We start from the raw sequence: 72,089 nt of genomic DNA, 5'->3' as shown, positions 1-72,089 counted from the left end.
ATAGTATATTTAAGTGATCCCAAAAGTTCCACCAGAGAACTACTAAAGCTGATAAACAACTTCAGCAAAGTGGCTGGGTATAAAATTAACTCAAATAAATCAGTAGCCTTCCTCTACACAAAAGAGAAACAAGCCGAGAAAGAAATTAGGGAAACGACACCCTTCATAATAGACCAAATAATATAAAAAATTACCTCGGTGTGATTTCACCAAGCAAGTAAAAAGATTTGTACAACAATAACATCAAGACTCTGAAGAAAGAAATTGAAGAGACCTCAGAAGATGGAAAGATCTCCATGCTCATGGATTGGCAGGATTAATATAGTAAAATGGCTGTATTCTTACCAAAAGCGATCTACAATTCAATGCAATCCCCATCAAAATACCAATCCAATTCTTCAAAAGAGTTAGACAGAACAATTTGCAAATTCATCTGGAATAACAAAAAACCCAGGATAGCTAAACTATCCTCAACAATAATAAAAGGACTTCAAGGGATAACTATCCTGAACTCCAAGCAATATTACAGAGCAATAGTGATAAAACTGCATGGTGTTAGGTACAAGAGACAGACAGATAGACCAATGGAACAGAATTGAAGACCCAGAAATGAACCCACACACCTATGGTCACTTGATTTTTGACAAAGGAGCCAAAACCATTCAATGGAAAAAAGATAGCATTTTCAGCAAATGGTGCTGGTTCAACTGGAGGTCAACATGTAGAAGAATGCAGATCGATCCATGCTTATCACCCTGTACAAAGCTTAAGTCCAAGTGGATCAAGGACCTCCACATCAAACCAGACACACTCAAACTAATAGAAGAAAAACTAGGGAAGCATCTTGAACACATGGGCACTGGAAAAAATTTCCTGAACAAAACACCATTGGCTTATGCTCTAAGATCAAGAATCGACAAATGGGATCTCATAAAACTGCAAAGCTTCTGTAAGGCAAAGGACACTGTGGTTAGGACAAAACGGCAGCCAACAGATGGGGGAAAAGATCTTTGCAATCCTACAACAGATAGAGCTATATCCAAAATATACAAGAACTCAAAAGTTGGACACATAGGACAAATAACCCTATGAAAATGGGGTTCAGGCTAAACAAAAATTCACAGCTGAGGGAATGCCGAATGGCTGAAACACCTAAAAAATGTTCAACATCTTTAGTCATCAGGAAATGCAAATCAAAAACAACCACTGAGATTTCACCTCCCACCGAGTGAGAATGGCTAAGATCAAAAACTCATTGACAGCAAATGTTGCGAGGATCACGGAAAGAAGGAACCTCCTCCATTGTTGGTGGGGTTACCAGACTGTTTAACCATTCTGAAATCAGTCTGGAGTTTCTCAGAAAATTGGACGTGAACTTCCTGAGGACAACTAACTATACCTCATTGGGCATATGCAAAAAGATGCCCCAACATATAAAAAAAAGACACGTGCTCACTATGTTCATTGCAGCCTTATTTATAATAGCCAGAAGCTGGAAAAGAACCCAGATGCCCTTCAACAGAGGAATGGATACAGAAAATGTGGTTCATCTACACAATGGAATATTACTCAGCTATCAAAAACAACGACTTTATGAAATTCATAGGCAAATGGTTGGACTGGATAATATCATCCCTGGGTGACTAACCCAATCACAGAAAAGACATACATGGTATACTCACTGATAAATGGCTATTAGCCCAAATGCTTGAATTACCTAGTTGCCTAGAACAAATGAAACTCAAAGACGGATGATCACCATTGTGAATGTCCATTTAGATATATTCTAATTTTTATAGATGGCTCTTAGGACAATACTAAACAACACAACGTTCTTCTTCTACCATTCCCTTTATGTATAGGCAGGTGCAGAATTTGTAAATATCAGTGGGGATGGTTTTTATCTCATCAGTTTTATCAGTTTGGTTATGATTTATCTTTTAATGTAGCTACTTTGAAGGATAAGAGCTACTTATCTATACGGGTTAAGGATGATGGATCATTTAGAATGAAATACAGTTGGCAATTCTTTGGTTGGAAAAAATTATATTCTCCTCTAGGGACCGTGATTTTCTGATCAGTAACTCTGGTTTTATATCATCTAATATCCAACTAAGTTGAACGGTTGTTGATTACACTCAAAATATAAGGACCGCTATTGTCCCATTGGGCATATCTTTCTACGGTGGCATTTATATGCGTCTACTGCCTGAGAAGGAGAAGTAACTGCCTTTCTCCTTTGGCAGCTCCATGTCTTTTTCGTACATGACTAGTCCTAAACTCTTCAATCGACGCTTAGTATCTGAAACCGCTTCAATCTTAAATATGAACAACTGGAGAATATGATTGTTGGCTTTGCTTAATTTATAAGAGAAAAGCAATTTGGCGCGACAAAAGACTAAAATTGCAATTTTAAATATGTGAGAACAAACACTCTTTATAAAGATGTTGAAATACAAAATGACAGTGATCTTGAAAACAATCAAAACTAAGTAGAATTTAACAATTTGAGATATCAGCCAATTCAATGAGGAGAAAAGAAACTTGGGAAGTCGAACAAGTATAAAACGATTCATCAAGATTGAATGTGGAAAAGTACTGGTCTTGAGACTAGAAATGAAAATCTTGAACATCTTGTCTTAGTCAAAGAGAACATTAAATGCAGAAACAAACACAACTGAAGGTTGTACTTAACTTCTTCACATTCTCAATTGTCCAGTACACCTAAGACCCTGTCCATTCTAAGTAGCATACCTTCTGGTGCAGAGCGCTGTATTGATAAGTGGTTTGAGGGAGCAGTTAGTGATGAATTAATAAACAAGAAAGAGAACATGAACAGGAAGGAAGAAGTCATAAGAGAGGGCAAAAATGGTAGGGAGTGAGTAAATACATATGTAATTAGAAAGCAAATGGGGACGATGGATGAGAGATTTAGCAAGACCTGGTGGGAGGTCACAAAGAAGATGTCAGGAAAGTATGAAACATGTTTGAAAACATATTTACAGTTGGTGTGATACATTATGGTGGCGGAAGTAAGTAATGATTATCAGGTACTGTTTGAAGGGTTGAGCAGAATCATGAAAGAGCTAGGAAAAAAGTACCAATGATCTCTCTGGGCTTTTGGACCTTTATCCAGATATAAAAAAAACAGAAAAAAAAATCTATTTTTCTGTAATCAGGGCTTCTAAATCAAAGTCTGTTTCCTACACAAACAGATATACTGTCGAGGTGGTGCAACAAATATCATATATCCCTACACAGATTTGCTGAGGTTAATATTATAGACCCTCAGCCATCTATCCACACTTGTAGCAGATCAACCTTAGGCCTCATACGACCTGTAAGTCAATAAGACCACAAGATTTTGATGCAATAATTATATCTTTCTTAATAATTGTGTTCCATTCTTCCATTCATAATCTTGAAGACTTCTCACTAATTTGCTTCAATGTATTTCCTTCCTTCATAGGTATATTTTGAAACACACTGACTGCAATGGTACCTTCTGTTATTCATTCTACTATTAAATTAAATTCTGTATGCATCAGGTGTAATTTGGAGACATGAGGCATCTGTTATTTGTGGTCATAATGATGACAGTATAATTAAAACACATAAATAGTAATAGAGGAATTAACATCTAAAAATATCTTCAATATTGATAAGTTTTTCCTAACCTGTGTTTCATCAGCTAGAAAAAATAATTATAATGCTTTACAAGGGACAGAGAGCTTTATTTGCTTTGCAACATAAAATATTAAGCAGTTGACAATTAAATTGCTTGCCTTTAGACTAACCTCAGGAAGCATTGGGCAGAACCATTTAAATAAATACAGATCCAGGATTGGCGGGGCTATATAGAGACCCCATCTCAGTAAATAAATATTAAATTGAATTTTCAACAAAATAGCTAATCTATAAATACAAGAAACATGAAATTAAAAATATTGGATGAAAGATTCTTCCACCATAATAATCAAATGCTAAATGTATTTGAAAAGAATATTAAAAAGCTGAAGATACTGGCCAAGTAACACACGAAGGCAGAATATAATAAGATTTTATCTCAACAGAAATTTGAAAGCCAGAAGGACCTGGAATTCATCGATAAATAAAATACTATGACTTTTAAACCTACCACAGACAGAAAAACTAAATATTTCAGATAAATCAAATTTAAAAAATATCTCCACTAATTCATTCCCGGAAGTGCAGAGAAAAACTATTTATGAACCTTTTTGAAAAAATGAATAACTTTAACACCGTAAACCAAAGAAAAATATTTTTAACAACAACAACATAAAATAGCAAGAATTCAAAAATCGAGTAGCCAGAAATATCTCTCAACATAAATGAACTGTTCCTCCAATCAAAACACACAGGCTAACAAGTGCATGCATAAATAGGATCCATCATTTGTTTTGTGCATGAACACACCCTCAATGGCAAGATGGTCCTTACCTCAGAATATTTGAATTGGTTTTCCAAACGACCAAAAACAAATGGAATAAACAATTATCTTAATGATAGACTGTTAAAGAAAATGATGAATATGGAAGGTGCTTCATACTCATGAAAGGAAAAATCCACCAAGATGCTGTCTCAATTCTGAACATCTATTACCCCCAAATGCATTTTCTGTTGGGATGGAAATTGGCTTGCATTCTCGACACTAGTAACATGGTCTCACATGGAGGGTTTATTAGATGGCGAGGAGGGGAGGTTAAAGAGGAAGAGAAGGAGAGAGGGGACAAGAAAGGTTCTGCCTTTTATTTGAGATGTGACCTAACTTTGTTCCCAGGTGGAAGAGCTAGACAGAAGGGTATGCTAGATGTATGTTGCCATGGTCCACTGAATATTGGGTGATATCACTGTGGAGGTAGAAACATTCCTGATACCAACACCCATTCATAAAAAAAAAAATTACTAAACATCACTCTGAGATTTCAACACAGTACTCATCAATGGACAGAGTCCTTGGACAGAAACTAAACAGAGAAATAATGAAACTAGGAGATATCATGATTAAATTGGACTAGCAGATAACTAGAGACATTCCACCCAAACACAAAAAGAATAATATACCTTCAGCACTGTGAACTTTCTCCAAAAATTAACCATACAGTTGGTCACCAAAGCAAGCCCCAACAATTAGAAATAACCCTTATCTTACAGATTACCATGGATTGTTTGGATACTGAATTCAAGTTATTCAGAACTTCTAGAGGAAGACTTTGGAAAGGAGATCATGTGGAAGGAAGCGTAAAGACTTTAAGAGGTGCAGTTCTTGGGGTCAGGCACTGCTGAGACAACTCAGAACTTTGTTGCATGTATTTACATTTGAAAAGGTTTGTTCTTTCCTCATTAACACAATCTCTTTTAAAACTTTCTACATTTAACAGTATTGCATGTACTCTTGTTGATTGGGTCTATTGTAAGCAGTATGGGGTTCAAGATTACAAGTCTGCAAGCAATTGCAAGTATTTTACCCCCAAGTGTTTGATTGATAAATAAAAGATGCCAAGAGGTAGTAATATGAGGTGGTTTGGAGAACCTGAAGAAGGTGCAGGCAGGAGGAGAAACAGTTGTGAGACATAAAAATATGGCCCTGAGGCTGGCCAGTTAAGTGCTAAGTGGAATGAACTGACAGTGAGAATAGTGATTTGTACTGTTTAATACTTTTTATAGATGGTATCTGCATTATTGCGTCAAAAGCTTATTGTAAATATAAAGTTTGTGTGTGTGTGTACTGGCTGGTTTTCTGTATCTCACCTTGACACAATGATTTTACAGAAAAGGAGTCTCAGTTGTGGAAATGCCTTCATGAGACCCATATAGATGTTTTTCTCAATCTGGCGATCAGGGGAGGATGGCCCATTGGGAGTGGTGCTTCCAGGCTGTGGTCTTGGCTACACAAGCAGCTGAGCAAGCTTTTCAATCAGAATTGGGTGGTTGAGTTATTTATAATTCTAGATGTGGTAATTTTAAATATTTACAGATAATTATAGTTCTGGTTTGAGAGCTAGTGGAGAGCTTACACTCCTGGTTCATCTTTCCTTTCCTCTTCTTTCTTCTTTCCTAGATAAACAAAATGGGGTTGAAAGAGAAAAGACAGAGGATATATGTGTTAAAATTAGACCGAAATAAATTTAGATTGCTCATTTTACTCTAAAAAACATTTTATAGCTGTTACAATCTTATACATTGGTAGAAATTTTATATTTTTGATGCAGAATTGAGGTTATATTTTTGGTACACAAATATAGAATTTGATGTGTACATTTAAGGTTTCTATTGATATAAGTATATTGATTTAAGGATTTAAGATTAATTCTACTACTCTTAGATACACATTGTAGCTCATTTAAAAACAAAAAATTAATCCTAATCTTTTTAATAGCTGCTATTAAATTGTTTAAAAATAATTAAATGCAAGTTAATAGTCAAACTTATGGTCACATTAAAATCTAATTTAGTTGATTACAATAAAATGCTTTTTAATGTTATTCAAAGTAAATAGCTAAAAATGAGTCCATGTTTTTACAACGTATATAAATAGACAGTCTTAAAATGTCAGATAATCACAGACTATGGCATTAAAATTATTTTATTATTAAGATCTTTTGACTATCAAAAACAAGTTTGCCCTGATAGTATCCATTCCACATCAAAATAGATGTTGGGCATCAAGACCTATGTGGAGATGGTTCAACTGTATTAGTTTTGCCAAGGATGAGAAAGTACTAACTATCTGCAAAAAATGCTCTCAAAAAATCCAAATACAGGATAGTCAACTGTTAAGTTCTGTGAATACAAGGTGAGCTTGAGCTATTCATTAACTCCTAAGCTTCACTTAAAAGTCTTTTCAGATGTTCCTCAGACAGAGGCTGAAGATAAATGCTTGAAACATTATAAAAATGGAGACTTTCCAGGAAATCATCTATCTCTGCCATTTTTTTGAATTTCAGTTGTATTTCTTTCCTGCATACTCATTTGAGTATGCATATTTATTTATTTCTTTTCTCAAATCTCTGGTGCATTAAAGACTAGTTATCATCCTACCAATTAAACGTAAGTTGTTTACCATTAAAGAAGGTGTTGTAGATTTTAAAAAATAGTCAGTCCCACTAAAATCAGAGATTAGACAAGGCTGTCACTCTCTCCCTACTTATTCAAAATGGTACTAGATGTCCTAGACAGAGCAATCAGACTCAAAAGGTCAAAGTTATAAATTGGAAAGATAAATTTAAAATATCACTACTTTTCAGATGATAGGCTAGAATGCTTAAGTGACACATAAAGTTCTGAGAACTACTAACCCTGATAAAACTTCAACAAAGTGGCTGCATATAAAATTATCTCAAACAAATCAGCCTTCCTCTACTCAAAGGATAAACAGGCTGGAGAAAGAAATTAGGGAAATGAAAACCCTTCACAGTCGTGACAAATAATATAAAATACCTTGGTATGACTCTAACCACATATAAAAAAGATCTGTAATGACAAAAATTTCAAGGATTCAGGGACCTACAATACAGCCAAATCCCACAGGGCTTAAAACAAAATAAAATTGATGAAAAGAACTATTTTAAAATTTAAAAAAAGAATCCAAACTATCCTCATTTTCAGACAATATGGATTCTCTCTCTATAAAGCCTAAAGACCTCACAAAATTTCCACAGCTGATCAACATTTTCAGCAAGTAGGATACAAAAATTAGGCACACAAACCTCAGTAGATTTCCCTATAGAAAAATGAATAAACATGCCAAGAATAAAAAAGTAAATAAACCATCAATTTTAAAAGCCTAAAAACATACACCATCTTGAATGAGAGTGGCTGAGGAAGGAAAGATTACATACGATGAAAACTTTAAAACAATAAAAAAGAACCTGTAGGAGTTATCAGAAGTCTGAGTCCAATCTCATGGGTTGTAAATAAAAATATACAGACAAACACCAACCTTGGGACTAAACATTGATGATTTCTATCCAATCACATCATGGCATCAGACTTTATATTGGTTTAAACCTCCCAACCAGCATCCAGAAGGATCAGTTCCCTAGTGTCTCAGTATAACAATAGTGCAGACACCATTCACTATCCATTGTAAAAGGACAAAACAGTCAGACAACCATCGTTTTAAGCTCTGAAGCTACCAGACCTTCAGAACCTTCTGCAAGTTTCCAAGGCCCATCTGCTGGCACCAAGAGTCCATGTTTGCTGTGTTTTCCCATTAAGGGTTTCTTAATCATTGTTACATACAGCACAGAGGGCAGTTAATGCCCAATTGCTTTTTACTAGTTGAGGAATTTGCAGTTCCATGTTTCTTATAACACTATGCTCTGGGGAAGATATGGCCTGGGAACCATTAATAAAATGAATGAATGCTTCGAAAGTGTTAAACCAAAGTGATTCATCACAGACATTTCCCTATTGAGGAAATGTTCAAGGGAAGTACTAAGGTCTGGGAATCAAAAGCTGTCAAAGCATCCAGACTTGATGTCACAACGGGGCTGATTTATTGAACACACACCAAGACTGATTGGTCATGGGCTTAGCTCAGACTCAGGGCTGTTTTCCAGGGTCAGTTTCTACAGGCAGAAAATCATAATGAGCTCATAAGCAGGTACAGGGAGGGTTGGGGGGCCCAACCTTTTCCCAAGTCTCTTTTTCTTTTCAAGTTGGCCCCTCTCTCTTGCTTGGTTCTGCTTGGAAGTCTATGGTAGAAGAAGAAATAATAATAATGATAATAATAATAATAAATAATAATAGCTTCTAGAATGTGGTCCTTTGGCTTTTCTTTTCAGTCAAATTATTTTTCTCTCTACAGTCAAGCTGCTTTTTGTATCTAGCAAGGGCAGGCGCATGAAACTAATGTATTACAGCTAAGCTTGCCATTTCGTCAAATCAAGGAACAACAGAGCTCAACTCTGACTGCTTTCATTCTATGCAAGAAGGGCAAAAATGGCTGAGTGACTCTTTTGTATCTCTCTTTGTGGTTCATCTTCAGATGGGGAATAAGATTCCATTGACACACCTGTAAGTCTCTTGGACAGGAAACACTCAGTGTTGGAATTTGTATTTACGAGATTTGTCAGAAGAATAACTGAGAAAAAAAGAAAAGCTAACTTTCTCTTACTCTTCTGTACCTGTCCTGGTTTGGGACATCGCTTCTTCCTGAGATTACCTTACAGGAAATAACGCTTTCTGTCAAGAGGCTGGGGGAAATCAAAGTCTGTGTACACTGCTGGGAGGAGTCCAGTTTCATCAAGACTCTACCCAGGAAGAATACAAACCTCTGGGGACCCTCCTTGCTCAGAGTTAGAAATTTACTAACCAGTTTCTCTTGTGCCCCTGTCACTTTGTAAACCTACATTTCTCAGCATTTAATGAAATTGCAACACTCCTGTGTACTTTTTTGAGTCATTTCTTTCCTATTCAAAACAGATAAAACCCATTTCCTGCCCCTTGCTGAAGATTTATAAACTGGACATTGCTGAGGAATTTCCAGGCCAGGTGAATCTTTCCTTGTCAAAAAAGAAAAGATAGCTTCTGAAACCCACAAGAACAAGGGATCGGAAGGACTTCCTGGGGTGACTGACAGAATGCGGCAGTGAACCTGCTGCAGCTGGGTTCTGATGCCACATTCAAAAAGACGCCGCATCTTTTCTTTTCTCCATGTCTGGGGCTTGACTAAGAAACCGTGAATTTGATTAGTGCAGATTAGAAAGTTAGCTTCCTAAGTATAAGACCAATAAATGGAAAACAGAAGGCTTCCGGAGCCCGGGTTGAGGCGGGTTGGTAAAAGTATAAATTGAAGAAGTTCCGGGGCTTAATCTTGGACTGAGTAAAAGATTAAAATGATATGAAAAGTACCATGATATAATGTTTAGTCAGTGGAAAACTTTCATTGAACATAGGAATATTCTCATTATTTTTGTTTTTATTTTTTGTCATAAGATGTAGGAAGATAAAGGTCAGAACCACTTCTGTTGCCCTACTTTTGGACATGCACAGTAAAATTTCCAAGATTCAAAAAATACATCCCATTCAATGTGCATATTTAATATATTCCATTACTTTTACAATCAACTTGTCCACCTAACTTGAAATCATCCTGGATTCTTTTCTTTTCAGATCAAGATGGTTTCATGATGAATTTTATATGGTATGTGCATGGATATGTTGACTTGTGTGGAAAGTGTAATCCCATACTTTGACGTGAGCTTTCAAAAGAAGGAACAAATAACGTAAGAAATATGCACTATTATTAGTGTAAATCCATAGTTAAAGCTATTATTCTTCTAGGATGGGAAGGTTTATTCCATGGTATTTGCAATAGTTTTTTGCCTTCAGTTCATTAAAGCTCCGCTCAGGTAGATACAGGATGTTCTTTTTGTTTCACCTAATTTTGGGTTTTTCCACTGTTAGCGAATGTTTTATTAACAACCTATACATATATTTCTTTTCTCTCTTTTGTTTTGTTTTGTTGTTGTTGTTGTTGTATGGTGGTGGTGGTGGGTGGTGGTGGTGGTGGTGGTGGTGTGGTGGTTTTATTTGGAGTGGGGGGTTTTCGTTTAAATAACATTTGGCAGACATTGCACATTAGATTGGTTAGGTCCTTCCATGTAGGCTGGTAATCACAAAGTTTGTTTTGTTTGCTACTGTTATTTCATTTAGGATGTGTCTTTTTACACTTCCTCTCTGTCCTCAACCATGTCGATACTTCCTATTTCAACTTTTTTTTTTTTAATCAGGTCTTCATCATAAAGTATCGAATGCCTAATCAAGTTTTGCATTTCACTTTAGAAGAACTGCATTTTCTTTCCTTCTGTTGTTTTTAGTTCTCTTGAGAACTTCACACGTGTATTTTACTCATGTTCACCACCACCCCCCTTCTGAAATCCTTCAAGGTTCATATTGCCTTCCCTACCCACCCAACTTTTGTGTTTCATTACTTTTTAAACCCAGGACAGTTTCTGTTGCAGTAAAATTAAAAAAGTTACTTTTCCCACGCTAGTGCCGCACCAGGGCCACCTGGCATCTATGGGGTATCTTTATCTCAGTGATAAAGTGTCTCACTGCTAAGCTCCATCCCTTATCACCTGCCGATGACTTCTCTCTGAGGCTGGCAGCAATCTTTCTGCCCATCTGTTTCAAGCCAGGTTGCCACCGTGCAGACATATGTATCCCAATTCTGTGGCGGCCCAGTGTGTGCAGCAACACACTCTCTTGAACTCAATTAAAGAACACACAACACAATAAACCTCTGATCCAATGGATAAACTATAATTGGGCACCTAGATAAGATACAGTTGGCTCATCGAAATACACAAAATCCTGTACACATCCATCCCTTCGAAATAGTCATAACAACCTGTAAATATGCAGAAAGAAATCTTAACATCTGCTTCCATGTTCCCTCGGCTGCTCCTCCTCTCTTCTCTCCAGTCTCCTCCTCCTCTAAAACTTTTCTCCTACCCATCCTCCCCTCTCGTCCAATCACAGGCCTCGTTCTGTCCTGTACCTGCCTTCATCTGCACAATGACATCATCCACATCCCTACCATCCCTGGAGGTTCTCCCTCTCTCAGTAGCTATCAAGTGTCAAAACTTCCTTGGTGGTTATGGACCTGTGTCCAGTGGCCCCTCCCCTCTTCACTTCAGGCTGTGATTTTTGTCTGGCATAAACTGTGTAAGTGTCCGATGCTTCAAGACTGTTTTCAGCTGATATGCTGCCGCTTCCCAGCTGAGTCTGAAACTGTGTTCCTGTAGTCATCTACCACACCTCTGCCTACTAGAATATTTCCCCCCTTTTTTGAAGTATTTCTGAGGTGGAAGGTAGATTGGTGATTACTTTTCCTCTGCATAGTGCGATAACATAGTGTGTATAGTGGAATGCAACTTCTGGGTCATTATAAGCTGATAACCCCATATTCTATGACTCAAGTATGTGGTGTCTATATCAGGTTATGGAAGGATACTCAGAGCACTGGCAATAGCTTATAAGATTTGGGGAATATATATATATATATATATATATATATATATGGAATGCTGTATATGATCTCAGGAATAAAAAGAAACATAATGGCAGATTAATCAAGGACTTCTGATATATTTTAGGGTGAAGGAATGCCTTTAATAAATTAGGAAACAATTAAAAATTTGAGAAAAATTAAAAGATGATTTGTAGTAGAAAATGGTGTCTATGAAAGAGAAAGAATCTATAAAGCAAGCTTGAAAGGATGAAGGAAGAAGCTATTAACAGATTTCTACAGGGGACTCTGAAAAGTATGCAGATATTTGGGAAATTGACAGTAATATGAACAGAAAGGATCCAGCGAGCACAATCCAAGCCCAGGGGAGACAGAATTCTAATAGAGGTGCTTAGAATAAAGCCTAGTAGACAAGGGTCAGTGCCTCAGCATGGGCCATGAGACTTCAACCATTGTTAATTTAGTTTAGCTTCAACACAAAGAAAGAATGGAAAAAGTATTTTAACACTCATAACCTGTATTTTAAACACTACAATAATTATTGATTCAACACCTTTCTCTAGCCATAAACTACCAATGACTTGAAGTCACTTAATGGTTAATGGGGAATTTTTCCTAGACTTGTTTCTTAAAACAGAAGTTCTACATACATTTTGTATAGTGGTGCACATTGTCTTTAACTCTCTTTATCTCCCATGATTATGGACAACATTATTAATGATCATTCACTCACATGAGAGTATCCTGTCTTGAAAAAACGCTGTGTATGTTTGTAACTCTAAATCCTTATTTTTGTTTTTAGGCTCATCATAATTTGCAAAATGGTGAATGAATACAAGGAAATTGTTCTTATAAAAGGATTAGAGGACATGAAGGACTATGCATTTAGAACCATCAAGTCCTTACTAAGAAAAGAACTAAACCTAACTAAAAAAATGCAAGATGATTATGACAGGATTCAACTGGCTGACCTGTTGGAGGACAAGTTCCCCCAAGATGCTGGACTAGGCAAATTGATAGAAGTGTGTGAGAGCATCGAAGAGCTTAAAGAGCTCACTGACAATCTTAAAAGAGAGAAGGCAAAAGGTAACAGTGAGCACTGTGAATGAGTGCCCACACTTTCTCCACCCTCCCCAACCGTGCTAGCTCCCTGCAGTGAACACAGCTGATGTCCCATTTCTATTGTGTACCTTGGGAACTGTAGGGGTTGAAACATCTGGAATATCTACAAGTCTGATACAAAATCCTTTCTTACAAATAAATCTGATGTATTTCGGGATAGACATCCTTTGTATTTTATTTACCGGGAGATAAATAAAATAAGGACCAATGGTTGAGTTAGAGTAGAACACAGAAGAAAAACTATAAGATAAAGTAAAACTTGAAAGAGTCATTTGAATAAAATAAATTTAATACTCAATTAACAACCTTACTCCTTCGTTAACCTCTTTTCTGGTGAGAAATACGATCTAATATTTAAGTAGAAGCCTGTATCTTAGAGATGTTAGGTTGGATGTTAGGGAAGAAGTTTCTCTTCATAAAGTAAGTCACTGGGTTTAGAATATAATAGGTTTGCTGGTATATTGCTCTGAACCCTAGCAGTTGGCATAAGGATGCTAAGGCAGGGAAACCCACAGTTTGAGAACACCCTGAGTTACACAGAAAAATGTAAACCCAAAATATAAGAAATCCAAATCCAATGTCACTACCTTGATACATCAAGTCATAATTTCTCTTTTGCTATAGTTTTGAATGATCCTCCTTAGAAGGTTACCTACTGTTATTATCATAAAAATTTCAGGTTCTTTAAGTCAGTCTGTGGTAATAAGAGGGTTAGAACTTGGTGGGATTTGATATAAACAGACGTTCCCAGAATGGAGAGGCTATGTATGCTGTACCTGAGAAGGGCAAAGATTCTCCAAGGCAGAGCCTGTACCTGACATAGTACTCTGAGCTGCCTTCTGCCTGAGAGAGGCAGAAGAAAGTAAACACATAGATACAGGAAGAGACCAAATAGTTCTTGAAATGACAGTCTTTCTGTAAAACCATTAATGAACATAAATGGAATATCAATTTAATTTTACTTTAGGAAAAGGAAATAAGTAGTTCCGAATGAACTTCAGCTGTTATAACCATTTCCCTGGGTTTGGTGTGTTTTCCCTATCCCTACAGTTCAAAAGAAAAATAAAATAAAAGGCAAAATGGCTGCGAAAAAAAGAAAGCAAGATGAACCCAGTACTTCTGAATCAAACAAAAATAAACCATCTTCAAAGGTAAGGTGGCTAATCTCTCACCAAGAAGTTTCTACTCCTCGTTAATTCTTTAGGAATATTTAGTACTCTATCTAGTCTGAGGCCCTAGTGAGAACAGAGTTCTAAGTTCTAACTCATTTAGTTTCAGATTTGCTGTGTGGTCCAACTTGTGCAGCATAACCCTCAATGATACAGGTATAAAATCGCTACGTTCCTTTTCAAAGACACTTGCTGAAAAGTGTCTGCTCTGGGATGTGGCTTCTGAAATGACGAAACCTAACATAAGAACTTTGTCATTCTACACCTGATGTTCTTCTGTCACCATGGGGATAAGTAGAGTGACATTAGTGCAATGTTTATACTACGCTAGGAGGCAATCCTAAATCTCTTGATTACAGTTTCTACTGCTGTGAGTAGAAACTGACTAGGTTCACTCTTCTAAAAGGACACATTTCATTGGGGCTGGCTTACGGTCAGAGGTGGAGGCCATTACTGCCACGGTGGGAAGCCTGGCAGAATGCAGGCATAGGGCTGGAGAGGAGCTGAGAGTTTGATATACCCACATACAACAGGAACAAAGAGTAACTCTCAGCTTGGCTTGAGCATTTGAAACCTCAAAGCCCACCCCCACTAACCCACTTCCTCCACAAACTCACAACAACCCAACCACAGGACACTTCCTAAGACACTCCCTGTTAGACAACGATTCAAATCTATGAGTTTCCGGGGGCCCTTCTTATTCAAACCAGCACACAATACAATTCATCAGTTAAGAGTGAGGTGTGTGCACCATGAAACAAATATAATTAGAGTTCATTAATAAAAGCAAAGATTCTTATGGTCTAGAAAGTATTGTGCTTTGTTTAATTTTAGAGACATGCCTAAGGCCTGAAGATAAAACTACAGAAAAGCACAACTTAGTGTGTAGAAGGCTTGGCATTCACTTTCCAACACATGAGAGAATCGAGAGAGAAAGGCAATTTTGTCTTTTTCTTCCTCTATTGTCTTTCAGAAAGAGAGAAAACAAAACACAAAAACTGAAGGTGGAAAGAAGAAGAAGCTGGCCCAGGAGCAGGCTCAGCTTCCAGAATGTTCAGGAACTGATATGAAAAACGACGAAGATTGTCTCCAGACCCCTCATAAGCCTCCACCGACACCACCCGGCGTTTCCTCAAACATGGTATCACTTTCCTATTCTCAGTGCTTGTCCCTTCCCAAAATGTATCACTGGGCTCGCTACAATCTTGGGAAAACTTTTCACTAATACCCTACTGCAAAGACTTTCCTCATTTTATTAAATAACACATTAAGATATCTAATCACAGAACACAGCCTCAGTTGGTATTGAAAAGACGAGTATTTATGAAAGGATTCTCTGCTTCCGGCTCAGAAGAAACTGTAGGGGACACAGAAAGAGACACGAGAGCATATCAACCCACCACTGTGTAGTTTCTCCTCAGCCTTTTTCCCTTTTGCTGGTGATCCGACTTTTGGGGTTATTTCAACATTCTGTGTTCTACTCAGGAGATATTTTGACATATGATATTTCCCTGTTTGGGAAGTCTTTATTCCTGTCCACTACTGACCAAATGCTCTGTAACTGTAATGGTCACTTCTGCTGAGGGTCAGCTCCAGATCCCTCCCAGGTATATCCCAAACTCTCCCTGCCATTCCTCATCAAGGGAAATGGCTTCCTGTTACCATCTTGAAGACTTCTTAATATAATTACAATGACGATAACAGTGAAAGAACATCTCCTAATAATGTATGTATTTAAAGATATCACTCTTTATCAAGTATACTTTTTGAGAGCCTGGCTGCCATTTACACAAATTCATTTTGTTACATGGAACAATTATATTGAACATTCTATGTGATCAATGTTCAATTCTTTTAACTGACAGTCCTGTTATTTAGCATGGATTGAAATCCTTAGGCATATCTAATTCTCCGTGTTCATAAATGGTGACAAAAATATAATTAGAAATGTATACAGTCCAAGAAAATTGGCGACAGTTAATGACAGTTTGGGCTTGAGTGGCATCAGCTTCACAGCAATGGCTGCATTTTAGAAAAGTTGTACCTTGAAGGATCAAAAACATAAAAAAGAAACCAGTAAAAGTGGCCATGACAGTTATGTGGACCTATTTGCATACTAACTTACTTTCAAGTTTCATGAATGGTGGACATTCAAATCTATGTGTTTATGGGGCCCTTCTTATTCAAACCATTGCACAATGCGATTCATCTGTTAAGAATGAGGTATGCGCACAATGAAACAAATGTAATTAGAATTCATTAACAAAAGCAAAAATTCTTATAATCTTGAAAATATTATGCTTCATTTAATTTAAAAGACATGCCTAAGGTCTGAAGATAAAACTATAGAAAAGAACAATTTAGTGTGTATAAGGCTTGGAGTTCAATTTCCAACACAGGAGAGAATCTAGAGAGAAAGGCACTGTTGTTCTTTCAGAAAAAGAGAAAACAAAACACAAAAACTGAAGGTGGAAAGAAGAAGAAGCTCGCTCAGGAGCAGACTCAGCTTCCAGAACGTTCAGGAACTGATATAAAAAACGATGAAGATTGTCTCCAGACCCCTCATAAGCCTCCACCAACACCACCCAGCATTTCCTCAAGCAAGGTATCACTTTCCTATTCCCAATGCTTGTCCCTTCCCAAACTGTTCTCTGGGTAGCAGCAGATGAAATGAATCCCTAAGTGGGGCAGTCTCTAGATGGCCTTTCCTTCAGTTTCTGCTCCACTCTTTGTCCCTGCATTTTCTTTTGACAGGAAGAATTCTAGATTAGTATTTTTGAGGTGGGAGGGTGGCCCCATCCCTCAAGTGGGAGCTGCACTTATCCACTGAATATGGTCTCTACAGGTTCTCTCTCCCCTTCATTGAATATTTCAGCTAATGTCCTCCCTGTTGGGTCCTTGGCATCTGGGAGTTTCTAGGGACCACCCCTAGTTCCCCCTCCCCCACTGCTACAAACCTACTTTCAAATTCCTGACCCTCTGTACTTCTCCCCCATCTCCTCCCATATCTGAACTGCTCCCATTTTCCCTCCCCCTCCTCTCTCTCTCTCTCTCTCTCTCTCTCTCTCTCTCTCTCTCTCTCTCTCTCTCTCTCTCTCATCCCTCTCTCCCTCTACTTCTGAGATTATTCTCTTCCCACAACTGAGTAGGATTGTAGCACCCAAACTTTGGTGTGTTCTTCTTTCTTCTTGGGTTTCATATGGTCTATGAGTTATGTTTATTCTGAGCTTCTTTTTGGCTAGTATCCATTTATCAGAAAGTACATGCCATGTGTGTTCTTTTGTGACTGAGTTACCTCACTCAGGATGATATTTTTAAGTCCCATCCATTTGCCTATGAATTTCATGAAATCATTGTTTTTAATAACTGAGTAGTACTCCATTGTGTAGATGTACCACATTTTCTGTATCCATTCCTCTGTTGAATGACTTCTGGGTTGTTTCCAGCTTCTGACTATTATAAATAAGGCTGCTATGAACATAGTGGAGCATGTGTCCTTGTTATATGTTGGAGCATCTTTTGGGTACATGCCTAGAAGAGGTATAGCTGGGTTGTCAGGTACACTATTTCCAGTTTTCTGAGGAACCACCAGACTGATTTCCACTGAGCAATCTCAAATGGCTGAAAAGCACTTAAAGAAATGTTCAACATCCTTAGTCATCAGGGAAATGCAAATCAAAACACCCCTGGAGATTCCACCTCACACCAGTCCGAATGGCTAAGATTCAAAAGTTCAGATGACAGTAGATGCTGGCGAGAACGTAGAGAAAGAGGAACACTCCTCCATTGTTGGTGGGATTACAAACTGGTACAACCACTACAAAAGGATTTCTAATGTTGTCAACCAACTCTCTGCTTTGGGATCAGAAGAAAGGATAGGGGAGACAGACAGAGATACAAGAGGGTATCAAGCCTGATTTCTTCTCAGCCCTTTCCCCTTTGCTGGTGACCCAAGTTTTGAGGTTATTTTCAGCATTCTGTGTTCTACTCAGGAGGTATTTTGACACATGATATTACCCTGTTTGGGAAGTCTTTATTCTGTCCACCACTGACCAAATGCTCTGTAACTGTAATGGTCACTTCTGCTGAGAGTCAGCTCCAGATCCCTCCCAGGCATATCCCAAACTCTGCCTGCCATTCCTCATCAAGGGGAATGGCTTCCTGTTACCATCTTGAAGACTTTTTAATATAATTACAATGACGATAACAGTGAAAGAACATCTCCTAATAATGTATGTATTTAAAGATATCACTCTTTATCAGGTATACTTTTTGAGAACCTGGCTGCCATTTACCCAAACTTCGTTTTGTTACATGGTACAACTGTACTGAATACTCTATGTGATCAAAAACATACAAAGAAACCAGTAAAAGTGGCCATTACAGTTATCGGGACCTATTTTCGTACTAATGTGCTTTCATATTAAAGCTAAATTTATAATTGTTATAGTATTATACTTCTAAGATTAGAAGATTATAATGAAGACCCTAACTTAATCTGTTGCCTGAAGTACAAGTGTTTCCCACACCCACACACATAGTTTAATTTAACTGGAATGATGATCATTTTAAGGATCTAAACAAAAGTTTAAATGAGTCCAGATAGGTTTCAGGCATACTCCAGCACTGTGTCCACTGAGTTATATCCCCATATACCAGAATTCATCTATGTGGTCCATTATTTTATGGTATCTGTCACACAACTTCGTTCACATTATTTGAAAGTGTGGGGACTAGGATCCCTGTGTGCTAAAGAGAACATATATAACAAAGATTGAATATTTAATGATTTTTGAAAGTCTACATGAAGGAAAGTCCAGAAATATGAGCCAATTTTACTACAGGCCTAGCCTCCCACAAGTTAACATGGAGTTGAACCAGATTGAATAAGATCTGGTGAGTTTTCTAAGATATTTTGCCAGGAGCCTCCCAGCCCGGAGACGGGGTAGTGGTCAATGCACAGAGTAGGACTCTGGTGATGGCTTTAAAATCTAAGGGTCTCGGGACTTTACACCTCTCTAACCGTACTGAAATGCTGATGATAACTTCTAAAATGTCCTAAAAAACTGTCTTGCTCTCTAAAGCTGCTGATTTAAGTGACTGACACCTGTAGTCTAACAGCAGGGATGAAGTAATGTGGCCTTTGTTGTAACTCAGCAGGAACTGTGCAGCTCTAACTTTCAGCCTGCCAGTCGGAAGTCACAGTAAGGAACAGGGATACTTAGAAAAGTGATTATAGCATTTATTACTGAGTTGTAAAAAGTTTCCTATGAAAGCTACCTAAGGGGAAAAGCAGAAAGGTTCTAAGTGGGGAAAGGGAGAAATTCTTCCAGGAGGGGAAAAGGAAAAATTTCTTCTTTCTCCTCTTTGTCCTCAGTATTTATACATCTTTCAGAATACACGATCACATTTTAAAAAGTTTATCACAAGTTCACACACAAAAAAAATCAAATCATAAATTGAAATAGAAGTTTACAACAGAGGATGTTTACGTGCTTGTCCATTAGGAGTAATTATCTGGCTAAAATCCATCACCTGTAACAGCCCCACAGGTTCCCTGAAGGTTTAAAACCAGAACTAAGTTATTAGTGAAGTTTTGTATAAATAAACCTAGTCAATATTTTAATCTTCTGTCCTAGCACCTATAATAAATCATTAGTTCCTTCTTTATGACCTTTGGTTAATTGTTTTACAACCTCTTGGAATGTGCTCTGAGTAGGAGAAAGTCTTAGTTACCATCTAAGAGCAATTAACTGGTGGCATTTGGGAGACTGGCAGAGTTCTCACTGAAGTTTTGACTATCAGAAGAGGACCTAATAGCAGTCCCACTATAAAAGAGTTTAATTAATCACCGATATAATTTTAGGAATTCTTATAGGATCATCATTAAGACTTAAGAAGTCAAAAAGGGATGGGCTATTACTTAATGATTGTTATATATGTTTAATAATAGCAGGAAAAGCATATCAACAGCAGGGATCTTTCCTAAAATGAATTCTCCTATGGCCTTGCCTTATAAGAGCGACCTGTCACAGATTATGTAATAATCTGAAATAGGCCATCTCAGGAAGATCACCTGCTAGTTATTAGCTTGTCCCATTATGGCTCCTGACAATATTTTGAACAAGGATTCCATTCCAGACCAATGACAATTCAATAACTGGCTTTTAAGAGAAATTGTAATATTGAATATGAAGGGAGTGGGCTAAGTGTTAGAAAACCCTATGTATGGGTTAAAATACTTCCTTCAGCCCAGGAGAAAACTAACAGGGTAAAGGTTCTCTTTTCAGAAAGGAAAAAGAAAAGATGTACTTGGTTTGGTTTTTAAAAACCATTAAGCAGGACTAAAAATTATATCTCAATCCTATTTTCCTTTAGAAACAGAAAAACACAAACATCAAAAATCATAGTATCATAAAGACAAAGGGTCTCCAGGAAAAACAGCAGCTCGTAGAATTTTCAACAACCAGCAACTTCCCAGCTTCAAGTGAAATCCAGACTTTTGAAGGACATCCAGCCATTGCTCCTAGCAGACGTCAGTCTTCTCATAAGCCTCTAGAAGCACACGTGGATTTAAAGACGTCCCCACGCTCTCCAACATCACCTTGCCAGAATTTCCCATTGTCTCCAGCCTCAGACTCCAGCATCCACCTGAACTCTCATGTGCCTTCTACACTGTTTGGTGGTGTCCAGGTTCCTCATGTACCATCAGCAACAGCACTCAGTAATGTTGGGGTCCCTCTTACGTCTTCAAAATCAGTGTTCCACTCTTCCAGTGCTCTTCAGAAGTCTCCAATAACAGTATCCAGCAGCATCCAGGACCTTCCCCTTCCTACACCAGCAGCACCAAATAGCACAGAGGCTCCTCAAAGGCAAGCAATAGCAACCAGAAGTGTCCAAAATACCAGAGTGCCTTCAGCAACACTGACAAGCAAAGCCCATCCCATAAAGATGCCTCCTCCAGGAACAGCATCCAACAATGCTCAGGTTCCTCATTCTCTAGCAACCACGTCCAGAAGCATCTCTGTCGCACAGAGAACATCTAGTAGTGGTCAGGCTCATAACTCTGCTACAGTAAAAGCATCCAAGAATGTCCAGGCCCCTCGAGAATATATACCAAGCGTACCCAATTATTTCCAGGCTTCTCAGGCACCTCCATCAGCAACACCCAGTAGTGTTACAGCTCCTCAGGTACCTAGGTCAATAGATAGAAGCAGAGCCCAGGCTACTCAAATTCATCCAGGAACAGGATCCATTCCTGCCCAAGCTTTTTATGTTCCTCCATCAACAATGTCCAGAAGTGGGTGTGCCACTCAATTGATACAAGAAGCAGCATCCAGTACTGGGAAGGCCCTTCCCCGTCCTAAAGTAGAAGCATCCAGGAAAGTCCAGGCACCTCCGATGCCTTCAGCAACAACACCCAGAAGTCTCCTGGCTCCACATGCAGCTTCATCAACAGCAACAAGATACAGTAGTCCATCCAGGGTAATGATCTCTTCTAACAATATAATGACCCTGATTAGCACAAACTTGGAAGGCTTCTTCATTAATCTATATGTACATGCTATTTTTATTCAAATAATCACTAAGTTTTATTGTGTATAGTTACTGACCCCTTCCCTAGATTCAACTGTAAAATACACTGTATGCTCTTCTCCACTGAGAAAATGTCTAAGTCGGTGATCACCCGGTCATTCCAATTCTGTCAGGAGTATAGTGAGACACTTGATTTAATTTTACATCTTGCACTTTTTGTCAAGGCGTTGTTTCCATATTGTGAACTACTGCTCATTATACCGGAAATGTACCTCCTGATGACAGAACACACTCATGAGGAATCACAGCAAAACCCTGCCACCCACAGGGTGAAGTCTGTGTACATTTCTAGGCCAAACCATAGAGAGCGCCGCTAGTTCATACCCGCCTCCCTGTGCTGATACCCAGGTTGGCTATACTTGCCAACATGCCTCCTCTTTCAGTCCTTCAGTGTTACCTCCATTTCAACGTGTTTTCCTGATACACAGAAATGGAGGTGGACACTGAGGAGGTGGTCAAAGTGAACTACCTTCATGCTTTTTGTCTGGTTCCAGGATTTTCTTCAATGCCTGTTATTAGGCAAAAAAAAAAGAGCTTCTAGCCTGAACCCTTGCTGCTTAACAATGTTTGAGATGATCTTCCTGTGGCTGTCTACCTAACCCATTTGCAAAAAAAAAGTTCTAATTTTTTTCTTAGAAAATGTTTTGAATTGAAATCTTCAAAATGTTCCTAGATAGAAAACTTTACTAGAGCATTGAAGGCGTTGGATTCATTCCCCCAGAAGTACAAATATAATACCTTAATCTACCAGGTATAATTTGTATGGACTGGAATCACTGGGTTGTGATTTAGGTTAATTTTAAGTAAATATTTAGGTAAATATACATTTCTTCCTTAAGCTAGGTTGTAGAATGGCAACCATTGATTATATGTTCCCCTTTCTATTCAGTGGGATTGTTCCTTATGATCTGTCTGAACTATATAATTTTATGCCATGTGTGTTCCATGTAGACACCAAGGAGAAGAGCTGTACCAAAGGAGCCCTCTAGGGAAGAAGGTCACCACCAAGGTCCCAAACACGTAATGGTGTTGAAAGTAACGGAACCATTTATATACGACATGAGAGAAGGCAAAATGATGTTCCATGCCACTGTGGCTACTGAGACTGAATTCTTCAGGGTGAAGGTATTCGAAATAACTCTAAAGAGCAAGTTTGCCCCAAGAAAGATCATTGCCATATCTGATTACTTTGGGTGCAACGGGTTTCTGGAGATATACAAACCTTCCTGTGTGTCTGATGTGAACATTAACCACACGATGGTTGTCCCAAATACACTGAGGCAAAGAGCCAACGCAACTCCGAAAATTTCTCATCTTTTCTCACAAACAAGAGGGACATTTGTGAATGGAGAGTACGTAGTAACTAAGGTAAGCCATAGCATTATTTGTAAAATTTCTTCTGCCCTCTGAGATTTTAAATGTTAATTTGCTCAACTTGCTTAACACAGGAAATCATTGCCTTCCATAGCAGAAAGAGACCAGGCAAGGTTGCCTCACTTTTGGGATTTCCATGGTCTCTTAATATTCTTCTCCTCAATGCACCACCAGGAATTCTTTAGAAAGAAATGTATCAATAATCTTTGGTATTTTCCTGGCTATGACAATCCATCTACCCTCACCCTAGTCCCAGACACTGTTAGTTTATAGCACATTTTCTTTTTAGATTTTATTTCTTTGATAGTTTCCTTACTCAATTGTGAATAAACTCCTAGCCTTGCTACAGTTTGAAATGATGAGTTTAAGAAACCAAATAGATTATTCTGCCCCAGAGTGAAGCCATGTCCAACAAGCCAGGATTATATCTTTAATGAGTTCTCATTTTCATATTCTTTCTTCTTTCAAGATCTTTTGATAGATAATGTGACTACTGTCTTAAATAATAAAAGAGGGGTTTAACAGGAAAGTTTAATTTCAGAGTTTATAAGTAGATACAATGAAAGTGGGGAAATTTAAAGAATTCTATAACTTTGGAGTGTTTCATTAAGGGCCAATAATACCAATTCATTTGTATACTTGTTCACTGTTGTTCAATGTATGATTTCTTAATCCCACGTATATGAATACAGTCATGGCTTTTTACTTTTTTATCTATGCTGTCTTCGGCTGTGCTGGTACATTTGGTTACACAATAAGTAAACTAAGTGGGATACAAACTAAAACATAGAAACTAACTAAATGCTGTAATGACTAAACCTTTGTGAGATTTGGAGTAGAGTGAATCAAAATGTACACTGAGCAAATGTTATCCATTTTTAAAGGAGTTGTGTGTGTGTGTGTGTGCATATGTGTGTATGTGTGTACATGTGTGTTCATGTGTTTATATGTGTGTCCATATGTGTATGTGTACACACGTGTGGGCATGTATGTGTATGTGTGCATGTGTGTGCATAGGTATCTTGTCTGTCTATATAGCTGTTTGTATATTTGTCTGTGTATCTGTTTCTTGGGCTATGTCTTTGTTTCCTTTTTCCTGTTAGTTTGATTTGCTTTATTCTTATTAGTCTGTCTTTTTTAATTGCTGGTTCATTTTCTTAAGAGAGAGAAAGATATAGGGATGTCAAGATGGGACGTATCTGAGAGGAGGTGGGGGAAAGGGAAGATATGATCAGAATATATTGTGTGAAAATAACTTTATTTTCAATAAAAGTTAAAATAAATTAAATAAAATGGGCTTATAATAATGTCGCCCAAACTCACAATGAGCTACAAGTAGCCTTTTTTCTCACACCTCTTGGATGTCCCTACATAATCTTCAAGGTAATCAGATGGGTTTTGTGGTTTACTTCAGTTGTGTTTTGGGGTGTTTTGTTGTTTTTGTTTTTGTTTTTCATTTTTCATCTTTTCCTTGGGATCCTTAATAAATCTCAGCTATTCTGATATGCCACCACTAGTGCTTAGGAAGATACTTATTTTTCCTAAAGATATCCAGTTGATAAAGACCACAAGCTGGTAAAGCTCAAGTGGCTTTCAAGGGCTGAAGAGCTGGTTCAGACCTTAAAGGCTAGGCTCGCAAATAGAACCTCAAAAGTGATTTCCAAGAGAAGGTCTGTTCACTGGGACAACCTAACCTTTCATTCCTGTAATCCTGCTTTTTCCTATCTGTTTATTTTGCCTATGAGGGCTGAGAAGAAACCCAAAGGTCATAAAACTGGTATGGAGGTTGGAAGGCAAGTTTCAGGAACGGGTTCTCTCCCTCTACCATGAGTCCTGTAATTGAGCCCAGGTCATCAAGCTTAACCACGAGCAGCCTTGAACACTGAGCCATCTCACTGGCACTTGTAACTACAGTTCTAAACCTAAGAACCACAGTTGCCTTGTTGGGGACAGGTTTATGTTGACAACATTTTGCTTCTCGTAGATGTGACATGTTTGACATATGTCCTAGAAGATTCGATGTTAATTTGCTTTTGTTTTTGTTTTTGCTTTCAGAAAATTGAGAGGAGTAATTTCATTTACTATGAAATTGAAGATGATACAGGGAAAATGGAAGTGGTGGTCCATGGACGACTCACCAATATCAGGTGTGAACGAGGCAGTAAACTTAGACTTGTCTGCTTTGAATTGACTTCCGCTGAAGATTCATGGCAGCTGAAGTCTGTAAGTCACAGTTATATGCAGGTACGTGCTGTAGGAAACACCATTCTTCCTAAGAATATTATATTTTTTAATACCCTAGTAAAGCTTGACTATTGGCATTACATAGAAAATCCAATAGGTGGGTGAAAATTAATGTTTGCTCATATAACATATAAGCTTCCTTCCATTATTTTTATAAGGGTTTTTAAATCATAAAAAGGAAAACAAATTCAGAAAGATTCAAACATTGTTATATGTTTAACTAATTGATTAAAAAAAAACTATCCCATTTATCAAAGCAGAGGGAATAATTGATAGGAAAATTAAGGAGTTTGTTTCAAATTCTGACTCTGGTTTTTCTAATTGATCAAAGACTAAAGCTCAAACAACCTCGGGGTCTCCCTTTATAACATGCAAATACTTTCTGTTGCAGAGGATCATGGGCAGAAATCATAAGTTTCCAAAGGATGCCCTGAGCAAATCAGATGACAAGGTGTTGCAATAAATCTCCAACCGTAATAAGCACATGTAAAGAACACACCACACCACACCACTCACTTATGTTGTTTATAAGCTGCACACCTAGATTGGGCAGATCTACACTACACTACTCTATTCCTCAGCTATGAGATCCCTTGCCATTCGCGGTTTCTCCAGGCCACATGATTCTGCTCCATCTTCCCTCCACCTCCTTTTCCTCTGTCTTCCTCTGTCTCTTCTTTCTCTTTGTCTGCCTCTCTCCTTCTTCTCTTCCCTGCTCTAAAACCTCCAGCCCGACCTTTCCCTTCCACAGCCCTATCACAGGCTCTAGTCTTTATTTGACCAGTTAAAATGGGGAGAAGGTTTACATGGAATCACCTAAGTATGTGATCCACTCCTTCGTCAGGGCAGCCTCTCTTAAGGAAGCAGAGTTAATATCAAAATACAAACAATACCAGGGCAATCCACAACAACAAGATGCTAAAATCCACACTCCTTGTCAGACTTACGCACATCTGTGTGGGATTCTTTTTATATACACACACACAACACTATTATAATGTAAACAAAAGAAACATAAGTAATGACTTCTTTATTCACATAGAAATGCTGTTACACTACCATTGTTCTCCAAACCATCAGTCATTAGCCAAAATTCCAAACCTTCCCCACTGGCAGCTGCACCAGAAAAGCCTTTTTCTCCCTCTTCCCAACCTCCCTGTTCAATGAAACTCTGCAACTCAGTCCTTACCTGAGGTCTTGCAGCATTTTCTTTCCCCCTGTACCTCTGTAACACACCCTGCCCTTCCACCTATGCTCAAACTGTAGGAGTGACTAGTTAATTTTACAATCCCAAGCAAGGGAAGTAAGCTGACTGCAGGACAGAGATGCATTTAAGATCAGAATGAGAAAAGGGCATATGGGAGGTAGGTGAGTAGTCAGCAAGAAAAGTCGAGAACTGGCTGCATTTCGACTGATCTGACTTCATTGTTTTCTTCTTTAAGGTCATCAGTGCCAGAATGTAAAGGAAAGCCAGTCAACTGACATTCAGTTATGAGAATCTCTCTGGAACCATACTTCTGAAAACCTGGATGTCAGTGATACTGTTTGCGGAGATAAGACTCAAGTACAGAAAATAAATGTGCATGTAGCCCATTGAAATACCAGCCCTTTAAAAACCAGCTCTTAATTTTAGGAAATTGTGCTTTCTTAGATTCTTTATACATTTTTCTTTGATCTAAATTTCATATTTTGTTTCTATAACTTCTATAATTATTGATTTGTAAGTTTTATACTTAAAATGTAAACACACACACACACACGTTTTCTATAAAGCAGTGTACCTTTGAGAGGATCTTTGAACTGTTTGAGAATTGCTGTAAAATAAAAAGTTAGTGACTCCTAGATATAACTAGAGAATGCAGGCTGCAAATGTGACAAAACATGTTCAGGAGCAAATAGACTATGTGTTTTCTGCCCATAAAAGTCAAGGTATTAATAAGATGCTGGAGAAGCCTGAATCAGCCTTGAGTGTAGTTTCCAAAATTAATATGCTGAGTATAGGACGAAACCTTTATGCTGAGTACTGGAGAGTTTAGTCATTTGGAAAAATCCTGCCCCCATGAGGTGTTTGGGGTGGGGTGTACTATTTTCAACGGAAAAGAATCACACCGTCAATTCCACAGTGAAATAAAATCACTGGAAAATTTTAAAGCAAAATGAAGAAGGTTTATGATAAGGGAAATCAAAGGAATTAAGAAATTAGTATTCCCAGAGAGGCCTGTCTAGAGTATTGCATTCTCTCACTGCTGTGAAAACTTACTTGACAAAAGCGACTGAAGGAACAATGGGTTTATTTTTGCCCATGCGTTAATGGTGGAGAAAAGTGAGGTGGCTGGTCATGTACCTGCAGGAGGAAGCAGAGAGAGGTGAGTTCTAGAGTCTCTCTCTCTCTCTCTCTCTCTCTCTCTCTCTCTCTCTCTCTCTCTCCTTTCTTCCACTTTCTTTTTACTTTCTTCAGTTAAGGACCTGACCCTATTCAATGATACCATCCACACTTAAAAGATGAGTGTTTGCAAATTCCTTAGCACAGTCTAGAAAGCCCCCAACCCCTTGCACATGCTCAAAGGATTCTCACAAGTGATTCCTGATTCTATCAGGTTTACATTCAATAGTCACAGTCAAACCGGGCAGTGATATAAAATGGAGGTAAGAAGCACAGATAGGGCTTCAATAGAAATATAGGCAGGAAGAGGCAAAAGCTAAGAGTGCCTCTCTCATCTTATAAATCCATATCTTATTCCCAATTCTAATGATACTGGAAATTTGTACTTAATAGGATGCGTTTAATTCACAGTCTCTTCTCATCAATAGATTAATGTCACTAGGAAGCATTTGTGGGAGGACCTTCTGTATGTTTGTTTTCCTTGTATTAGTTGTTTAGCTTAGCTTTGCTCTTCCAACATGTGAGGGTGAGACAGACTACTGTTTAGTACCTTGAAACTCCACTTTTCTCATCCTATAATCACAATGCAGTTTCTAGCCAGAGATTATTATCCACGACTACTGTGTACACACACCATTCTGCAAACATTGCATCAGAAACCTATTGGCAGCGTGGAGACCCACACACATCAGATTGCAAATATGTGTGTATATATATATATATATATATATATATATATATATATATGCTGTGAACCTTGAAAATGATTAATGGCCTTAGGAATGCCTTCATTAAAACCTTACTTATATTCAAACGTGTCACAGAAACTTCTTGATACCGTGCAAGATAGCTAGGTCCAGCCTAGACTAGTTTGAGTAAATGTACATTCAGACAAACAGTGTCTTTAAAGTGAACTTTTATGATGGATACCTGTTTACCACCTCCTTCCTATGTATACCTGTGTGTACATAATCAAACTGCTCTGTGGAAAGGGACATGCACAAGGAGTAAATGTCTACCTGGTCTAAGCCCATCTGTTGAAATAAAGACTCAGCTGTGTTACATCCCTTCAGCAAAACAACTCCTCCTCTTGAACTCCTTGAAAGAAACTCCAAGCAAAAACTGGAACCTGGGAATACCTTTACTTATATGGCCCACAGTTGCTCTCCTCACATTATTGCCTTCTGATCTGGACTGTTATTTGCTTTGAAGAACATTTCACTGCTTCTATACAAATCTGTGTGAGCTTTTACCCCAAAGCTTTGAATAAAAGGGCAAGATTTTGGAAACCCCTGGCTTAGCCTCTGACCATCACCATATCTATTAACAAGGATACAGAAAGAATTAACAAACCTCATCAAACACCAAAGATCAGAGCTTGGATTTCCAGGCTTCCAGAAGTGTTGAGTAATGCATTTATTCTTCTATAACACGCTACCTGTAGTGTTCTGATACAACACAAAACGGACTATGGATGAAAGTGTGTTTTTTGTAATAGTCTGACACAGAGAATTGTATCTTACATAAACCTAAACTTTATATATATATATATATATATATATTATATAATATTATATATATCTAGAAATGCTATGCAATAAAGACAAGGGTGACAGTCGGCTAGAAGTGTCCTATATCTATGTTGTGGGACAATATTCCTGGGGAGATGTGAATAAATGTCTACTCAGCCCAGGCCAAAGTTGAGATTCAACCCAAGTCCAATTTTGTGAACCAATAGGATTTATTTTTATTGTGGTTTTTATAAGAATATTGATGAGGCATTACTTATAGGAGCAGAAATGACCCAAAGATAACAATGTTGCCAGTCCACCCCAAAATGAGTAACAGCTCACAAGAGCTAGAAACCTGGAGTATCCTTCACAGCCTGCAGTCAGTACAATGCACTAGACAGTACCTTCCTCAGGAAGCTCAGTGGCTCCGAGCCTTTTCCGGGCAGCTTGGCTCATCTCTACTTTTTCTGGTGTATTTAGCTTGTCCTAGGGTTCCTACAACATACCTGATAGTCTATACATTTTGGGGGAGAGAGGACACTATTATATCTGGTTTCAGAGACTTCCTGAGGTCTCTGAATTGTTCACTTCTTGACCTTAATGATCCTCCAGGCAGGGGGAGGTTTCACCCATTCTTAGAATACCCTGCTATTCTGCATCCTTTTTAATACCCTTTGTCTTAGCAAGCTTTACTCTAAGATGAAAGATTTTGATCTGGGAGGAAACTATTATATAATAGTCTCTCTGATGTTTATATAAGGACTTACCTTCTCTCCTGCTTTTAGTTTTGCCAGTCAAAGTGGAGAGAAAGACCAGTAACATTGTTATCAATGACTTTTGGGCAAAAGAAAACGTAGACTGCCAGGCACAGTGATGGCGTGGTTGTTACAGTGGTAATGCTGGTATCCACCTGCTTTCAATTTGGATTTGAGGCTTGTTACACAAGAGAAGTTCATACCTAGTGTTATACACTTTGTTAAAACCTCTCACCTGGAGGTCAGTAGGCCCTAGAGAGGAAACATAAAATGTATTGTCAGTTTTCCTTTAAAATATTCATATTTCTATCCACAGATTAGTGCTAGTCTGAGCCCCTGTCAGAGAAGCTGCTTTTTACAGTGAGTTGCTATTAATTCCAATGACTCAGAACTAGGAACAGGCTATGTGATTGCAGTTTGGTTCCTTAATTAGCAGGTATTTGAATTTCCTCTTTAATCGGGACTTCCTTGAGCAAAAGGACTGCCAGTGACTTAGCCAGTCAAAGACCCTTATATCAACTCTGGCTGTTTAACACTGTACATATAGGTTGAGAAAAACGGCATGATTTTAGCTCATGTCTTCAGCCTTCAAAGGTGCAGCTTCAATGATTTCTTTTTTCAAATACTTCATATCAGGCTTTTGTTTGTCTGTCATAAAATTTGAAGAATCTACATGAACTGGGAATCATTTCCATGTAGGCCAGAGCAAGAACACTTTCTCAACACCTAGTGGAAAGACTCCCATGACTGGTGCAAACAAGAAGTTTCACATGTATGCGATGCACACTGTGACAGCTTTACACAAATCCTTCTCTAGCTGTTATTAGCAAGTAGCTTAAGATCACTGTGTGGACCTAGGAGAAACTGTCCTATGGAAACCTTTATAGAATTATGAGATTAATCCCAGTAAAGGGATTCATTAAAGTGTGTTCTTTCCTTTTCTCCTTCTTTCCTCCTTTCTTTATTTCTTTTTCTTTCTTTCTTTGTGTATTTATTTATTTCCTTCCTTCCTTCCTTCCTTCCTTCTTTCATTTCATTTTTCAGCTTTGTTTGGTAGTGAAAGTCATGCTGGTTACATGACAAAAGAATCAGCCCCATTCAGTCACTCCTGCTACCCCATCTCTACCCCTTTGTGATTCTGATGATTCAAAAAACTTCTCTTTAACAGGGATTGCACAGCCACCATATTTAACTGAAATACCCATTGACTACCTGTGCCTTTCTTCCACTCCTCAATTCTGGTCTAGTCAGAGAGTACTCTTTGCACAGCTGCTGACTTCCCCCTTCAGCTCCTGAACATAACCCACCTCCTTCAATATGGGACTTACTTCCATCCACAGTCATAGCCAAAGTAACCCTAGTTTTGCCTCTACTCATCTTCCTGGAGCTGGACCCTAAGTCCTATTTAAGAGAACCATGGAGCTAACCCTCTTTTCCTTCCCACATGTTTTAAACCTACAGGTTGCAACTCCTTGGGGGTTGAATGCCCATTCACAGGTGTTGCCTAAAGTCATCTGCATGTCAGATATTTACATTATAATTCATAATAATAGCAAAATTGTAGCTTTCAAGTAGAAATAGAATTTATGATTAAGAGTTATTACCACATGAGGAACTGTATTCAAGGGTCTTAGTGTTAGGAAGGTTGAGAACCACTGTGCTAGCCTAATAGCCATACCTCCCACTGCACCAATTCTGGACTAGTTGGAGTCTGAACATTAATACCCGGAGTGACCCCAAGACTGAAAACTAAGCATTATTTTCCTTGTCTAATCTTTCCTCTTTGGGCAACAGCAACCAAAAAACTGAAAACCTACCAGATATCTACACCAAAAAACACTTTACATGTCATAACTACAGATACTTGGTTCCCGGTACAAAATCAAAAACAAAAATAATCAATACAACATACCTTCTCCTTAAGCTACCAACTGTATTGTAAGAAGAGGAGTTTAGCAGAAAGTCATGACAAGGAGTTTAAAATAGCAATTGTGAATATGCTGAAGGACCTTAAAAAATAATGAATAAATACCTCATTGAAGACTGTGAAAATACAGTTGGATTAATTAAGAAAAACAATTAAAGACATGAAAGGAGAACAAAACAAAGAGATAGAATGACTAAAGTAAAGAAAAGCTAAAGTAAAACTCAAAGTGAAAAAATTAGGAGTTAAATAGAAAGCCTCACCAACAGATTAAAAGAATGGAAGAGAGAATTTCAAGTCTTGAAGACAGGTAGAAGCAATGGATATCTGCATCAAAGAAAAGGTTAAATCTAAAATAATCTAAGCACAGAACATCTAGGAAATCTGGGATATTATGTCAAAGAAAAATATCATATGAATAATAGACAAAGAAGAAGAAGAAGAAGAAGAAGAAGAAGAGAGGAGGAGGAGGAGGAGGAGGAGGAGGAGGAGGAGGAGGAGGAGGAGGAGGAGGAGGAGGAACCCAGGTGAGAGGTACAGACAATATTTTAACAAGAGCATTGGTAAATTGCTGCACTAAAGAAAGAGATGATTATCAAGGTGCAAGCAGCATACCGACAGGAAAGAGACAGGACCAGAAGAGAAACTCTCCATGTTATATAATAATTCAAACATTAAATGTACAGAACAAAAAAGATATTAAAAGTTTCATGGGAAAAAGACTAAGTCACTTATAAAGGCTGACCTACTAGAATAAATCCTGACTTTCAATGGAGACTCTGAGAAGAAAGGTCAGGGCAAATGTTCTAGAAACTCTAAAAGACCACAGATGTCATCCTAGACTGTTATACCCAGAAATATATTTAAATATTGCTGCATCTAATCTGACCCCTATTGGTTAAAACTGATAGAAACAATTGATAAATATAATATATATATATATATATATATTATACAATCTACAGAGAAAGAGAGAAAAAAACATTTCATGATAAAAACAACTTTTAGTATTTTCCCTCTACTAAGCCAGATCTATAGAAAACACTACAAAACTCAAAAGTCTTAATATGAAAGGTTAATACACCCAAGAGGACACAAGGAATAAAAAACCCAGAACAGTTCATCAGAAGAGGGAAAAATCCACTATAACAAATAATTAATGAATAATTAATTAAGAAATTAATAAATGCTGTTCGGTAATAACCCTCAATATTAATGGTCTCAATTTATCCAATAAAAAGACATATACTAACCAATTCGATTAAAAATCAGGATCTATCTGCTGCATTAAATAAAAACATACTCTACCCTCCAAGATTCCACCATGAATTTAGAGTAGAAAAATGGAAAATGGTGTTCTAAGTAAATGGAACCAAGAGGCAAGCAGGGTGTAAAAACTATTTTAATATTTAATAACACAGCCTTTGAGTCAAAACTAATCAGAAGTAAAAAGAAGGGCATTATATAATTATTAAAGGAAATCATACCAAGAAAATATGTCTTAACATTTATGCACCAGATATGATGTTACTGAAATTTGTTGGGCCCTACCTTGCTGTTTCCCTTCCCCCTCATTGAGCCTTAGCCTGCTATAGCAAGAAGTTGTTTACACCCTTGCCAGCTGCTCTCGGCCCTGATTTGGGCCTGGGACTTTCCACAACACAGATTTTTCCTGTTCTCCTGTTTTCCTGATTGGGGATTTTCACCTGCTTTGCTGTTTTTCCACAGCTTTTGCCTCTGGTATATAAGGAGATCTCAGTAAAGCCCAGACGGCATTCTTTTAATACGAATGACCCGAGTGTGTGTTTCTTCTTAAATCTTTCAGGCCTACTCCCGGTTCTCAGTGTCATGACGTCGTCAGAAATTCATAAAAGAAACATTACTACAGATAAAATTATATATTGAGCCTAGCATAATCATAGCGAGTAACTTTAATATGCAACTGTCACCAATAGACAGGTCATTCAGACAAAAATTACCAGCGAAATTTTGGAGTAAACTAACATTATAAATCAAATAGACCTAACAGACATCTACATAAAATGCTATCCAAATGCTGAAGACTATACTTCTTTCTCAGAAGTCCATGGAACTTCCTTCAAAATTTACCACATATTGGGACATAAAGCAAGTCTTATCAGATATAGAAAACTTGAAATAATACCTTGCATTCAATCTGATCCCCAATGACTAAAACTGCAAGTCAACCATAGAAACAACAGGAAATATAGAAAGCCATGTGTTGGGGGTTGGTCTTGTACATTGTATATTCAGACGCTAATTTCTATACGTAGGCATCTCTCTACAGTCCAGATGATGCTATAGTCAAGTATCTCTGGTCTCTTTGTTATGTAAAATTTGTTCTTTATCATCTCTGATGGGATAATAAAGAGCTGATTCAGTCTATGCTTGGGCAGAGGAGATAGGAAGAATGGACTTTAGATCCCAGTCAGGGTTCTAAGTGGAGAGAAAGGAAAAAGAAAAGAAAAAAAAAAACACAAAGAGAGAGGAAGGAGTGAAGAGAACATGTGGTGGGACCAAGAGGATTTGCAATGAAGTCACAATGAGAAAGTCAATATGTGGTCACATATGGAGTAGAGCAAGCCAGACAAGATTAGATTCGCAAGTAATGAGGCATTTGTCTGGGTAATAGCCTTACAGGGTTAGAATAGTTTAGAAACTGCCAAGAGCTTATTAACAAAATATAGGTGTCTGTGTCATTTACTCGAGAGCTAAAATTGTCTAGAGAAAGTATAGAAATTTCCTGCAGTTATTCAGAAGCAAAGGGGGCTATAACTCCCTCCCCCAAAGCATTGCATTACACCCATAGACCCATAGAAGGTAAACAACTCTCTGAGGGATAAAAACTGGGTCAAAACAGAAATCGAGAAAGAATTAAACATCTTTTAGAATTGAATTATTTAAAAAAAAAAAACATAATCACACTCATGGGAACCAATGACAGTAGTTCTAAGAGGCAAGTTCATAGCACTAAGTTTCTACATAAAAAACCTGAAGAGGTACCATATTGATAATTTAGTGATGGATTTGAAAGCTCTAGAAAAACAAATAGTACTCAAAAAGAGTAAACAGATGTAATCAAACTCAGGACTGAAACCAAAAAACAGAAACAATGATACAATTACAATGAAATCAATAAAATGAAGAGTTGGTTCTTTGAGAATATCAACAAGATTGACAAATTTTTAGTCAAATTAACAAAATAAAGATAGAGTAAATGGAAATTAATAAAATTAGAGATGCAAAGGGAGACATTATAACAGATACTGAGAATTCAAAGATTCATAAGAACGCACTTAAAAAGTCTATGATCCACTAAGCTAGAAAACCTAAAAGAAATGGATGAGTCCTGTGATACAATATATTTCTAAAATTTAATCAATATGAAATAAATAATTTAAGCATAACCATAACCCATAGTGAAATAGCCTCAGTAATTAAACATCTCCTAATTCCAAAACTCCCAGGGCTAGATTAGTAAAGAATTTTATCTGATCTCCAAAGAAAAGCTAACATCAATCCTCAAAGTAGAAACTCAAAGGACATCTTCTAATTCATTTTATGAATGTATTGTTTCCCAAATATCAATTCCACACAAAGTCTTAGTTATGGGAAAATGGATTGACCAAAATTTTATATGAATATAGAAAGAAAAATCTTATTGAAATACTTGGAAACTGAATCTGAGAACATATAAAAGTGATTATCAACCAAGATCAACACACAAAAAAGCCAGTAACCTTCAAATGACAAACTGACTGGAAAAGAAATCAGGGAAACAGTGCTTTTCACAGCATCCAAAACCAAAAATTATAAGCTGCAATGACCCTAACCAAACAATGAAAGACTTCCTAACTAAACTTTTCAGAAATTGGATAAAAAAATTGAAGACACCAAAATATGGAAAGATGGCCCATGCCCAGGGGCTGGTTGAATGAATATTATGAAGATGTCCATCCCATCAAAACTAGATTCAATATGAACTCCATCAAATCTCTAACATGATTCTTCAGGGAATCTGGAAAAACAATCTTCAACTACACACACACAAACACACACAACCTCAGGATAGTTAATACAGCCTTGAGTAATAAAAGAACTGCTATAGTTACCATCGACTATATTTCAAGCTGTATTATAGAGCTTTAATAATAAAAACGGCATGGGGTTAGCTTATAAACAGATACATTGAGTAATGGAATTGAGTTGAATATCCAGACATAAGTCTACACACTTAAAGACACCTGATTGTTTTACAAAAATAAAAACAAAACCAAAAATATACACAAGAGAAAAGACAGAACCTTAAACAAGTGATACTGGTCAAACTGAATAGATACATATAGACAACCAATAAAAAATAGGTCCATATCTATACTCTACACAAAATCAACTCTAAAAGCATCAAAGATTTCAAAATAAGACAAGATATTCTGCATTTGATACAAGAGAAAGAGAGGAATAGGTTTGAAGTCGTTAACCTGAGAAAGGACTTTCTGAATGATCCCTGATAGCATAGGCCTTAAGGTCAACAGTTAATAAATAAGATGTTATAATGTGAAAGGCTTGAGTAAAGGCTGCCATCATTCTTAGACTACTGGGTAGGAATTTTACTAATCAAACCTTTGACAGAGGGCTAGAACGGAGAATATGCAATGAATGGAGAATATGCATTGAACTAAAAATTTCAGCATCACAAGAGCAAATAGATCTATTAAAATGGGATGTAAAAACAAACAGAAGGATCTCAAATAATGAAACACGGATGTTGGAGAAACATTACAAGCCATGAGGATAATGGATATTAAACGTCTCTGATACTGCATTTCCCTGATGGCTAACATTTCTCTGTGTTATCTCAGCCATTTGAGTTTACTTTATTGAGAGTTCTCTGTTTAACTTTGCACTCCAGTTTTAATGGAGTTTTCTGAGGTCTAGTTTCTTGAGTTCCTTACATATTTTGGCTATTACCCTCTATCAGTTGGGAAACCCCATTTCATTGTTGATCTTACTGCTTGTACTAATGCTATTCTGTTCAGAAAGTACTTTCCTGTGCCAATGAATTCAAAGCTATTTCCCACTTTTTTTCTAGGAGGTTCAGTATACCTGGTTTTATGTTGAGGTCTTCAATCCATTTGGAGTTGAGTTTTGTGCAGGGTGATAAGTGTGAATTTATTTACGTTCTTCTACATGCAGACATCCAGTTTGCCCAGTAGGAAAAGTCGAAGATGCTGTTGTTTTATCCAGTTTGTATTTCTGTCCTCTTTATTAAAAAGACAAAAACAAAAACTCGGGTGTTTATAGGGCTTATGTCTAGGTTTTCCGTTCAATTCCATTGATCAGTATGTTTGTTTTTGTACCAAAAGCACATTGTTTTTTATTACCATAACTCTGCAGTACAATGTAAAATTGACTATGGTGATGCCTCTAGCAGTTCCTTCCTTCCTTTCTTTCTTTCTATTTTTTTTCATCTTTATTAACTTGAGTATTTCTTATTTACATTTCAATTGTTATTCCCCTTCCCAGTTTCCGGGCCAATATCTCCCTAATCCCTCCCCATCCCCTTCTATACGGGTGTTCTCTGCCCCATCCTCCCCCTATTACCTCCCTCCCCCAACAATCAGGTTCACTGAGGGTTCAGTCTTAGAAGGACCAAGGCCTTCCCCTTCCCCTGGTGCTCTTACTAGGCTATTCATTGCTACCTATGCGGTTGGAGCCCAGGATCAGTCCATGTATAGTCTTTGGGTAGTGGCTTAGTCCCTGGAAGCTCTGGTTGCTTGGCATTGTTGTTCCTTTCTTATTCAGGATTATTAAGCTATCCTGATTATGCACTCGCGCGTGCGTGTGTGTGTGTGTGTGTGTGTGTGTGTGTGTGTGTATACGTGTTTTCAGAATACCAAAGAACAACGAAGGCAAATGACAGCAATGCTGGCTAGGACAGAGTAAAACTCCTTCGTTTCTGGTGGGAATACACACACTATGGAAATTAGTTTGTTCTTTCCTCAAAAGCTGAACATAGATTTTTTTTTTCATAAGGCCAAACTATCCCACTCTTGGGCATATACCTAAGGACACTACATTATTCCACAAAGATATTTGCTCATCAATGCTCATTGCTGTCCTATTAGCCAAAGTGGAAACAGTCTGTCACCCGATGAATTGATAATTAAGATATATGAAGTGTGCACACAGTAGAATATTATTCACCTGTTAAGAAAAAAATTTTATTTTTAAATTTGAAGGTAAGTAGCTGGAACTAGAAATAATCATTCTGAGTGAGGTAAGGCACCCCAGCAAAAAAAAATACTGCATATTTTCTCTTACATGTACATGTGAGCTTTTAAGCCATATATATATATATATATATATATATATATATATATATATATATATATATTAACCACAGTGGTTAGATAGTTAATAAGGGACCAGGTGGATAAAGGGGATCTTCCAAGGAAGAAAAAAAATATAACATAGCATTACAAAAAAATATAAAGGAGGAACTAAAATAGGATCAATGAGTAAGAGGTGAGGGGAAGTTCAAAATAAGGAATAGAGGCAGAGACAACTAACATGAAAGACCCTTTGCGAAACCATGTAGAAATCTACAGATTTGGGTTATATCTTGTTGAATCTTTTGCCAAAGGGATTCCATAGACCTCCCTAGAACACTGCTTCCTATGGTTTATTTTGATTTTTATTTTGTTGATAAAAGAGAGAGAGAGAGAGAGAGAGAGAGAGAGAGAGAGAGAGAGATCATGATGATGTTTGAGCATGTAGGGAGATAGGTAGGATCTGGGAAAAACCCAGCAAGAGCAAAGACTATGAAAAAAATCACTGCATGAAATTGACTAACGCCTAAGAGCTCTGCCCCAAATGTCCAGACTTCCAGAGTAATATTTCATAGGCACACTGTACCCACTGGGCTTATCCATCCATAAATATCCATAAATAGTGGAGAAATGCTAAGGAAGCATTAACTTATTCACCAGCTGCTAAATCACTAAACTGCCAAAAGAAAACAGTTTAGCTCTCATCCAGAGGGCGTCTAATTCCAAATCCCTTCCCATTTATTTATCATTAGATGTGCATGTGAGTAATATCCTTCTCCGATGATTTTCAGGCTGACAGAATTATTAATATGTGGGAAAACGGTTTAGGAAGAATTTAAAGTGAAAGTAACTGTACCACATACGATCTTCTCTGCAGGAAATAGGTTCAGTTCTTGGTGGCAATAGTCACCTGCTGAATTCTCCTCCCACTATATCTACCCTGAGTGGGAAAGAGGGAGAAGAATCTGAAGAAGCCACTCTTTCCCTTTCGGATATTGCCTTTATTTAAAGGAATGGAATTCTCAGTGACCCAGGGGTAAGTCTGTTGGACATGAAGTTTTAAGGTTGGAACATGTACTTGTAGAGACTTAAAGGAAAAACAACAGCACAGCACGCCTTAGTGGTAAATAAAGTGTATCTAGGCAGGAAACCATCAAATCTTGCTAGCTGCGGAAATAGAAACTTAAGAACAATGGGAGGGGCTCTTGCAACTCTTATCTCCCCGGGGCGGCGGGGGGGGGACACAGTACAAGTCTCTCCGGGTTGCTCCACTTGAGTTGCTATGACTGAGCAATGTCATTCTTCCCATCTCTTAAAACAGTTTATGTTCTTAGCAATTTAGGGATTGCAACATCCTTGTCCCCGTTTCCGAGAAACTGAACATTATTCATTTCTGACTCAGATGAAACCAGCCCTGTTTCTTGCCTTGCAGATGAACTAGGATCTGGATGGCGCTGCTAAAGAAATTTCCAGGGAGATGAGTGTTGTTCCTACTGAATGGAGTCGAGAGCTCCGGGAAATAGAGTTGAGCGCTCTGGGAAACCCTCAGTGGCACAGGGGACACCCCTAGTGGTTCCTTCAGGGGAAAGTGGAGGGATCTGGGCTGTACTTTGGGCATCGAGCCCTCAGAAGCCGTGTTGCACTGCTTCACTAGAGAAGAGAGCAAACATCTTTATCCTACCCTTACTGGAGCCTGGGCTAACACAAGTGCATTTTGCTCGTGGCAGATATTAAAACAAACTTTCTAAGAGTAAGTGTTAGTACATAGAACACAAGAAGAAGGCCTTGGTTAGCTCGGCTAACCAGTGCAAAGGAACGTCTTGTCTGTGGTGTTTGACTGGATAGTAATATGAAAGAATTAACCTGAAACAGTAGTTAGTCAAAAGTACATCCAGACACGGAGCTGCACTCCCTCTAGTATTAGAGCGTTACACAGCATGCGAGGTAATGGGCATGCGTAGTAGAAAATGTCTCTGATTGACAAGCACAGCTACTCAAACAAACGATGTTTTAATGATTTCGTTTAACAACCTGCATCACACCCTTCTACTCCAGGATTGAAAGCAGTGTTTCAAGCACTGTGAGGGAACTTTCATCACCTGGAGTTTTCACTGCTTTTGGTTGTTAGTTTGTGTTTTTTATTTTCTTACGTTAAGACATGGAGAAGAGATAGAGCTAATGTAAAAAAAAAAAAAAATTCTATTACCTACCTGAGGAATATTCCACAGGAGTAATTGTATGCTCTGGAATAGCACATCATGTGTACTTGAACAAAACCTTTTAAATGTGTCTTTGAGGGTTGTTCCCCCACGAGAAAACTCTTCTCAAGCTTATCAGTTCTATTGCTAAACTTTCTAACTCTTTGCAGATGTTTTCATTCTGTCCATTTAGGAACGGAGACACACAATACTAAATCTGCCATAAATCAACGTCTGCTTTTTCTTGTGGCTTTTTCACATTACAATTTATGTGTGCTCTCTCATATACTAATGGAACACGTGCTATGTACACACTCGGGTGGACATGTGTTCCTGTGTGCATTTATGGGACACAGTATATTTTGGGACACTATTTTTGAGTGGTTAATAAACACAAATTATAAGAAACACAATGTACTATTTTACTGAATAAATCCATAGCCCAAAAATATTGTCTCTTTGTAGAAAGTGCAACTCTATAGTTTTGTGATAGCTATTGAAAAATGTTCCCTGAAAGTACATTACTATAAATAATCTGGCCTTTCAAAGAGTTATTGTGTAAAGTAATTTGTTTTTAAAATTATCTCACCATTGAGAAATGTTTTACGAACAACATGCAGGTGTGTGTCTTTAGAAGTTAACAAAAGTTAAATGTCTGGGGCTGTTTAGAAGCTTCATGCATACACTGATAACACTGCAATTTTTCTGGCTTTTTGTTGTTTGTTTTACTTTCTGTTCATTATTGCCCTCTTACATTTAAAAAATAAATAAATTGGTGCTTATGCCCTCTATTCTCTGTCAATCACGTTTATATTCTTCCTGTTTCCCCTTTCTTTGACCTTTGAAGCAGAAGCACAGTAAGCGGGCTTGTTTTTCATTCTGCTCTGCCTTTGGTTTGAAGTTTTTCTCAGATTTACTCAGTTTCCTTCTTACACTTGCAGTAGCTGTTTCTGTGTGGGTCTTACCATTAAAACGACTAAAACTAAGACATCCATACTTTGATCTTCCTTCTTCTTCAGCTTCAGTCCTACTTAGAAGGGGGAACAAAATAAACATGGGAAGTAGAAAGAGAGAGGGATCTGGGAGGGAGAGGGGAGAAGGAGGCAGGATCATGTATGGAAGGAGATAGGTGAGGGGAGTACAGAGGGTCAGGAAAATGAACAGAGATGTGTAGCAGTAGGGGATGGGGAACTCTGGGAGTCACTGGAAAATCCCAGGTGCCAGGAAAGCAAGAGGTTCCCAGGACATTAGCAGAAATACCCAGCAAAGGGGAGCCAGAATCTACAGAGACTATGTCCAGTGGGTAGGCACAGCCTCAGGTTGAAGAATGGGGCCTCCCACCCATGTAAAATAAATTAACACTATTGCTGATGCCAAGAATCACTTGCTGACAGGAGCCTGGTATAGCTGTCTCCTGAGAGGCTCTGCCAGAGCTTGACCAGAACAGATGAGGATGCTCACAGCCAACCATCAGACTGAGCACAGGGACTCCAATGAAGGAGTTAGGTGACAGACTGAAGGAGCTGAAGGAGTTTGCAACCCTATAGGAAGAAAAACAAAATCAACTAACCACACACCCCAGAGCTCCCACGGACTAAACCACCAACCGAAGAGTACACATGGAGGGACCCATGGCTCTAGCTGCATATGTAGCAGAGGATGGCCTTATCTGGCATCAATGGGAGGGAAGCCTTTGCTGCTGTGAAGGCTCGATGCCCCAGTGTAGAGTAGAGGAATGCTAGGGCAGTGAGGTAGGAGTGGGTGGATGGAGGAGCACCCTCATAGAAGCAAGGGAAGGGGGAAATGGGGGATTTATAGAGGGAAAACTGGGAAGGGGGAATAACATTTGAAATGTAAATAAATAAAATTAATAATAATAATTAATGATAATTAATGATAGATTTGAATTACATTCGGCTTTGGTGCCTATTTATACCAGGGGAGCTGAATATATTCTACTGTCCAAAATTTGGCAGCTGCACTCACATATTCTGAATTCAGTCATCATCGTGGCAAAACTTTAATAGTATTTCTACCACAAAACATGAACGTCCGCATGTAATTCAGGTTCATAAAAAATATCCATATCTTCTTGCCATCTCGCATCCAAGTATATTTTGGATATACTTGCATTGTCACAAGTCATGAAACAGTTTGAATCTTTTAAATTTTAAACCTTTTGTATTTTATAGTAGATGCAGGACTTTAGTGGGATTTAAGCATGACGTGTAGATAAAAAACAAAGTCTGCATTAACAAATTAAATCTTTAAAGGAAATCAAGCCTAAAAAGAGGACAAACAAACAGCTGTTGATATAATGTCCCTTAGGAAATGTTGTGATCTGACACTAAAAAGTACTCAGATGTTCAGCATGACAGTTATAGCGGCACAGAATACACAGAGAGCAGGGTACAAGTATATGAGATTACAACGAGAACTGTTTACGAAATGGAAGTGAGCAAGGGCAGTAGTGAAGCCATTAACAATGATTCCAGTATAGGAGAAGAGGGTGCTGACCCTTTGCACTTTGGCCAAGAGCGCAGGAGGAGTCAAACATACATCCAGGAACAGGTTCCAGCACAAATAAGGGATAAAAGAAGGACCCAGGATTTGAACACTCACAACTCTAAACACTACAGTGATTGCTAAATTCCATACATTCTCCCACTACAAAGACAGACATAAGTCAGATATTAATGGGAAGAATGTCTAGACTTGTTTATCAACAGACTAGTTCCACACTTAATTTTCCCAGTGCCACATTTTGTACTTAACTCTCTTTCCCAGGCGTACTCATTGACAACACTATGGAATAGAAAAGAAAAGATCATTCACTTACAAAGGAATATCCTGTTGGGGGAAGAGTGTGTGTGTGTGTGTGTGTGTGTGTGTGTGTGTGTGTGTGTGCCTGTGTGTTTGTGTGTGTGTGTGTGTGCGCGCACACACGCAATACTATATCCATTTTTATCTTTTAGGCTCATCCATAATTTGAGAAATGGTGAGTAAATACAAGAAAATTGTTCTTCTAAAAGGATTAGAAGGCATGGAAAACTAGCAGGCTAGGACAATTAAGTCCATCTTACTAAGAAACAAACCAAAACTAACTTTAAAAAAATGCAAGGTGATTATGACAGGTTTCAGCTGGCTGACCTGATGGAGGACACATTCCCCTAAGAGGCTGGATTATACAAACTGATAGAAGTGTGTGAACTCATAGAAGAGCTTAAAGATCTTTCTGAAAACCTTCAAGAAGGAAAAGATAACGTGGAGCACTATGATAGAGTGAGCACCCACCCTTTCTCCACCCTCTTGAACTAGTTCATACTCAAGAACTTCTTTCTTACAATAATTCTAATGTATTGGAGATTGATGTCTTCAGGAGGGTTGAAATTTGTTTAAAGGAGAAAGATATTATAGATTTTAACACAATATACATATTGGAAAATGATAAAGTAAAATTAAAAAATTAATTGAGCTGAGAGATCCAAAAACCTTGGGGATGAAAAATTTTGACTTTCTCGGGAAAATGATCAAGGTTCCTTGGGGCAGCCATAAAAAAAATGTGTCATTAATCAATGACCGTCCTGACAGTGGCTCAAAAGGGTTAAGCCCAGAACTGAGTCATTTCCTGGAATATCTAACTGAAGGAGAAAAATGAGCTCAGAACTGAGACAGTTCCTAGATTATCCAAGCCTCACCAAAAATAATAGAACCAATCAAAAGTGTACTAATGTTGCTGCTGCAGTTCTAAACAATTATGTTAGAGGTTACATAACCATCCTAGAAAATTCCTCCAGCCCTTCATAAAAGGAACCTGTGAGCTCCTCTCTGGGTTGTCTCTGTTTTGTATGGATGTCTGACCTTGGCAAGTAAGAGATTTCTACAAAATAAATGCTCTTTGCTTTTGCGTGCTATTTGGGTTTGGGGTCTGCCTTCAGTAATTCTCAGACTCGAACAGAGCCAGAATGAATCACACAAATGTGTAAAGTTTTCAAACAAAATTTAATGTTATGGGCTGAAGAGTTGGTTCAGTTGTTAAGAGTTATTTGTTTCTCTTTCAAAGGACCTGGGTTTGATTACCAGCACCCACGTGGAGTTTTACCACCTCCTTGGGCACCAGACATACATGTGGTACACAGACATATATGCAAGCAAAAACATTCATACACCCAAAATAATAAAAATTAAATCTAAAATAAAATGAAAGTGGAAAATGATAAGGAAAAAGAAAAATAGTTATATAAAATATTTTAAAATAAAAATTAATTAGAGAAAAGTTTGTTAAAACTTATTAAGTTAATACTCATGCTTAGTTAATATTTTATCCCATTATTATTCATCCTGGCAGTAAATGTGTGACAATATTTAATAATAATAAATAAAACTGTATCTCAGATATGAGCAAGTTCCCTTTTAAAGGCAATTGGAAAACATGATAAAATTTAAGCATAGTGTACACAACCGTGATCCCTGCACTCAGGAGGCTAGAGCAAGGAGAGCATTTTGAGACCAGCCAAGACTACATAGTCAGACCCTGCATCAAATACCAAAACAACAACAATAATAGGGATAAGAAGTCTAACATCACCACTTTGCCACATCACAAATTAAACCATAATTTCTTTCTCTGTTGCTGTAATTTAGAATTATCCCCGTGAAGACTGTCCACAGTACTTGTGTCCGGCTTGGGACCTTTGGCTATCTTGCGGCTATGTTGGACTTCTGCAACATAGGTAGGCAAGTACACTGAGACATAGGCAGGAGCTGAGTGGAAAAGTAGTATCAGCTTTCAGGTTCTCTCTGCTTTCTTTACTACATCAGTTCAAAAGATGAAGAAAGGAAAAGGAAAAACCACATTTGGCCAAACAGAAGGAAGATGAAGCCAGTATTTCCCAACCTACATCCACCATGAGTAAAGGAGAGCGACCAGAATCAACCCCAGAGGCAGAGGCAGCACAGGTCGAGCATCTGAACTCTCAAGAAAAAAGCTTCTCTCTGGCTTTCCTTTCCCTTCTGTCCTTTTTGAGAATAATTAGTATTTTATGTAGTCTAAGGAACTAGTGAAAAAGGGGTCTAGTGTCAGCAAATTCACAGTTTCTAGTCATCTATATTGTTTCAGAAATACTTCAGTATAATGTAAGTCCCAATGATGGAAACACAAGATGATGGCATGTTTTTGAAAGTTCTTAACTAAGGTAATGACCAGCTAAAGAACTGATTTTCCAAAGCTGGTTAAAAGATTTAAACCTAAACTGGGTCTGGTCTACAGAGAGAGTTCCAGGCCAGCCAAGGTTACACAATGAGATTCTGTCTTTAAAAATAAATAAATTAACAACAACAACAACAACAAAAACAACAGACAAGAGGAAGGCTGATGCCAAAATCCTTTGCCTTTACTTGAGCTTGGAGTAGTATATTTCTAACAACATCATACTATGTCAAGTCCAGGGAACTAATAAAAGAATGAATGCTGCATGAAGCATTTAAACCAAAAGTGATTTCATCTCAGATTTTGTTTTTAAATCCATTCGAGTACAGCTGGCAATTGCCAAATTCTCTTGCTGCTACCTAAATCCTCAGCAGGAAAAAAACAACTGGCCTGGGGACTCAGCTTTGCCTTTTGCGGGTTCATCTTTATTCAAAAGAAAGTACATTTCTAGTGACTACTGGTGAGTTTATTGCAAAACACAGCAATGGAGTGTGAGTGTGTGAAAACTAAAGGAAATACAAGAAGAAGCTGTTGGGTTTCAATATCTGAGGAAATCGAAAGCTATGCACACTTCTGGGAGGAGAACTTGCTGTTCCTTCATTCCTCTTCCCACAAAACAAGAAGAGGAAGAAAAACAGAGGAGAGGAAGAAGAGGAGTGGAGAAGCCTTGAGTCCTACCCTGTAGAAGATCTCAGAAGCTTTTCTCTCTCTAGAGAACTACCAGCAACGTGAGTTCTATCTGTTTTCTGTAGATATTAGCTACATCTGTGAAAACAACAAGAACAGAGAAAAGACCTTTGTTGGTTTGGTGATGCAGATCTGGTGTCTGCTGCACTCAGCAGGGAGCCCACCGCAGCCATCTTTAGTCCTCCACCACAGAGAAAGGAGCTAAGACTAAAGCATGTTGCATATTTTAGATTGTTTAATGCACTTTCTAAGTATAAATCTTAGTGAATGGGTAATACAAATTATTATAATTATAACATAATCATATTATATATAAAATATAGATAATTTGTAAATATTATTATAATTATAATAATATGTTATTATAATTATTTAATTATCTTGGATAGGGAGCTCAAGGTTACCTGGGTCTGTGGGTGAGTGAGTAGGAAAAAGCCAAGATAGTGACATGAAAAATTATCATGAGTGAAAAGTGCCCCTGGACATGAAACGGAATTTTCTAGTATCCAAGCACCATGTATAGTCGGAAGTTTCTCAGATTCATATATGTAAACATACAATGTTTTAACAGTTTCCCTAGCATATTCTGTGTTCTCTTCTTCACACTTCTCCAAAGGTGGTATTTCCATTACTGGTAATTTCTATCACCTGGAAAGTTAAATGTTTGGGCTCTTTTGTTTTCCTTTTGATTCTCAAATGGTAAGATGTAGGGAGTGATGTTCCTTGTACACTTATAGAACATTTTGAAGAAGATATGTACCATGGCAGAGGACTTTGTGTGAACTTGGATAGAAGCTTTTAAATATTGATTTCAGATTTCTGTGAACCTTGAACCAGTCTCGCTAAGTTTACCATTTACGTTACTAAACTTTCTAATTCACTGCAAAAGATTTTACTTTTTTTGTTCCCGTTAGCAATCAAGAGATGTTCTTCTTCTTCTTTATTACCATTATTATTATTATTTATTATTATTATTATTATTATTATTACTACTACTACTACTACTACTACCACTACTACTACTACTGGTTACTTTATTTATTTACATTTCAAATGTTATCCCCCTTCCCAGTTTCCCATTCACAAAACCCCTATACCATCCCCTCTTCCCCCTGCCTCTAGGAGGGTGCTCCCCCACAAAACCAACTACTCCCGCCTCACCGCCCTAGCATTCCCTTATGCTGGGGCATCAAGCCTTCACAGGACCAAGGGTCTCCCCTCCCATTAATGCCAGACAAGGCCATCCTCTGCTACATTTGCAACTGAAGTCATGGTTCCCTCCATGTGTACTCCTTGGTTGGTGGTTTAGTCTCTGGGAGCTCTAGGGGATCTGGTTGATTAATATTGTTTTTCTTCCCATGGGGCTGCAAACTCCTTCAGCTCCTTCAGTCCTTCCCCTAACTCCTCCATCCGGGTCCCCATACTTAGTCTGCTGGTTGGTTGTGAGCATCTGCATCTGTATTAGTCAGGCTCTGGCAGAGCCTCCATAGAGATGTACTTCTAATATCATGTACTTCTTCTAATGTACCATGATATTCTGGTCCTTACTATTATTATTAGATAAATCAAGTATTTGTAGGAATGTTATCATTTTTAGTATTTTAAACCAACTTTAAATCTAATATCGATGAAATGACTTTTCCTTTAGTTACAATATAAAATGATTTGATTTAAAAATTTCCCTCTCCAGTGAATGTTTATTAATAACATATGGCTATATATCAATTTGTATTATATTACATTTTTATTATTTAAAATAATTTTAAATTTAAATATATTTTTATAATTCTTCCACTCCTCAAATCTTTTTCAGATCCTCTGTCCCTCTCTACCTACCCAAACCTAAGTTCTTTCTCAAAAGAAATAAAAATCTTACACAACAAAACCCCCAAAACAAGAAAACAAAATACAACACCCAAAGAGAAAATATCTACCAAACTGTACACAAACAAAAGTACATTCATGCACACACACACACACACACACACACACACACACACACACACACACACACACACACACACACACACACAGTGAAGTCCATTATATGTTGGTCAGCTACTCCTGAGCATGAGGCCTGGTCTGGAATGACTGATTCCACTAGTGTCACTTCATTGATGTTTCCATCGTCCATCAGGTATAAATAATAGTTCAGTTGTTAACTTTTGCTCTGCTTGCTAGATTTTCATTAATTTTAGAAAAATACAACAAAACTAAGTATTGTAAGGTAAAACAAAAACTAACACAACAAAGTTAAACAAAACAAAAACAGAAGGGAAAGCAAAAGAAGGCACAAGAATCAGAGGCCCACTAATTTTCACACCCAAGAATCAAAAGAAAAAAATTAAACTGGAAGCCATACGGTAAGCAAATAACCTAATGTAGACCTGTGCAGGCCCCGTGCATTTTTCTTCAGTCTCTGTGAGTTTTATAAGCTTTGCTCAGGTTGGCTTTGAAGGTCATGTTTTCTTGGTGTCCCCCATCCCCTGTGGCTCTTCTACTCTTTCACACCTCCTCTTCTGTTTGGTTCTCTGAGGGAAGGGATTTGATGAGGACATTCTATGGAAGGCTGGATATTCCAATGTTTCTTATTTTCTGCATAGGAGTCTAGCTGTGGGTCTCTATATTTGCTCCCATCTATAACAGTGGAAACTTCTCTGATGATAACTGAAATGTAGGTAGAGCAGAATACACTACACACTGCTCTATGAGTACAGCAGGGTACTGTTAGGAGTCATTTTATCACTACGTTTTTTTTCTCTTTTTATACCAGTATTATTTGGTTTTCCCTAGGGTCCTTGAGGTCCCTTAGGTTATCTAGTCTCTGGTTATTGGTAACCCAAGCAGGGTCAGGTATACATTCCATCACAGGGAATGGTCGTTAAGCCAAATCAGTTATTGATTGGTTACTCTCACAAGTCTTGATTGATGTGGAAGGCCCAGTTCACTGTAAGAAGTGCCATCCCTGGACTGGTGGTCCTGGATGCTGTAAGAGAGCATGCTGAGCAAGCTATGGAGAACAAGCCAATAAGCAGCATCCCTCTGTGGCATGAGGAGGAAAGAGTTTATTATGCAGTGTTCTTGTATACTAGAGTTCATCACTAAAGGAAATTAGGACAAGATTTTAAGGCAATAAACTGGAGGCTGGAGCCCTTTCTACCCCAAGTAGCTTTTGGTCAATATTTTATCACAGCCGTAGGAACATTAAGATAACAGTCTTCATGTCTGAAGGTTTACAGAAAACTCACATTCTTCAATATCTTTAATCATCCTAACTACCATGTATCTTCGAGTAGATTTTCCTTTCATCCTCTGGGCCTTTTCAGCCACATGATGCCTATAATTTTTCTCAAAAGAAAAGCAATGAATAGACCCAGGAAACGTACCATTCCAGTTATACAAAAGATATACAGAACATAATTCCTAACCCACAATATTTGCAAATTTAAGCTAATTTGGAATCCATCCAGATGCTGAGTCATTCAGAAAGTACACAAGTGGCTAATCAGATCCAGACTCATGAGATAATGTTCTTTTAGGAATTCTGGAACACTCCAGAAGGCAAAGTCGCATCTTGTTTTCCTTCTTAAAAGTTATCATAGGCAGCAGATAGAAAGAAATGAGTGAATGGCAGCGAAACTCTAATTAGCTACATCACAAAGCAAGACAAGTACAAGAGGCCTGTAAACCCTCAGGTCTCTCATATTAAGAATAAAGGACAAGGACAGATCATTTTGGGCCTCCCAGGATATTTTTTTTTTGAATTTGCATTTCTTTTTTTTTTTTTTTATTAACTTGAATATTTCTTATATACATTTTGAGTGTTATTCCCTTTCCCGGTTTCTGGGCAAACATCACCTTCCCTCCCCCTTCCTTATGGGTGTTCCTCCCCACCCTCCCCTATTGCCGCCCCCCCCGACAGTCTAGTTCACTGGGGTTCAGTCTTAGCAGGACCCAGGGCTTCCCCTTCCACTGGTGCTCTTACTAGGATATTCATTGCTACCTATGAGGTTGGAGCCCAGGGTCAGTCCATGTATAGTCTTTAGGTAGTGGCTTAGTCCCTGGAAGCTCTGGTTGCTTGGCATTGTTGTACATATGGGGTCTCAAGCCCCTTCAAGCTCTTCCAGTTTTTCTCTGATTCCTTCAACAGGGTCCCGTTCTCAGTTCAGTGGTTTGCTGCTGGCATTCGCCTCTGTATTTGCTGTATTCTGGCTGTGTCTCTCAGGATCGATCTACATCCGGCTCCTGTCGGTCTGCACTTCTTTTGTTCATCCATCTTGTCTAATTGGGTGGCTGTATATGTATGGGCCACATGTGGGGCAGGCTCTGAATGGGTGTTCCTTCAGTCTCTGTTTTAATCTTTGCCTCTCTCTTCCCTGCCAAGGGTATTCTTGTTCCCCTTTTAAAGAAGGAGTGAAGCCTTCACATTTTGATCATCCGTCTTGAGTTTCATTTGTTCTAGGCATCTAGGGTAATTCAAGCATTTGGGCTAATAGCCACTTATCAGTGAGTGCATACCATGTATGTCTTTCTGTGATTGGGTTAGCTCACTCAGGATGATATTTTCCAGTTCCAACCATTTGCCTACGAATTTCATAAAGTCATTGTTTTTGATAGCTGAGTAATATTCCATTGTGTAGATGTACCACATTTTCTGTATCCATTCCTCTGTTGAAGGGCATCTGGGTTCTTTCCAGCTTCTGGCTATTATAAATAAGGCTGCGATGAACATAGTGGAGCACGTGTCTTTTTTATATGTTGGGGCATCTTTTGGGTATATGCCCAGGAGAGGTATAGCTGGATCCTCAGGCAGTTCAATGTCCAATTTTCTGAGGAACCTCCAGACTGATTTCCAGAATGGTTGTACCAGTCTGCAACCCCACCAACAATGGAGGAGTGTTCTCTTTCTCCGCATCCTTGCCAGCATTTGCTGTCACCTGAGTTTTTGATCTTAGCCATTCTCACTGGTGTGAGGTGAAATCTCAGGGTTGTTTTGATTTGCATTTCCCTTATGACTAAAGATGTTGAACATTTCTTTAGGTGTTTCTCAGCCATTCGGCATTCCTCAGCTGTGAATTCTCTGTTTAGCTCTGAACCCCATTTTTTAATAGGGTTATTTGTCTCCCTGCGGTCTAACTTCTTGAGTTCTTTGTATATTTTGGATATAAGGCCTCTATCTGTTGTAGGATTGGTAAAGATCTTATCCCAATCTGTTGGTTGCCGTTTTGTCCTAACCACAGTGTCCTTTGCCTTACAGAAGCTTTGCAGTTTTATGAGATCCCATTTGTCGATTCTTGATCTTAGAGCATAAGCCATTGGTGTTTTGTTCAGGAAATTTTTTCCAGTGCCCATGTGTTCCAGATGCTTCCCTAGTTTTTCTTCTATTAGTTTGAGTGTGTCTGGTTTGATGTGGAGGTCCTTGATCCACTTGGACTTAAGCTTTGTACAGGGTGATAAGCATGGATCGATCTGCATTCTTCTACATGTTGACCTCCAGTTGAACCAGCACCATTTGCTGAAAATGCTATCTTTTTCCATTGGATGGTTTTGGCTCCTTTGTCAAAAATCAAGTGACCATAGGTGTGTGAGTTCATTTCTGGGTCTTCAATTCTATTCCATTTGTCTATCTGTCTGTCTCTGTACCAATACCATGCAGTTTTTATCACTATTGCTCTGTAATACTGCTTGAGTTCAGGGATAGTGATTCCCCCTGAAGTCCTTTTATTGTTGAAGATAGTTTTAGCTATCCTGGGTTTTTTGTTATTCCAGATGAATTTGCAAATTGTTCTGTCTAACTCTTTGAAGAATTGGATTGGTATTTTGACTCCCAGGATATTTTAAGGAAAGTTTTTTTTTTTTTTAGACAAATTGAGGAATTATTGAGGAATTTAAACTGAATGCAATCATGGTTTATATACAGAAAACAGAATCAATGAAAAAATAAGAGTGATGAATGATATCAAAGGACATCAAGCAGAAAGGAGAGAAAACAAGCAACTATTGGCATACTTCTACCCAACAAATGTTGCGATCTGACTCTAGAAAGTATGTAGGTGTTCAGCACAGTGATAGTCCTTTGGTCCCAGAGAACCCTGAGATGAGGATTTGACAGAAACAGAACGCCAATTAGAGATGTTTAGAGCCAAGTAGGCAAGTGTCAGTGCCCCCAGTTCGGGCTGTGTGTTGTAGCTAACCATTATTTATTTATGCTGAGAGGATGCAGCCCCTCTGCACATAATTCATTTCAGCCAGGAGTGTAGGGAACCAACGAACACTACACAACCAGAGACAGGTTCCAACATCAATGATTATTAGAAAGAACACCCAGAATTTCAACATATCTGGTTGTTTGAATAAGAAATGCTCCCCACATGGGTTCGTAGATTTGAATGCCTACTTGCTAGGACTCGGCACTGTTTTAAAGAATTAGGAAGTACAGCCTTGTTGGAATAGGTGTGGCCTTGTTGAAGAAAGTGTCACTGGAGGTGGACTTAGACATTCAAAAGCCCAAGCAAGGTCCAGTGGCTTCTTCCTGTTGCTTGATATAGACTCACAGCTATTTCTCTATGTCTCCCTGCCTGCTGCCAGGCTCCCTACCATGATGATGGTGGATTAAATCTCTGAAACTGTAAGCAAGCTCCCAACTAAATGCTGTCTTTTATAAGAGTTGCTATGGTCATAGTGTCTCTTCACACCAATAGAACAATGACTAAGACAGTGCTTATAGCCCACACTCTAAACACTGCAGCAACTGTGTATTTCCACTTTCTTCCACCACAGACCTTGACAAACCTAAGTCAGATACTGTTGTTAACAGGGAAGCATTTTCTAGGCTTGTTTATTAGTGGATTAATTCCACACTTATTTTTCAAAGTAGCTCATTTCATAATCTCTCTCATAAAGGCAACTGTGAGCTCTATGGTATGGGTCTTTCACTCACCTGGGTGGGTGTTATCTTGTTTTCGAATTTGTCTGTAAATGTGTGTAATTCTGTATGCTATTCTTCTCATTTAGGTTCACCCATAATTTGAGAGATGGTGAACGAATACAAGAGAATTGTTCTTCTGACAGGATTAATGGGTATTACTGACCATGAGTTTAAAATGGTTAAGGCCTTGTTGAGAAGAGAACTAAAACTAAATAAAATGCAAGATAAGTATGACAGAGTTAAGATTGCTGACTTGATGGAGGACAAGTTCCCAAAAGATGCTGGATTGGACCAACTGATAAAACTGTATAAGGAGATTCCTGGACTTAGAAACATTGCTGATACACTCAAGAAAGCAAAGGCAAAAGGTAAGTTTGCATGCAACCCTTTCTTCAATTCCTCCAAATTTGTGCTTACTCCACAGTGTTCCTACCTGACACGGCCTATTATGGTGTGTGCCTCAGGATGGCAACATTCCGGTTGTCAAAATAATGACATCTTACAAAATGTCCTTCTTAAGAAGAATCTTGATGTACTTGGGGTTGAATATCTTTGGGGGCATTCTGAAAACTAAAAACACAGAAGTTCTGGTGAGATGAGACTTTTCACTACTGTAGAAAGAAGAGAAAATTTTAAAATAAAGTTAGGGATTTTTTTATTTCAAAATGTTAAAATTAGTTAAAGTCAATGCTCCATTAAGATACTCAACATTATCTGATATACAAAAACAAATGTAGTCAATAATTACATGAAAGCCTACCTCTCAGTGTTAAGAAGTAGTTTCACGGGTTGGGGATTTAGCTCAGTGGTAGAGCGCTTGCCAAGCAAGCAAAAGGCCCTGGGTTCAGTCCCCAGCTCAAAAAAAAAAAAAAAAAAAAAAGTAGTTTCACTTATAAAGGCACCTAGTTTTAAACAGGAAAAAAAAGAAAGCCTGAATAATTTGAAAATAGTCTTATCTGTGGTCCTGAGAGGAAAATTATACAGATTTAAGGTTTAAAAATATAAAATTAAAAGAATAAGTTTCAAAATTCACAGACTCTGGGCTAAACACTGTGAAAAACAAGCCCAGGCAAGTCCGACATGACGGGGGCCCGCCCTGCCGCTGACTAACAGACCATAAAGATAAAGAAAAGGAATGCAGGAACCAGCCCGAGTTATCAGGTCTGACTCATAAACCATCTGGCAGAAGGGCACCTCCCTCAGTTTACTCAAAGACACACCTTAACCAGATGTCCTTCAAACCCTGGTAAGCCCCTGGCTTCTAAAATCCTGAACGCCCCACTCAGCACATACTCTTCTGCTGTGTTGTCTATGTTTGAATGAGCCAATCACTTATAGCCATGCCGACTCTCCCCATCCCCCTGTTCCTCACCCTATAAAAACCCCTTGCTTCTAAAAGTCTCCTCTGTCTCCTGCGCAGGATACATGTCGGCCCGGAGATCTCCATAATAGATCTCTGTAATAAACCTCGCCTTTGCTTATTACATCCAAAATGGTCTCTCTGTGTCTGGGGTCCGCGATTTCCCAAGACTTGAGTAAGGGTCTCTCTTCGGGGATCTTTCATTTGGGGGCTCATCTGGGATCGGTGTTTCTTGGGGCGTGCCATCCTGAGACTCGAGCTAGGTTCTTTCAGTCCTAGTACTCACAAAGCTGAAACAGAGACATTCAGTTTAAGGACAGACTGTAGCTATGTAGCTAGACTCTATATCAAAGCCAACAGACAAGCAAAAATCAAATTAATAGAAAAACCAAACAGAAACAAAGGGTAAATAGCATTTGTCATATCACTAATCAGATCATTTTGCTCAAGGATTTTCTAGTTCTTAGTGATCATCTACAGAGGGCGATTTGTCAATGATTATTACCATTGGAGCATTTGGAGACCAGTGGTCAACACTGGGTGAGTTCCTCTATTGTGCTCTATGCTGTTTTTGAGGGAAAGTATCTTATTGAATATGAGGCTCTCATTTTCAGTTAAACAGGCAAGTTAGAATATGTCTGCTTAGACTAAAAGCTCTAGATGGGCAATTTTAGTTGTCACCAGATACCCAAATTCAGGTTTCCATGCTTGAGAGCAAGGACTTTACCCACTGAAACCTCTAGACCTAAATTTTAAATTCTTAGAAACAGACTGTATGATACAAGGGTTGGGGCAGGACTTGACTGATAGACATACAAGTCCCCAGGATGGGACAACTGTACCAACTTCCCTTGGAGAGAACAAGGAAAAGCCTAAGGCTGTCCTGTGTGACTTGATAGTTTGGGGCACCATGTGGGCACACAAAGTTCTCTTAGTAGAGGGAGGTAAGCACAATGAGGCAAGCAGGACCTGAGAACAAACGATGTGCTTCAGTTCCCTTAGACCAGTTCCCTGTGTTTACTGTCTTTTCTCTCCTACATCAGCTAAAATGAAACAGATAAAGAAAAGGAAAACAGCAGAGAAAAGACAAAGACGAGAAGAACCCAGTACTTCCCAACCAATGTCCACCATAAATGAAGATGTGGAACCAGAATCAGGCAGGAGGAGTACACAGGTATGGTAGCTAAGCTCCAAGTGAAAAAAATCTACTGAAGTCCCTCCCTATTTAACCACCAAGTCAATATTTATCTATTTAGTCATAGGACATAGTAAAAGTCAATATTTGAAGTAATTAATTTCATATTTACTTGTCATCCATGTGTCTGAACTACTGCATCCTGTAACTTGTGTAATGTAGTTCTCTAAAAAATATAAAATCATTACTTAGGTAGACAAGATGACTCATCAAAGAAATGTGTGTAATGCCATGCTGATGGTCCATGTTCAATTCATAGATCCCACAGGATAGACTGAGAGAACCATCTCCCACGAGATGTTTGTGATCTTTGCATGGCCACAATGGTACATCCACCCAAACAGGCACAATAAAGGAATATAAAATAGGTTAAATCATTACTTTTTTCTTTAGACATTGTTTAAATGGTAGTCAATTTAAAGACATAGCTTTCCAAAGCCCGTTAAAGGACATTGAACCTCAACTTGGACTTTCTAAACATAAACCCGCCTTTCTGTCACCACAGAGACGCATAGAAGAGTAAATGAAATGTTTGAACCAGAGTGAGGCAATCCTACCTCCAATCTTCTGTTTAAAAGATGTTGTTCTCAGGATCTTGAGTTTCTTGTTTCAAAAATTATTGTGCTTCATCTAATATTTAAAACCATGACTGAGTGAGGGCAGTTCATAAGTAGGAAAGAAGAAAGCAGTTTGGCATGCACAAGAGTTTGGGTCTAGTCTTCCAACACAATAAAGGAAGAAAATCAACTGTTATCAAGAGAAAGAGATGTTGATCACTGAAAGCATGGAAAATAAACCCATATAAACTTAGGATTCCATAATCTCTTCATATGATTAAATTACTCAGCATATTATCAAATTCTTAAATCAAAAATTCAGTTAAATAAATCTTTTTCCTCCATGGGAGGGTTTGCCATTATGAAGTCCTTTTGATAGCAATAGACTACAGACAGCAGATTAAATGAAATAAGGCTTTTAGATGGTCAGTTAAAAGATTTTAATGTAAACTGATGCCACATACTGAACTGTTGTCACAAATACCTCAGGGGACTACAGAGCCATCTTAAATGTTTGCCAGACCCAGAGTCCTCAGGTGTCTTTAGCAATAACCTCAGGATCCTGGCTTCTCAAATGACCTCCAACTCCCTCCCATATTGTCCAGGTTGCTTGTCTATCTTTACCAACTGCTTCCATCAGGGACAAAGCCACTTAAATATCTCCAAATAGTATCCAGGAGTGGTGAACCCACAGCAGGTCTCCAGAAACATTATGAAGCATCATCCAGCCCCCCAAAACTCCAACAAGATCATTCAGGAGGATTCTGGCCCTTCCAGTGTCTCTAGGAACAGCATCCAGCAGTGTACAGACACCTGGAGTTCCTCCAGCAACACTAGCCAACGTAATTTTCTGATTTCACTCTGTAACGGCAGACATTATTGCAACCTTGGACAAGCTCATTAATCCCTGCCCTAGCTTTCCTTTTTTTCCTGTGATGAAACATTCTGATCAAAAGCAACTTGGGGAGGAAAGAGTTTATTTCAGCTTAGGCTTCCTTCATGGAGGGAAGCCAAAGCAGAAACTCAAGGCAGGAACCTGAAGGCAGGAACTGAAACAGAGACCAAAAGAGAACACTGCTTACTAGCTTGCTCTTCCTGACTTGTTCAGCTTGCTTTCATATATAACACAGGAACAGAAGCCTGAGATGACACTGCTCAGAAAGAACTGCTAGGTGTTCCCACATCAATCATTAACAGCAATATCAACAGAAACATGCACTATAGCCTGGCTGCCAATCTAATGCTCCATCTAATCAAGGCAACTAGTCAGTCTAGATTCCCTCTTTCTGGTCATTTAGTTTGCATCTAGTTGACAAAAACTAAGAGCACACCAAGTGAAATCCAGAGTGTAACAATCATGTCTATCATCACAGTGTGCTCCAATGGAGAGATCAGAGGCAGACACACAAGATTCCCTAGCAGCTCACGGGCCAGCCCACCCGTCTCAGATGAAGTGAAAAGCAGAGACTAACAGCACAGCTTGTCCTCTCTGTCATTCACACACCCATGAACATTCTTATACTTATTCTCACAGGAGATCATTTTTTAAATATTTAAAATATTTAATATATGCTGAACTGCTAATCAGGCAATTAGCGTAGGCGTAAATGATTCTATTATCTGAAACACTGCATGAAGATTACCCTGCGTGGTATGGCTTTAGGCTGTTTCCACTCTTCTCTGTACCTGCAAAGTATACTGAAAATCCCTGTGACTAAAGCTCTTTCATTGTTAAAGAAAGTGTAGGATAGTCATTTCTTAAGTCCTGTACATTATTTTCAGATGCCAATGTCATGCTGTGAGCTACTATGTAAGTTTATTTGTCAACACTAGGGAAATGTACATATACTAGCCTTATCTACTAAGTTTTCTGCTAAGTATGAAATTTCCTCTAAGTATGAAATTATCTGCTAAGTATGAAATTATCTACTAGGCTGAAATTATTACCCAAATCTCCACTTCTTCTATGAACTAAGCTATATCATGTCAGGTATTGTTGAGATTTTTTTCCTCACTCTACCCAATTATTTAAGTCTTTATTGTAGCATTTTTGCTGTGTACATTCTGTGCAGAAATCAACACTGAAGAAGATACCCAGAGAACCTGCTGATGAAGAGGGTCACCAGCAAGGTTCCAAACAAGTGATGGTGTTAAAAGCAACAGAACCATCTGCATATGACAAGAGAGGGAACAAAAAGATGTTCCATGCCACTGTGGCTACTGAGAGAGAATTCTTTAGAGTGAATTATTTTTTCTTTGAGAAAAAGGAAATTCAGAAAGAGTCTTAAATGCTGTTATGTTATGGGCTGGGCATAGTGGTTCACACTTTAATTCCACCATTTAGGAACCTGAGGCAGGTTGATATATAGGAGTTGGGGGCTAGCATAGTGGGTTCTAAGCCAGCCCCCACTCCAAACAGCCAGGATTTTTGTTTTGTTTTAAGTTAAGTAATAAAAGTATTAGCTTAACTTTATAAAAGTATTAACTTAACCCAAGTAGAGAGATTATCTGATAAGAATGTGGCTTTGATTTAAGAGATCTGTTGTAAATTCTGGCTTTGTGGTTTCTTTTCAAATTGACTAAAGGTGGTCATCTACAACATAGAATTTATGCGCATCACTAAGACCCATAAGCAGAACTCACAACAGCTCATATAAGCTGCCAAGAGTGCCTGGAGCAAATTAGACCACAACGCTGCCAGAATCCATGGTCTCCTCACCCTGACACACACACACACATCCACACAATATTCATTGTATATTAAAGCAAGGCTAAGAACATAGTACAAACAAATGAAAACACAGGGGCTGACCTCCTAACTCACATAGTTATGTCTTAGAGAGCCCTAGTTCTCAGGACCATCAGCCAACATTCTAAACCCTCCCACAGCAGCTGTTCGGGCATGCCTTTTGTGCATTCTTCCTGCTCTCCTGCCCAATCCAAGCTGTCCATTCAAACCCTTGCCTTTAGGTACGCCACCTTCTTCTCTCTCCTTGTTCCACGGCCTATTGAAAGATCCCCAGAGCAGGGAGACCCTCACTCAAGTCTCGGGATGACGCGACCCCCTCCCCCAAGAACTCACACAAGACCATCCTTGCTGTAATCACATGAGGTTTATCGATAGGAACCAGTGCACTGGGGTCGAGACTCATATCCCACACAGAGGCAGTGGAGTTCGACCCCGAGAGGCTGGGAGAAAGAGTATTTAAAGGCAGAGGCTGTGAGCCCAGGGGATGGGGGATGTCAAAGGGGAATGCACCACAAGTTACAGGATTGTTTTATGGCTCCAGGAGATAAGGGGACGCTAGAAGGTTTTATGGCCCCCTGGTTCCTGGAACAGAGCTACTAAATCAGGAGAAGGGTTGTGGCTTCCCATCTTCATTTTTTTTAAAAGTTTGTCAGAATTGATGAAGCATCTGCATTTGAAACACATCTGTTTAGGCTTGGGCCACCCGTTTCCTGGAATGCTCACTGCATGGGGCAAAGGCTGGGAGGGACAGTAGGGGCTTAAATAAACATCACAGGGGCAGAACAAAGAACTCACACCACGTGATGAGCAAAGTAGTTCTCCTGTATTTTTAACAATCTGCCTTCCTGAGTCAGGTCCTGTTGCTGAGTTTTGGGCTAATTTAAAACTCTATCTCTCACTATCACTCTCTTCCACCTTCGTTGATGTTGATTTAGAGAAAAGAACGCATTTTTGTAGTATCAAGTCAAAAAGTATAATGTGACTGCAGGAACAGAAAATCGTTATAGTAGGCAAGTGATGGTGAAAAGAATAGGAGTGGCTCAGAGAGACAAGATAGTGTGAATAAATGGGGACATGGGTGACCAGCTCCACCAAGACTAATCTAATGTCATTACTATTTTCTTCAAGATCATCAAGGCTAGGAAGTGAAAAGCAACCACTTGGTCCCGCTTCAGTTATGAAACTGCACAAATTCTTGTTATGAAGACTTGGATTCCACTGATGTTTATACAGATAAGATCCAGTTCCAACTACAAAATAATGTCATTCAACTGATTAAAGCCAGTTTTTTGTTTGTTTGCTTGTTTGTTTTTTGCTCTAGGAAATGGTGCTTTTTCTTCTTACATTTTTTTTTGCATTTTATTATGTTTTGATTTTATAGAGCTTATACTTTAAAAGAAAAAAGGTTGTTTTTTTTTTTCCCCATCTGAATCAGGTACTTCATGTTTCTTACATTTGTCAGTTGCTTTGCAACTGGGTCTGCGGATCAGGGTGGGATAAATATGTTTGATGAAATATATTCATTTATGCTTCGGGTGAGATATTTAAAGACAAAGCCTTGCTCATAAAGAAACAGATTGGGTCATCCTCAGAGAAATCAAGCTATCAATAAAGCGAATGTCGAGGCTGACATGCGGGCTGGAACGCAACTGTGGAGACTAATGTCTTCAGAAATGATGCAGCCCTTCCTACACTTTTCCCTGAGTGAATGTGAGTACATTGTAGAGTTTCATCATTTGAAATAAGAATTTCCAGAAGTAAATGATAAGAGTACACTGTACTGCTTGCAACAGTAAGTTGTCTCACCTCTGAATATAGGGTGAAGGAAGGGTCAGGGAAACCTTGAGAACAGGAGGAAGCCGTCCAAAACCAAAGCTAAGGAAATGAACTAAAAATCCAGCCTTGAGCCTCAGTCAAGGCTTCCTGCAGTATTAATTGGCTTTCAATTGCATGACAATAGAAACAGCAACTGAGAGAAAAGCCTTAGGTTTGCTCACAGTTTAATGGTAGATGAGAATGAAGTGACAGATCACATTGTATCAGCAGAGCAGAAATCAGATAGCAATTGTGTGCTCTTACGAGAGCTCTCTTTCTTTTTATATTCAGTTCACAGCCTTTGACAGTGTAATGTTGTCCCTCACATTTAGGCTGAGTTCCAAAATAGATTTACAGAAAAAAATAACAATTCCTCACAAACATGCCCAAAGTATTGTCTTCTAAGTGAATCTATATCGTGTTACATCTATAATCAGTATCAGTAACGACACTGGACAATGATCTAACATGGAGGAAAGGAGAAAAGAAAGGGTAGAGATAGCAGCTATAATGGGTTAAGAACGAAGCATAAGTGTTTCTGATTCCTTGGAAATTTGTGTAGTCAAAGGCCCCAGTGGAGTGACATTGGAAAATATGACTAATTGGGATGTGCTAAGGTCATAAGGGTTTCATCAGTTCTCATAAATTGATTGATAACACTACAAAAATGGCCTAAAGGACTGATTCCTTGGATTTTTTTTTATATTACTACCATATGAGAAGGAATTAATCAAGCATAGGGTATAGTTTAGCAGCCTGGAACTCCACTTGACTTGGGGTTTATATCCAACCCTCTTCTAATAATGAACTGGCAGCTTCAGAGACTTACTTTCAAATACTATGCAAACGAACGCCTCTATGAACAATGGACCTGCAAAACCACTGACAACCTAGAACCCTCAAGTGCAGCAGGCTTCAGATACATGTTTCAAACAACAGAAGTAAGCTATTCTTTTAGCTTTCTTTAACAATTGTTTTTTAGTAATACATATCTCAGAACATGTCTTGATATTAAAGAGAAGGCCTGATACAGCCTAGACGTGTTCTGGTGCATATACAACGAGACAAACTATTTACCATCTTATGCCTATGTATTATTTTATATGCTAGTGATTAATAAATATTAGATACATCATGGGAAGGGACCTATGCAGTGAACAAAAGCCTGTGGTACCCAAGTTGGTCAATGAAAATAGAGAATCACCTGTGCTATGTCCCTTGGACAACAAACGTTCTACTTCCCTTGAACTCCATAATGTTATCACCACACAGCGATTGTTATGCTTGAGTATCTTCATTTATGTGGCCTGTTCTTCACTTTGACTTCTTATTTCTTCCTAACCTGCAATATCCTTTAGCTTTAAATAAACATTCCCACCTAATTTGAAATCTGTATGAATGTTCAATTCAATTTCCTGAATACAATTTTCTTATGTCTTATGGTATCTATTGATGTGATGAAATTCTGTGAGCAAAAGCAAGTTGATGGGGTCTATTTGGTTCACTATCCCTATCCACCAATGAAAGAAGTTAGGACAGGAACCCAGGGAAGGAACCTGGATGCAGGAACTGATGCAGAGGCCATGGAGTGGTGCTGCTTACTGGATTGTTCTTCATGTTTTGCTCAGACTGTTTTGTTTTTTTTTTTTCTTATAAAACTCAAGGCCAACATTCACAATGAGCTGTGCCCTTCTCCATAAAGCATTAATTAAGAAAAGACCTTACATTCAGATCTTAGGAAGCAATTTTCTCAATTGAGCTTCTCTCCTTGCAGATAACCCTAGCTCATGTCAAGTCGACATAAAATTACACAGCACATCTGGTAACAAGGATACAGAAAGAAATCTCACTAAATGCCAAACTCTTTATCTTTGGTTTCCCAACTCTTTCTGAGAGAGAAATAAATATGTTTCTTAAAATAACCTGATATGTGACACCCTCATATAAAAATACAAAAGAAACTAAGAGAGTAGGAAAAAAAATCTTGTTGCCCTAATAGATTTGGAAGGATTATAACTTGACAAATTTGAAAATGTATTCACAAATGTGCTCTTCAATGCTATTCCATGAAGATAAGAACAATATGTTGAATGTACCTGGGCACAGTAAGCAGAAAGTGGTTTATAATCCCTCTAATGTTTATATAAAGACACAATCTCCTCTCTTTCTAAACCTATGTTCAATTACCTCACTCAAAATAGAAAGTCCACTCGACCTGTTGTGATCTCTTTGTAAGTTCAGGAAAAAGAAAAAGTATAACATCTAGTACTATAGTGGCACTACTTTTAAAGTAGTAACCAACTGTATCTGGAATGGATTTGAGTCCCACTGCATAAGAGAGAACTGATAGCTAGTACACTGTACGTTGTCAAAACTTCATGGTTCGAGCAGGGATAGGCCCCTAAAAGGAACATCTTACTTCTGTTTTGCTCAAAGACATAGGTCGAAACTGACGTCAGAGTATTGGTGTCTATTCAGACAAATAGGTGCTGTCATTACCACACTAGGAAATAAAAGCGCCTGTTGGAGTTCTCAGTGTTGTTCATAAAAGAATTTAGAAACCGACTCTGAAGGAAGCTTGAGGACAATTTCATGAGAGTTTCAGAGAAAAAGCTATCAAGCATTTTGTAAATCTATGTAGCTGCTGGAAGGGGGAAGGTAGAGACAAAGAAAAGAAAAGCCCGTGCCTTTCTGATTTCAGGTCCAAGAAAGCACACATGTACAGATGGTTTCAAAGCATGAGGGAAAGTGGGTCAAGGTAAAGAGCGAAAACACCCAAAGTGTCAGGAAAGAATGCTTAGACTTTGGTTCACTGCCCAAAGTAAAAAGATAGAAGGAAAGGGACACCTATGTTCTATAAAGAACTGAGAAAAATGGGCAGGCTTCACCATCTTTCATATTAGATGTAATGTAAGCGGCTACATCAAAGGACATCGTTTCAGTAGTATAGGTCTTTCATCCCATTACAGAAATAATCTCCCGTCTTCTTTGCATGTCATCAGATTTCTAAGAGGCAGTATCCTGGTCAGGTGATCCCATGGCCCAGATATGTTGTGAGCACAAAGGTCCTTGTGTCCACAGATTTCCAGGGACACCATGAATGTTAAGTACACAGTGTTGACCTCTCAAAGTAAAACATGATCTTCTATCCAGAATCTGGGAATTAGAGGTGATTAATAATCTAGTGATCTGGGCCAGGACATAGCAAACTCCTCTCACAACCAGAGTCAGAGGTAGCTAGTAATCTACATGACATTTACAGCCATGGGCTCCCCCCAGCTTCCACAACCAGGACCAGAAGTAGCCAGTAGTCCAAATGACCTCTACATGCCTGTATGACCAAGATTAAGCCAGATCCTATTGTAAACCCTTAACTCATTTTCTTGAAAGAAATGGCATGTACCTTGAGTTGAGTTTAAATATAATTATGCTTCCTTGTGCTCCAGGGACTGTATTACACCAGGAACCTTTCTTTTTTTTTCAAATTATACTGTGTTTCAATTTGTTGGAAACAAAGTGCCTGGCATCAGACTCCTCAGGGTTTGATCCAGATTGACTGACAAAGTCGATTTGAACCATGTTTTCATTCTCACCTCTTTATGACTCACTCTCTGCTTTGACACCTGCAGAGACCCTCCTCATACATGATAATGAATTAGTTCTTGATGGAGGAAACAATACTGTTGTGGTCTGGGAATCAGTGTACAAACCACTCAAACACCAACCTCAGTCAAATGGGAATGGTTGATTGACCACCACAACCTAAGATTGATAGATCAGAGCCACATCCCAGCTGAACCATGATATTGAGTAAAGATCCTATACAGCTTTTTAATCATGATACCTACAAACATCTTTGCCAAGTTATTCCATCAATCAGGATTTAGGAATAGGGATCTTCCTTAGAAACATGTCTTTGATGTACTCTTATCCTGTTCCCATTGGTCAAGGTATTCAACTGTGGCAGGGGCTTGCCTTGTCTAACATTCATTTCTTAGTTTGTTAACTTGGATAGGACTTGTCTAACATTCATGTCTTAGCTTGTCAACCAGGATATTAGTTATATGTCTCTTTCTGCCAAGTAGGATGTCAGTTTTCAGAAAGTTCTTGGGGACTTAAACTTTACTAGACCCATTACTCAAAATGGCAGTCTTTTATCAAATACTTTCTTATATTGGTGCAGGTGTCCATCCTAAGTTGGGATCCTTCCTTGGGACAGCTTACAAACCCAAATACCATAAAAGTTTATATACAGATAGAGAAAGTGCTGTTGGGTTGTTGGTTCAGTCCAAGCTTATTTTAGGTAACTATACAAAGCATTTCTACTGATTTCTATTGTGATTGGCTCCCAAGGGCATAGAACATAAAAAAATATGTAGTCAACTTTGGCATGAATATGTTTCCTAGTAACAGCAGAAACAATATATGAGAAAGTTTCCTTATAATAATAGAAATAGCACAAAATGGCAGACTTGCTGTGTAACAAGTTACCTAGGCCTCAACATCCCATCGAGGCCTTAATACTTTACTTAGGCCTTAGTAAATACTATACAGTGTTCTTATCATTGGAGCATTTCAGAATATTATCTCTTAACTCCTAGACGGAAGTATAACTCAGCCATCCTTTTACCCAGGAAAAAGTGGATTTCCTTTAATGGACCTCTACAAAGCCTCAATTGCTCTACATGTTCATGTGGTATTTTAAAACCCTAAAAATATATATAGTTCCTACATTCACCTTTATAGGATTATCACTGAAATGAAGCATAAGATCCAAAACTAACCATAGGGAGGAGTCCAACTTCAATGAACTCTAAGTCTGATAATCCCCATAACACTAATTTCTTAGCACTGGTGCTCTACTTTCTTCTCTATTATGATAGAACATTCTGATTAAGGGCAACTTGGAAAGGAAACGGCCTTTCAGCTTATACTTCCAGGTTAAAGTCTATCACTAAAGCTAGGCCAAGAACTAAAGGTAGGTACAAAAAAAAAAAAAATGCTGACCACTGGCTTGTTCTCTTGCTTGTTCGCTTTTTCTTGCTCCTTTGCTCATGGTTAACTAAACAATTCTTATATAACTCAGAACCATATATCTTAGGAATGAAGCTACCTACTGAGTTAGGCCCTGACACAACAATTAATAATTAAGACTTGGAATAATTAGGATTGGAGGTAGATAGATAACTCATTTGTTCCTAGGAGTTGTATAGCTGTTCAGTGTTGTAAAAGCTCTGATAAAAAAAGTCACTGTTGCTCATAATCATTTTTCCAAGTCCTTATTACAAGTTGTCCCTCTTGAGTACCTTTTCCTTTAAACAGACAAATGTGCTGAGAGATTGGGAACTTTGGCTCTTTAATAAGCAGCTACTGGGGAAAAGGCTGCGCAGGCCCTCCTGGTTGCCGCCCTCACAGAGAGAGAGCTCAAAAGCAACCCCCTATGAGCTGCGGGACCACAGGTAAGACCAACTTTTCTGCTCCAAGCAACCTGCCTGGTGGTCTCAGGACACACATCTGCAAAATTCCTTCTGGTTTTTAGCTGGAGCCCCAACCTCGCTGATCCTGGCCCGCAGCTCACTGCTCCCAAACACCTTGGGAGAGAGAGTTCACCTCCTGGACAGGTGGGCACTCCTGAGACTGCAGAGCAGGAGAGACCACCAATACTGCCCACCCCTGCCCACATTCCTGGCCCAAGAGGAAACTGTATATGGCCTCTGGGACCTGAAGATAGGGGCACTGGAGCTGCAGGTCCCCCACGCTCCAGACACCGCCCAGACCTGAAGGGACACAGTCAACAGTTCTCTGCACCTAAATCTCGTGGGAGGGAGAGCTAAACCTTCAGAGGGGCAGACACGGCAGACAGGACTGGGAAACCAAAAGAGATTACACTCTGCCCACATTTCTGACTCCAGAGGAAAACACCTAATGCCATCTGGGACCCCGGTGCATGGGGGCTCCCAGAAAAGGTGGCGCAGGCTCTCCTGGTTGCTGCCCTCACGGAGAGTCCCCCCACAAGCAACTTGAGCCACGGGACCACAGATAAGACCAACTTTTCTGCTCCAAGTGACCTGCCTGGTATACTCAGGACACAGGCCCACAGGAATAGCTGAAGACCAGTAGACAGGAAAGACTACACGCCCGAAAGCAGAACACTCTGTTCCCATAACTGGCTGAAAGAAAAGAGGAAAACAGGTCTTCAGCACTCCTGACACACAGGCCTATAGGACGGTCTAGCCACTGTCAGAAATAGCAGAACAAAGTAACACCAGAGACAATCTGATGGCGGGAGGCAAGCGCAGGAACCCAAGCAACAGAAACCAAGACTACATGGCATCATCAGAGCCCAATTCTCCCACCAAAGCAAACACTGAATATCCAAACACACCAGAAAAGCAAGATCTAGATTCAAAATCATATTTGATCATGATGCTGGAGGACTTCAAGAAAGACATGAAGAACTCCCTTGGAGAAACGCAGGAAAACATAAATAAACAAGTAGAAGCCAATACAGATTGATAAGTAGCTATTAGCCCAAATGCTTGAATTACCCTAGATGCACAGAACACATGAAACTCAAGACGGATGATCAAACTGTGAATGCTTCACTCCTTCTTTAAAAGGGGAACAAGAATACCCTTGGCAGGGAATAGAGAGGCAAAGTTTAAAACAGAGACAGAAGGAACACCCATTCAGAGCCTGCCCCACATGTGGCCCATACATATACAGCCACCCAATTAGACAAGATGGATGAAGCAAAGAAGTGCAGGCCGACAGGAGCCGGATGTAGATCTCTCCTGAGAGACACAGACAGAATACAGCAAACACAGAGGCATATGCCAGCAGCAAACCACTGAACTGAGAATAGGACCCCCATTGAAGGAATCAGAGAAAGAACTGGAAGAGCTTGAAGGGGCTCGAGACACCATATGAACAACAATGCCAAGCAACCAGAGTTTCCAGGGACTAAGCCACTACCTAAAGACTATACATGGACTGACCCTGGACTCTGACCTCATAGGTAGCAATGAATATCCTAGTAAGATCACTAGTGGAAGGGGAAGCCCTTGGTCCTGCTAAGACTGAACCATTTGCAAATTCATCTGGAATAACAAAAAACCCAGGATAGCTAAAACTATCCTCAACAATAAAAGGACTTCAGGGGGAATCACTATCCCTGAACTCAAGCAGTATTACAGAGCAATAGTGATAAAAACTGCATAGTATCGGTACAGAGACAGACAGATAGACCAGTGGAATAGAACTGAAGACCCAGAAATGAACCCACACACCTATGGTCACTTGATTTTTGACAAAGGAGCCAAAACCATCCAATAGAAAAAAGATAGCATTTTCAGCAAATGGTGCTGGTTCAACTGGAGGTCAACATGTAGAAGAATGCAGATCAATCCATGCTTGTCACCCTGTACAAAGCTTAAGTCCAAGTGGATCAAGGACCTCCACATCAAACCAGATACACTCAAACTAATAGAAGAAAAAGTGGGGAAGCATCTCGAACACATGGGCACTGGAGAAAATTTCCTGAACACAACACCAATGGCTTATGCTCTAAGATCAAGAATCGACAAATGGGATCTTATAAAACTGCAAAGCTCTAAGGCAAAGGACACTGTGGTTAGGACAAAACAGCAAACAACAGATTGGGAAAAGATCTTTACCAATCCTACAACAGATAGAGGCCTTATATCCAAAATATACAAAGAACTCAAAAAGTTAGACCGCAGGGAGACAAATAACCCTATTAAAAAATGGGGTTCAGAGCTAAACAAAAAATTCACAGCTGAGGAATGCCGAATGGCTGAGAAACACCTAAAGAAATGTTCAACATCTTTAGTCATAAAGGCAAATGCAGAAAACAACCCTGAATTTCACCTCATACCAGTGAGAATGGCTAAGATCAAAAACTCAGGTGACAGCAAATGCTGGCGAGGATGTGGAGAAAGAGGAACACTCCTCCATTGTTGGTGGGATTGCAGACTGGTACAACCATTCTGGAAATCAGTCTGGAGGTTCCTCAGAAAATTGGACATTGAACTACCTGAGGACCCAGCTAAACCTCTCTTGGGCATATACCCAAAAGATGCTCCAACATATAAAAAAGACACGTGCTCCACTATGTTCATAGCAGCCTTATTTATAATAGCCAGAAGCTGGAAAGAACCCAGATGCCCTTCAACAGAGGAATGGATACAGAAAATGTGGTACATCTACACAATGGAATATTACTCAGCTATCAAAAACAATGACTTTATGAAATTCATAGGCAAATTGATGGAACTGGAAAATATCATCCTGAGTGAGCTAACCCAATCACAGAAAAACACACATGGTATGCACTCATTGATGGCTATTAGCCCAAATGCTTGAATTACCCTAGATGCCTAGAACACATGAAACTCAAGACGGATGATCAAAATGTGAATGCTTCACTCCTTCTTTAAAAGGGGAACAAGAATACCCTTGGCAGGGAAGAGAGAGGCAAAGTTTAGAACAGACACAGAAGGAACACCCATTCAGAGCCTGCCCCACATGTGGCCCATGCATATACAGCCATCCAATTAGATAAGATGGATGAAGCAAAGAAGTGCAAGCCAACAGGAACCAGATGTAGATCTCTCCTGAGAGACACAGCCAGAATACAGCAAACACAGAGGCGAATGCCAGCAGCAAACCACTGAACTGAGAACGGGACCCCCGTATGAACAACAATGCCAACCAACCAGAGCTTCCAGGGACTAAGCCGCTACCCAAAGACTATACATGGACTGACCCTGGGCTCCAACCTCATAGGTAGCAATGAATAGCCTAGTAAGAGCACCAGTGGAAGGGGAAGCCCTTGGTCCTGCTAAGACTGAATCCCCAGTGAACGTGATTGTTGGGGGGAGGGCAGTAATGGGGGGAGGATGAGGAGGGGAACACCCATATAGAAGAGGATGGGGAGGGGTTAGGAGGATGTTGGCCGGGAAACGGGGAAGGGAAATAACAATCGAAATGTAAATAAGAAATACTCAAGTTAATCAAGATAAAAAAAAAAATAAGCAGCTACTGGGCACTCCCTTACTCTCCTTGCCCATTGGCCCCAAAAGACTGTCATGTCTGCTAAATACATATTCAGACCTCCTTATACCAACATTGGTTGAATATGCTAGAGATATTTTGAGAAGATTGCACGATTGCAGCTCATGGCTTTAGCTTCTGAGAGCACAGCCTCTGTGGAGCTTTTACAAACACTGGGTATCAGAGTATATTGTCAAAAACCTTGGGGACCCACTAACCTTGAAACTATTTCACAGAGGTCAAAAGAGCAGCATTTTTCTCCTTGATGCCTCGCAAAAGAACACCTGTGATATTGGCACAGACAGAAACCCTCACTTGGGTGTGAAGTGTACTTTAACTGATGCAGTCACTCTTCTCTGCTGTATAATGAGGCTGTTCCTGTTTCCTGAGGGAGCAGGAAGAACCTCCACTCGGGTGGCTCTTACAGAAGCACAATGGCCCAATGATAGGTTTCTATCTGGCTTCTCTTCTTGGCTATTTTTAGTGGTGAGGGCAGATCTGGTTACAGGAGTAGACTATGTAGACACGGTTGCCCTAGCTATGGTCTTATCCTATTTTGTAGACCAGCGGGTAGGCTTGCACACCATTATCTGCTGTGTGATGCCATTTCATTTGTTCCATGCTTGAGGATTACAACAATCATGAATCCTTGAGCTCTCCTTCCCAGAAAAATGCAGCAGGACAAGCATTACTTCAGCCCACAATCTCAATCAAAGCTCAGAGTTTTCCCATTGTTTCCAAGACCCCAGGGTACCCTGTGCTTATCCATGAATAATGTAGAGACAATGAGGAAGCGTTAACTTCACCTATGAAGGAGGGCAGTTTAATTTTTACAATCTAGAGGTTAATGCCAAATGCCTTTCTATTTATTTGAGGTTGGAGCTTAGAGTTGTTTGTTTGTAACATTTATGCTCTGGCAAGTCTGAGTCTTGGGAATTACTAATGGATGAGTAGATGCTAGAGGAATAATTTAACCCAGAAACTGTCTCATCTCAGATTTTCTGTGAAACCCATTCACATGCAGCTGGCAACTGACACAGCCAAGATTTCCTGATGCTGCTACCATCCGGAGAGGAGGAAAAAAGAAGTGGCTGGTTGAGTTGACTGTTTTGGTCTAAGGTTTCACTTTCATTCAAAGGAATAAAGATTCCTAGGAACCCTGTTGTAAGCTTGTAGGACATGAGGGTTTTAATTTTGAATCTTGTCCCTTTAAAGACTTGCAAGAAAAATCCTGGGTGTAACTAGATCTCTGACTTTTTTCGTAACTGTTTACAGGAAGAAAACTCTTAAGTTTCAGTATCTGAGGAAATCGAAAGCTATGAACATTGTTGAGAGAGATCTCATGTTTTATCGCTCTGCTCCCCACAAAATAGCACAGGATGAGACACCCAGTACTTTTCAGTCTGAGCAGTCTGTGCAGTGAATCTAACCAGTGTTGGCATTCCTTCTCTTTCTGTAAACACTTCATTTCCTAAGAATTTTGGGAGATTATAAAATCCTTGCGCATACACACACACACACACACACACACACACACACACACACACACTCACTCACTCACTCACTCACTGCTTCCTACGCTGCAAAAGCCGGATACCACTGAAGAAATTTCTGAAGAGGTGAGTGCTGCCCCTGCTTTCTGTGGAAAAGTAGATCGTCTCTGAATGAACGAGATTACAGGTGAAATCCTTGCTGATCTTTCGGTTGAGAGAGAAGGAAGCTGAGCTGGTGGCTGCTACACTGAGCAGTGAATCTGCAATAGCTGGGCTCAGGGCCTTGGCTCATGAAGATAGCAGGAATCCTTATTCCTCCGCCAGTGGGACTGCACCAAGAAAAGCATATTTCAGATTGTAAAATATGCTTTTTAGAGATAAGTTAGGATAA

The 72,089-nt window shown here is 38.9% G+C and overlaps 2 protein-coding genes across 2 annotated transcripts; both read left to right on the top strand.

Annotated features, from left to right (window-relative positions):
- The first annotated feature begins 12,822 nt into the window (after positions 1 to 12,822).
- Positions 12,823 to 29,178, top strand: LOC116911478 (interferon-activable protein 203-like). The gene is given in 7 exon segments (XM_032915460.1): positions 12,823 to 13,087; positions 14,174 to 14,274; positions 16,730 to 16,897; positions 20,671 to 21,777; positions 22,840 to 23,256; positions 25,318 to 25,510; positions 26,963 to 29,178. Coding segments are annotated over 7 exon segments (2,316 nt in total). The 3' UTR covers positions 27,028 to 29,178.
- Positions 29,179 to 46,424: 17,246 nt separating this feature from the next.
- Positions 46,425 to 60,606, top strand: LOC116911476 (pyrin and HIN domain-containing protein 1-like). The gene is made up of 4 exons (XM_032915459.1): positions 46,425 to 46,567; positions 53,541 to 53,822; positions 55,858 to 55,988; positions 60,444 to 60,606. Exons 2-4 carry the CDS (start codon positions 53,561 to 53,563, stop codon positions 60,462 to 60,464), a joined length of 414 nt encoding a protein of 137 aa, XP_032771350.1. The 5' UTR covers positions 46,425 to 46,567; positions 53,541 to 53,560; the 3' UTR covers positions 60,465 to 60,606.
- Positions 60,607 to 72,089: the final 11,483 nt, after the last annotated feature.

This window comes from Rattus rattus, chromosome 10 (genome assembly GCF_011064425.1).
Source record: "Rattus rattus isolate New Zealand chromosome 10, Rrattus_CSIRO_v1, whole genome shotgun sequence".
In the NCBI taxonomy this organism is placed as follows: domain Eukaryota; kingdom Metazoa; phylum Chordata; class Mammalia; order Rodentia; family Muridae; genus Rattus; species Rattus rattus.
This window is presented reverse-complemented; position numbering and strand designations above follow the sequence as displayed.

Coding starts and splice junctions, on each gene's coding strand:
- LOC116911476 (XM_032915459.1), top strand. CDS start 53,561: ATGGTGAACGAATACAAGAGAATTGTTCTTCTGACAGGATTAATGGGT. Junction 53,823..55,857: donor CAAGAAAGCAAAGGCAAAAG/GTAAGTTTGCAT, acceptor CTCCTACATCAG/CTAAAATGAAACAGATAAAG. Junction 55,989..60,443: donor CAGGCAGGAGGAGTACACAG/GTATGGTAGCTA, acceptor ATTTTCTTCAAG/ATCATCAAGGCTAGGAAGTG.